This window comes from Amblyomma mixtum, chromosome 7, assembly GCF_055824585.1.
Source record: "Amblyomma mixtum isolate Tamu chromosome 7, ASM5582458v1, whole genome shotgun sequence".
Lineage (NCBI taxonomy): Eukaryota > Metazoa > Arthropoda > Arachnida > Ixodida > Ixodidae > Amblyomma > Amblyomma mixtum.
Window position 1 is genome coordinate 18,123,280 of NC_143018.1, and position 66,900 is coordinate 18,190,179.

General features: G+C 48.5%; 2 protein-coding genes across 5 annotated transcripts; one reads left to right on the forward strand and one right to left on the reverse strand.

Annotated features, from left to right (window-relative positions):
- The first annotated feature begins 11,137 nt into the window (after positions 1–11,137).
- LOC149335129 (uncharacterized) lies at positions 11,138–49,315 on the forward strand. 4 transcript variants are annotated; one of them, XM_089553749.1, is made up of 21 exons: positions 11,138–11,194; positions 27,091–27,154; positions 28,508–28,672; positions 30,729–31,003; positions 31,900–32,002; positions 32,618–32,632; positions 34,642–34,703; positions 35,790–35,839; positions 36,552–36,591; positions 37,248–37,289; positions 37,438–37,490; positions 38,346–38,373; positions 39,374–39,478; positions 41,103–41,170; positions 41,554–41,734; positions 43,433–43,505; positions 44,535–44,684; positions 45,175–45,276; positions 47,059–47,137; positions 48,423–48,511; positions 49,153–49,315. In XM_089553749.1, exons 2-21 carry the CDS (start codon positions 27,146–27,148, stop codon positions 49,201–49,203), a joined length of 1,740 nt encoding a protein of 579 aa, XP_089409875.1. In that variant the 5' UTR covers positions 11,138–11,194; positions 27,091–27,145; the 3' UTR covers positions 49,204–49,315. The 4 variants fall into 4 exon arrangements, with proteins under 4 accessions (XP_089409875.1, XP_089409872.1, XP_089409873.1 ...); XM_089553746.1 differs by having other exon boundaries at positions 44,538–44,684; XM_089553747.1 differs by having other exon boundaries at positions 43,439–43,505.
- A 2,408-nt stretch (positions 49,316–51,723) lies between these two features.
- LOC149335130 (protein FAM135A-like) lies at positions 51,724–52,952 on the reverse strand. Its single transcript, XM_089553750.1, has 3 exons — positions 52,844–52,952; positions 52,213–52,329; positions 51,724–51,920 (listed from the first exon to the last, which is right to left on the reverse strand). The coding sequence occupies exons 1-3, from the start codon at positions 52,950–52,952 to the stop codon at positions 51,724–51,726; spliced, it is 423 nt and encodes a 140-aa protein (XP_089409876.1).
- Between the last annotated feature and the right edge of the window lie 13,948 nt (positions 52,953–66,900).

Sequence of the window (66,900 nt, forward strand, 5' to 3'; positions counted from 1 at the left end):
TTGCGAAATCGCCAGTGGCGGCTCTATAGTTATAGCGCTCTAAACAGCAACCAATACGACTTCTCTTGAAGATATAAGAAAACGCACTCTTTAGTAAGTTTAAGAGAAATTCTTGCTGGGCTAGTTGGTAATTCATTGTAAAGTAAAGGCGCCAAAAGCCGCACACACACACACCCGTTCTCCCGTTGTCTTGTCTTGTGTGTGCGTGTGGTTTTTGGCGCCTTTACTTTACAGTCTTCAGTAATGTTTGCTCGCAAGTTAGCGTATTTAACAACTTTTATCTTTTACTCACAACAAGGAAGAACAACTAGATTTCAATCTAACACGAACCGCAGCATTCAGCTCGAAGCGCAACTGCTACACTTTAAAAAGTCCTTAGTAGATCGAACACGGAAACGCTTTGCGACCTGGCGCGCTTTGTTTTGGTTACCGGATTTCAGGCAGAAAATTCTTATTTCCTTATCGTCCAGTAGCGTGTTGTATCCTATTCTTCACATTCGACAGATGACGCCTTATGTCGCTGCGGTATTGTTGTTTAAAAACAGGTACCAGTAAGCATTCGTTGTCATCATAAGAAGATGGCGCGCCATGAGATTCGGGTGCGGTCATTATGGCAGCGCTTCCATTACGCGAGTAAACACGAAAAGCGAGACCGAAAGAAAAGTATAAGGTGTTTCCTCACAGTGCAGCTGTGCGCGAATTAATGCCCCACTTCTAAGAACATTGTAGACCCCCTACATCAATGTGTTCCACGTACATGTCGCACAAGGAAAGCTGCGCCCAAGACGATAAACCTCGAACAGAAAGAAATGTTACAGTTTTCGAGTGCTGAATTACTTATCCATTATAGAGACTCCTATATAGTAATACGCCAAGATACGGCGGTAGTCGACATTACGCGGGAAAAGGCTGCGGGGAAAGGAAAGGAGCTGCAAGAGTCGTACTCTGTGCAGACATCTGAGCACAGCAGCGGGATTCGCGGAGTTCTCGACCTCCATCTCCTGCGCGACCTCCGCTCTGGTCTACCCACTCGAATTCCGGAGGGGCTGGGTTCGATCTCTAGTGCCGCCGGTTATTCACCGGTTTTCTAATAGGCACAAGATATTCGGTACAGTGGGCACATAGGTAGGGCATGCAATGCGAAGACAAAGAGAGAGAGAGAGAAAGGAATTTTAATGAGGGAAAGGTGGAGAGGTCGGCCGGTGGTAACATGGCCCTGGCCTGCTACTCCACACAGGGGAAAGGGAAGAGGAGGAAAAGGAAAGTGCGAATGAAGGCTGATGATGGCATAATACAATGAGTTTCTCGGGTGATGTGTGCACACACACACACCACACTGGCTGGCACTTGCATCGCGGTTAGTCACACACATGTCATTAACCATGTAGGTTGTGCACAGGCGGTCACAGACGAGTATCCAGGCCTGTTTCACACAAAAAGTTGAGCAGGGCCTTTGTCACGCGGCACCAATCAGAACGTCTCGTCCTGGCGCCCAGAAGAGTTTCCTCAGAGAGAGGGCGAGAGTCCAGTCGTTTCACGGTCGCCTCCAATGTTGTTCTTTCAGCAGTATAGTTCGGGCACTCGCAAAGAAGGTGTCCAATAGTCTCTGGAGTGTGGCACTGTGCGCAATTTGGGTTACTTTCGATGCCGATCTTGTGAAGATAGTGTTTGGTGTAGGCAACGCCAAGCCGTAGCCGGTGGAGTAAAGTCCCATGACGTCGCACCACCATAGATGGCAAATGTAATCGTGAGCCAGCGTCAAGCTTACAGACGCGGTCCTGTTGATGACTCGAATCATGCCAGTGCAACTGCATTGCCGCTTGCATTAAATGCGCCAACAAGGCTCCAATGTCTGATCTAGAAAAGGCTATCTCAATGAAAGCACCATCACTATGTGCCATCCGAGCCTCGGCGTCAGCACGCTCGTTTCCCGCTATGCCGCAATGGCTCGGTATCCATTGAAACTTTATGATATGGCCGCGGTGGAAAGCTTCGGCTAACAAAACCACAATTTGTTGAACCAGCTGCTCGCATGCCCTTGGTTTTAGATAAGTTTGTACGACCTGCAATGCCGATCTCGAGTCGCAGAATATAGTCCATTGCTGCGCTGGCTGGTGACCAATATAAAGGACGGCTTCTCGTATGGCTGCCAATTCGGTTGCCGTAGAGGACGTTTTGTGCATGAGCCTGAAACGGTGACATGAGGCATTTCCTGGCACTATCACCGCTGCAGCTGAAGAAGTGGTCGTCACGGATCCGTCCACAAAAACATGCTGGGTGTTAGTATACATAGATGTAATGTATGACAGCGCCAGCTGTTTCAGTCCGACTGTTGGAATGTGCGTCTTCTTTGTTATCCCTGGGATTGTTGTCCGTATAGATGGTTGTGGTACTGCCCAAAGTGGCACCTCCGCAATCTGGTGTGGCGCGTAGTTCGAAGGCACCGCATTGCGCTGCATCCTAAGGGCTCTGGAAAAGGCTGCATCTGGACGCGCCGCACTAATGTTGGTCAGGGGGTGATGACGATGCCTGGTCAGATGCCGCAAATGCACACGAAGTGGCTCCTGTTCAAAATAAATTCGTGCTGGGCAGGCGCGGGCCTCATAAAATGTGCCCCATGTAGAAGTTTTACATGGCAAACCCAAGCATACTCTTAAAGCACGAGCCTGCGCGCTTTCAAGCACATGCAGGCCTGATAGTCTCACTCCCGAGAGAACGGGTGCATTGTATCTGAGAAGACCGACTACCAGCGCCTGGTACACATGAAGTAAAGATCGCTCAGAGGGACCCCAACATTTTCCTGCCATACACCGCAGAATGCTTGCAAAGCTGTCGAGCTTTTTCTTGAGCACAGAAATGTGCTTCGTCCAGGACAGGTCACGGTCTATCGTAACACCTAAGAATTTGTGATGTGTTACGTATGGAACAATTTGCCCGTCGATTGTGACCGGATACCACGCCATTAACTTGCGTGTGAAAGCCAATGTTACGCTTTTAGTTGGCGAAAGTTCAAGCCCCTGACGGCGCAAGTACGCAGACGTAATGGAAACCGAACGCTGCAATCTTGCTTGCACTTGGGGACGCGTGACACTTGATGTCCATATGCAAATATCGTCTGCGTAGGCGGATATCGAAACAGTTTTCGGCAGTTGTTTGAAAAGGCCAATGAGCACGAGATTGAACAACGTTGGACTAAGCACTCCTCCCTGAGGAACACCACAAGCAACATGATGATCTGCTGTGTCTCCTTCAAGAGTTTCCATGTAGACTGTCCGGTTTGTCAAATAGCTTGCAATCCAATTGTGTAGACGTCCGCCTATGCCATATTCATCGAGTGCATTTAGTACTGCATCATGCTGAACATTATCGAATGCGCCCTTGATGTCGAGGAAAAGAGCAGCAGTCAACCTGTGACGGCGTTTTTCATGTTCTACCGTTGACACGAGATCAATTACACTGTCGATGGCAGACCGGCCTTTGCGGAAACCCGTCATTGTGGAAGGGTACAGTTCACGTTTTTCAAGGAACCATTCTAGACGGGTTAGCACCATACGCTCCATCGTCTTGCCAACACAACTTGCCAGAGCTACTGGTCTGTAGGATGCTAAGTCGAGTGGCGATTTCCCTGGTTTGAGCAAGGCCACAATGCGGCTTCTTTTCCACTGCTGTGGAACAGTGGCAGAGGCCCAAGAGTGGTTGAACAATGTTAAGAGGGCTTCCATTACCTGTGGGCCTAGATGACGAAGCGCATTGTATGTTATTCCATCAGGTCCTGGGGACGAAGGATGCGTACAAGCAGAAAGAGCCGCTTTCAGTTCTTGAATTGTGAAGGGGATGTCCAGTCGATCGTCCATCGTGGGGGGAGCACATCGATGCTGCCGAGGTGAAGAAGCGCTTCCGGCAATTCTCGAACAGAAATCCTCTGCCACCTCTAGTTCTTGCCGTCTTTCATAAAGTGCCAATGCACGGAAAGGGTGTTTCTGCTGGGGAAATGTCGGCAGTGCTCGAACGACGTGCCAGATTTTGGAGAGTGGTTTGCGGGGATCCAATCTGCTGCAAAATGACCGCCACCGTTGTTTTCCTAGGTTCTCGAAATAGCGCTGTATTTGCTTCTGGGCACGTCGAGAGGCCCGGAGATCCGAGACATCCTTTGTCCTCCGGTATTTTCTTTCTGCGCGCCGACGAATCGCCCGAAGCTGCGCGTAGATCACATCCACTGGAACTGTGGAATTGGGCGCTGAGATGTTGCGCGTTGTATCTTGCATGGCCGAAATAATACGCTGCTCCACATCTGTTGGATCAGCGAGGTTACCACAGGTTTCTTCTAGAGCAATGCGGAAAGCACTCCAGTCGGTGCAACGTATTTTGGCATTTGGAAGACGGTGAAACCACCGTAGCTGCACATACGTTGGTATGTGGTCACTTCCATAAGTTTCAATATCAGCACACCACGTTGCGAACGATGAAAGGCGCCTGGATACAAATGCAAGGTCCAGGCAGCTGCTGTAGGTAGTCCCTCGTAGAAATGTCGGCGCGCCATCATTGAGCAAAACAAGACCTGCATTGTCCATGAACGTGGCGATATCCCGTCCTCGAACGTTCGTAATGGCGCTTCCCCAGCCGTGGTGATGCGCATTGAAATCTCCTACTATTATATGGGGCTCCGAAACGCTGTCGAGTAGCGATTGTAGTCGTAGGGCATCAAATCGACCCCTTGGTGGTATGTAACCACCTAGTAGTAGTAGTAGTAGAAGACGTTTATTCGGCCAAAATTTACAGGCCGAGCATATCGACCGCCTGGGCGACCAGAAGTCGCTGTTCTTCCTCCCCTTCAGCGCCAAGCCAGTCAAGCCAGGTGGTGATGGATAAAGAAGGTGGGGGGTAGGAACCCGACTGCTGAGCAGCCGGGCAATAGAAGAGGCAATGGGCAAGGTCCGCATAGATACAGGGGCAGTTGGGACAGGAAGGGTCCGATCGATAGCGATAGAGAAAGAGGCGAGACGGGGTGATGATTGCATTCATTTGAACGTGCCGAAGAAGGCGAGCCTCCGGCACTGTGAGTGATGGATGAGGGGGAGGATAAAGGCGTTTGTCGAGGCGGAGCTCGAGGTAGACCTCTTTTATGGTGCGGCGAAGGGTGAGTCTCCCACCGTCCTCCGAGGGCTTGGGCCAGGGGATCAACGGTGCCCGGAAAAGTGTGTCACGGGCGAGCTGATGAGCCAGCTCATTGCCGTCAATCCCTGAATGCCCAGGGACCCAGCGGAGGAAAACGATGGAAGGCTGCAAAGCGGAGACCGCTCGTTCGACCTCCTGTTGAAGAGAAGGGGTTAGGGTGCGTTTCTGTATGTGGTGTATAGCGGCTTGTGAGTCTGAATAGACTGTGTACTCTTGAAGAGAGGGAAGGAGGGCAAATGACTGGAGGGCATGCGCAATGGCGAGGACCTCGAGGGACAATGCATCCGGAGGGCGTAGAAACGGCCCGCTGGTGTGAGTTTCAGGAGCGGGGAGGTGGGGGTGGTACAGGGCGTAGCCGCAGGAACCTCGAGGAGCCACGAAGGAGGCATCCGTATAAGCTACACCCTGGGTATCAAAGAGAGGGGAATGGTGCTGTGCGGCCGCATGACGACGGCCGGCGTGCAGAACGGGGGACATGTTGGACGGAAGGGGGAGGATCCGAAGATTGGGAGCCGGGGTGGGAATAGGAGAGGTAAACGGGGCGCAGGGAATGGGCGAGATACCCGCTTGAGTCAGTAACCACTGACCCTGACGGGTAAGGGAAAGCCGGGCAATCTGCGAGTCATGATGGAGAGAGAGCAGAGAACGGAGAGGATGAAAGAGGCCTGTTGCAAAGATCTTTGCAGTAGAGGTAGTGATAGGGAGGTTGAGAGCTGCCTTGTAGAGGCCCACAAGGGCAGTCTCAAGAGTGTTAAGTTGAGTCTGATTGAAGGAAACGTGGGGTGCAAAGTACAAGACCTTGTTGAGGGCCAGCGCGTGGGCAACTCGGCACGCATGAGCCTCGTGGAGACCTGAGCGCCGAGTGACCACGCGCCGCAGGAGGTGAGTTACGGAGTGGCAGGTGGTGACAGCACGGTGGAGGGCTTGCACGTTCTTGGCTGCATGCAAAGGAAAGCCAAGAACTTTGCACTGCGTGACGACAGGAATGGGAGAGCCAGAAAGGTGGAGAGAGACGAATTGGTTGTGTGAGCGCTGGTATGAGGAATGGTTGAGGAGAAGGAGCTCGGATTTTTCAGGAGCAGGAGAGAGGCCAGCAGTGGTGAGAAAGGAGTCGATGAGATCTAGGCCACGTTGCAGGGTGTCCTGTACGTGACCGGGAGAGCCAGACGAACACCAGAGAGTGATGTCATCGGCGTAAAATATATGATGCAGGTCGGGAATTTCAGCTAGCTGGGAGGCGAGAGGGGCCATAGCAAGATTGAAAAGGGTAGGAGAGAGAACAGCACCTTGAGGAGTGCCTCGGGTGAGGTTGTGCGGGTCGGACAGATAGGTGTCGACTCGAAAGCGAGCGACACGTTTAGAGAGGAATGAGCGGATATAACAGTACATGCGGGAGCCACAGTCTAGGGAGGAGAGTTGGGAAAGGATGTGGTCGTGGCAAACACCGTCGAAGGCCTTGCGAACATCGACGGTCACAAGTGCGTGAATTTGAGTGGGGGTAGGTGACAGAAACGTGTGCTGGAGAACTAGAAACATGTCCTGTGCACAGACGTGGCGTCGGAAGCCGATGAGAGAATGAGGGAAGAACTCCCTCGTCTCGAGACAATTAGAGAGGCGAGTCAGGGCCATTCGCTCAAGGGTCTTACCAACACATGATGTCAGGGAGATTGGGCGGAGGTTAGAGAGAGAGGGAGGCTTGCCCGGCTTTGGAATCATAGAAATGAGGGAGGAGGTCCAGGAGCTGGGCAGGCAGCCGCTGTCCCATGCATCATTGTAGGTTTTAAGGAGGAATTCTTTGGCGCAGTCAGGAAGGTTGCGAAGTGTGGTGTATGTAATGGCATCCTCACCGGGAGCCGAGCGTGTAGCATTAGCAGCCAGAGCCGATTCGAGCTCCCGGAGAGTGAAGGATTGGTCCAGATCGGGGTTAGGTCCACCGCAGTACACCGGGTAGGAGGGTGCCAGAGGGGGCGGGAGATAGAGAGAGGCGAGCTGATCAAAAACATCGGAGGGAGTTCCTTGAGTGAGGGCTTTAGCTAGAGTGGGAACAAGGGAAGGCTTAGTGCCAAGGAGGGATTTGAACAGAGACCATGTGGATCGCGAGTGCAATGCAGAGTCAAGACGGTCACAAAGAGCACTCCAACGAGAGTGCTCGAGTGAGGCGCAGTGGGCGACGATCTCGGCCCGCAGAGCAGTGATCCGGGAAGAAAGTTGGGCATTGTGGGGTTGGCAGCGGAAGGAGCGTTGAAGACGTTTACGGCGACGCCATAAACGGAGTAGGTGAGGATCTGGGTCTGGGACTGGGTGACAAGAGCGAACACGACGGCTACTGGACGTGAGCGCTGCAGTGATGCGCGACGTCCAGTCGTCGTAGGATTGAAAGGAGTCAGAGGAGAGATTAGCGCGGAAGGCGTGCCAGTCAGTATGAGTGACCGGATGACTTCGAGGAATGTGGGAAAGAGAGGTGGAAATGTGGACAAGATAGTGGTCACTGAGAAGAGTTTCGGCTGTCACTTGCCAGTGAAATGAAAGTGAACCCCGAGAGAAAGTGAGATCGGGTGTCGTGGGACGCTGTAAGGCAGTGCCCGCTCGAGTAGGGGAGCCAGGAGTATTGAGAAGGGTGAGGTGGCGTTCCTGGGCCAGACAGTGGAGGAGGCGGCCGGGTTTGAGGGTTTGAGGGTAGCCCCAGAGTGTGTGAGGGGCATTAAAGTCACCACCAAAGAGGAGATGGGAGTTAGAAGGAAGAGAGTGAAGGAACTTGCCCAGGACGGAAAATAAAGAGGAGGTAACAGGGGGGTTGTAGAAAGACAAAAGGGCGAGTGAGACGCGGGAAGAAGGGTGGTAATAGACCACACCAACTAAATATTTAAGAAGGACGGAGGGGATATCAAGTGGCTCCACGAGCACGTCGCTACGTACATAAATAGACGCAAGTGGTGTGGCCGTAGCGGCATGGTAGGCGCGGTAGCCTGGGACAGTGCGGGCCGTCCGGGTCTCCTGGAGAAGGAGAAAATGAGGCAGGGAGGGGCGGGCGAGTAGATACTGGTGGAGGGGGGTCTTATTATGGCACAGATTTCGGCAGTTCCACTGCACAATCTCGAGGTCCTCGCCAAAAGCCATTATGATAGTGTAGAGGTAGAACTTCGTGAGGGTACGCGTTCCTTCTTTTTGGCCGGGGGCAGTGACTCATGCAGGGATTGGAGCGTAGAAGTGAAGGATTCTAATTGTTTGGATTGTGCTTGGAGGGTGGTAAGAATCTGCAGAACCGATGTCTCTAGCTGAACCAAGCGAGTGTGGTGTGCCTGTGTGGTGGTTTCGAGAAGATCCGCTAGGTGGCGCCGCCCTGGTTAGCTGGCTGACTATCGTGCTCCGTTTTTCACCTGCCCCTGGCCTGGTCCAGGGCCTTGCCCGCCCCTGGATATACACTCCATCGCGTCAGGAAGACATCCGCACCACGAGGACACCATTCGCATCACGGCCCGCTGTCGAGCTGGCGCTCCAAGCGCCTCCAAAAATCTGCTGCGGCGCGGCGCCTCACTAACCCTAACGCGCCGCGCCTGCACCTCTGGCATGCAGCGTCTCAACAAGCCCCTGAAGCCGAGACCCACCCATACTAAAGTGAACTAGACTATTGGGTAGTGAGCTGACTCTCCGGTGGCGGCGTGCGCTCCCGCGTCGCCGGAAATGTGAACATTTTTATGTTTTCCCGGGGACCCGCGCGGAGGCGCTGTCGTCGTCGTCAATGTAAACCTCCGCTGCCTCCGCCGCTGCCTTCCTGGCTTTGCGCGCCGCTGCCTCCGCTGTGCTTTCTTTCATGTGTTCCGAAGTTTACATTACCAATTCTAATGTTTATAAGAAATCATCGTAGGGAAGTATATCGTGCGTTGCTATTGCGTGTGAAATGGCACCACGCCGTTTGAACCACTGTTTTGCGCCCGGCTGTAAAACGGGCTATGTACATGTAAAAGGTGCCCCAAAGCCGTCGTTATTCAGCGTGCCCAAGGATGCTTATTTGGTTTCATAAAGAAGCTTGAGGACTTGTTCACAGGCTGCTTCTCCCATGGACAGCTGCACTCTGACAGCATTTTAGATGTGTTGACAGTTGTCAAAGCCAGACTTGGCCAAGAGGTTGGTTGTTCCAGTCATGCTTCCACCCTTTCTCCAAATATAATCAAATTCTATGTCACTACACGACTTCACTTCTATGTTAAAAGTATAAATACTGACAAGTCGGGGAAGCGCCAAAAGGCAAAGCACTTGAAGTTGAGCCGCTGCTCTTGAAATGTGCATGCTGTCTGCATTGTCTACTTGTTGCATTGTGCTTGTCAAGATAATAAACTTTTGTTAAAGTTGTTCAACCAACATTTTGTTTGCATATTTTTTTCTCTTTTTCTTTCATAAAATATTTCCTTCAAAGTAAGTGTGGCTATACCAACATCACTCTCTGGAAAGGCAGATATAAGAAATTATGCAGTATGTTAGTGTCGGGAGAATTAAATGCGTTTTATGTTGGAATAATGTAGAGCAACGACTGATGTATAGGCGCATATTTTCTGGCACATATGTGACAAGCTACAGCATGGAAGGTGTTTTAAACGGTTTACCTTTTGTTTCAACATTTATGTGCGATTAAAACTTCTATGCTGCTTAACATTTCATTGATATACCTCTATTTTTCTTCCACAATATGCTCAGCCAGAGTCAAATAGGTAGGTATACAGGAAAGGCATCGTTCCAAAGGTGCCTGAATTGCTGTAAGGACTGCAAATAGGGTAACGCCGAAAACGAATTTCTGCACGCGCGCAACTCGATAACACCGCGACATATGGATCACTTACCTTCTAATCAAAGACAGCAGTAAAACTGCTGTCTTTGACAAGAATGTAAGTGATTCATTTGTTATGTCGCGCTATTATTGAGTAAATATACCCAAACTTGCTGTCAATGGAGAGGAACCCCACAGCCTTTTACTCGGTGCAAGACGCGAGTTTTCGATACGAGTGCAAGCTCAGCAAAGCCAGCGTTACAAAAATGGTGATTAAAGAAACTTTTCCCTCATGAAAAGAAAGACGAAGTACTACTGACAAACAAGCATACTGTCCAAGCTCTTTATTTATGTGAGAAACGAGCATTCAAGAAATTAGACCGTTTCTACAGCGGCGACCACGTACCTTTCGCACGGCCAAAGCGCGGCCGCTTACATTGAATACAGTGGTGGCGCCATCTAGCAGGTGAGACGTAAACCGCGACAGCGGATGGAGCTCAGTCAGCCCACTACCCAATATTCTAGTACACTTTACCCATACCTCGCCGGTGTCAACTTCTTCCGACGCGGCCGCCGCGGGGCCTACTCCAACCACGCTTACAGCCATGTCTCAACCGGCTGCGTTCAACACCGGCCACACCACCGCGCCCATTCCCGTCGCGTTCACCGACGCTGGGAGCTCCGAATCGACAGCCGCAACGCAGCCGGCAGCGTTCGTCACCGCCGCGGCGTCCACTGCTGGCCAACTCCACGCATTAAGGGAAGCCAAGAGCTTCGGGCCCACAGACGCATCGCAGTCGACTGCGTTCGTCGCCGCCGCCAGTGCCGCCGCACCTACTCGGACCACACTTCCCGCTGACAGCAAGTCCAGCACCTTGGTACCTGCGTCGCAGATTGCGGCTCAGGCTGACGACACAACAGACATGGACCTTACGGCGTCCCCGGTCGACGGCCATCTCATTCCGGCCCCTGAGGTCGGCTGGACCACCATCGGTGCCTGCCGTAAGCCTGCCTCCGCCACCCGGCCCCGCACCGAGCTCATCACAGTTGGCATCCAGCTTCCCCCTGGCACCCTCAACCCCAAGATACCGCTCTACGACGTCCTCGCCGCAGTCGTCTCCGCTGCACAACTGTCCTCCGAGAGCAGTGCGGAGATTACCCTTCAGGCCAAGCCAGCCCAAAGCCTCGTCTTTTTAAAAACTCATTCCCCTCTCACCGCCCACCTCCTGCTTTCTATCACGCATCTTCAGCTTCACGGTAAGCCTATTACCATTAAAACATATGCCCCTAATCCTCCCATCTCATGCCTCGGCGTCATCCATAACGTCGGTGGCCACTTCACCCCTGATGACCTCATGCATGATATCGAATCATTCAAAACCGATATTCTTGCTGCTCGTATGATGGGCACCACTCAGTCGGTGCTCATAACTTTCGCTGGAACCGTAATCCCCCACTTTGTGTATTTCAAACGCGTTGCCTTCCGGTGCCGTCCCCATAAGTCTAAGCCTCCCACCTGCACCCGCTGTCTCGCTCTTGGACACCGCGCCCACCAGTGTCCACAGCACAGCGTCCCGGCAAAGTGCCGTCGCTGTGCTGCTCCTCTACCCGCCGACCCTTCCGCTCATGTATGTGCCCAGCCCTGGTGCGTTCATTGCCAGGTAAACACCCACTCCTCCCTCGACCCCACTTGCCCCTTTCTCCTCGGTAAACAACGCGAGTGTGCCAAAGCTGCGTACCTACGACGCCTAGCTTTGCGCCGGGCCACGCAACCCACCCCCTCCTCTTCCTCTAATCATTCACCTCCGTCAGCTCCGGTCACGTCACCACCAGGCTCCTACGCCGCCAAAGTTAAAGGCTCCTCGGTTCCAGCGTCCCTTCCCAGCGTCTCTTCCACTGCACCACCCTCTCCATCCCTGACTGACGAGAGCCGCTCCTTCGACCTCCGGCTCGCTATGCTGGAACGCCAGCAGCGAGAGCAACAGCGAATTTCCCACGACCTACAACAACAGATCCACGCCTTGACCCAAACCCTCCAGACAACCACCTCCTCTCTTACCTCCCAGCTTACCAAGCTAAATGAGCACCTTTCCACACTCACCACTCCCTCCTCCACCGCCCAGGTAACCACCTATAATAGAGATTGTGCGCCCATTCAGAGTCACAGTGATTGCAACATACTCGTTGCTACTGCCCCCAGGAATTTGGTGCCGAATGTAAGTGAGGTCACGACGGACGCATAGTAGTACCTTGCTCACATGCCCAGCCGCTTCAGAGAGGAAACTTTCATAACCGGACAGTCGAAAAGGAGATGTGATATTAGGCTCACATATTACAAGCACTGGAAATCGGTACTTGAAAATCCTCTGCCTGAAATCTGCTAGGCGGCCTCGCAGACCTCGAGCATTCCATTGTAATACTGCCGATCGAGAGATTCTCTCCTGTAGTGAGGGTGCTGACGACGGTAGAGCCATAATTTTTGACTGCTATTAAAGGGTGGCAAGCACCGGTTCAATAGCGTCTAAAATTTGGACAGCAGCCTTAGCAATTGGCGTGTCCACTCCAGCAATTATCAGCCGTAAGGTGCCTATCAGCTGTTTCAGCATCGCCCTGATTTGATCATCTGTTGTAGACACATCCGGCGGACGCACAGGCGGACGTGTCACAGAGTTTACAGTACGCGATGGTAGAGGTGGCCACTCTGCGGAGTCCTCCTGGGTGGTTGACAGATAACTGCTGGTCCTTAAGGGTAACGGAGTGGATTCCAAGAGAAGGCAAGCGTGACAATCGGAGGCTGAAAGTTAAGAGGGCGGATAAGATTAAGAAGTTTGCGGGGATACGGTGGCCGCAGCTGGCAAAGGACAGGATTGATTGGAGAGACATGGGAGAGGCCTTTGCACTGCAGTGGTCGAAGTCAGGCTGATGATGATGATGATGATGATGGTAAGATTTTACCCTGGCCTGGTGCTCGGCTTTTCTGAGGTGAAATGACTCGATAAATGATCTTGGACCAAACAGCTGCGTTGATGGGTTAGTGATTCGTTCCGCCGTCAAACAGCTTAAATCCGCCTCATGCGGAAAAGCCCACTTTTAACCTGCAACACTCCTCCTAGCTCGAGCACGTCGCCCTCTCCACTCCTCGTTTCCCTTTATGGCTGGCAGCGCAGAACATGACGGAGAGGGAGCTCACGGGGCCGACCTTTCGGTCACCTCCCTCTCCTCCCTGTTTCACTCCCTCCTTTCCCTGATTGAGCGTTTATGCATCGAGAACCGAGACAGTTATAACGTCCTTCCTTTCCTCATAACCAACTTTAATTTTCATTTGTCCGGCGAAGAAGAGCTGTACATTCCACGTGGTCGATGAGTGATTGTACTTACCTCTCTTTCAGACTTTTCGCTGGTATGGTCGCAGCTGCTATGCATTCTCCTTTGTGGTCAGCTATAGCCACAACATATTGTAACGGCATACGACCTTCGCAACCAAGAGCGCGCTGCGGTATACAAATAAAGAAGAGGCGCGGGGCGAGCGCGAGGGGAGAGCGCGCGGCGCTAGCGCGTGAGGTAGAGAACAAAGGTGAATCGCCCCGGCCGGTTATGTCTGAGTCTCCTGTGTCTGAGTCTCTGTGCCTTTCTCTGCGCGGGCCCGCCGTCCCGTAACATTTGGTGGCAGCGGTGGGATCATGCCGCTCACCCGCTCCCAGAATCAAGTCCCCGACGTGCCAGTCGACAGGACTCCGCCACCAGCCGACGGCGCCGACGACGCCGCGGCCGGCATCGCTGCACCTGGGCGCTCGGAGGGGCTCGGTTCTCCGCAGCGGCTGGACGCCGGTATTGAGCGCCTCCTCGATATTTTTACTCAGCGGATGGACGCATGGGAGGCCCGTCTGACTGTCCAGGCTGGGGAGATGGAGGCGATCCGGCGCGACTTCCGTCGCCTTCTGCCAGGCGAGCCGAACACGGGTCCGGTGCCTCTGGACGTCCCCGCCACCGCTGTACCCAGCTCTGCCGTCGCTGTACCTGCGGTCGTAGCCGCCAACAGCGTACTCGGCGCGGGCGCATCATTGGACGTCGTGGAGTTGCCCACGTTCGACGGCACCATTTCGTGGGATGCTTACCGCATCCAGCTGGACAGTATTGCGGCGGCGAGAGGCTGGGACGAGCAGATGAAGGCACGGATGCTCGTCGCCAAACTGAGAGGCCGCGCGACTGAGCTGCTGCAGAACGTGCTGCCTGACCAGCTGGGCTCTTATACTGTCCTGGCGGGCCTCCTCGCCGACCACTACAGTGCCTCAGGTCACCCCCGTGTGCAGTACCACCGCCTGCGAGTCCGCCGTCAAAAGCCCGGGGAGACATACCAGGACCTCGCCGCCGCCATTGAACGCCTGGCTCTGCAGTCGTTGCCGGGGGCGCCTCAGAACGCCGTGGCCCTGGTCGGCACCGAGGCATTCGTCGACGCCATCCGACTCCCTGAGGTGCAGCGCTTGGTCCGCTCTGGGCGTCCTGAGTCCGTCCGCACCGCCATGGCGCTCGCCGTCGAGGCGGAATCGACTTTGCTGGCCACGCGGGGGTCGCCACCGTCTTCCGAGCACAGCGTCCCGGTGCAGGCTCCTCGGTTCTCAGTCCCCACAGCGGCCTCTACCCGACGCAGGCGTAATGACACCCGCACGACCTGCTTCCGCTGCGGCCTGAGGGGACACTACGCGAGGGACTGTGCTGGCCCTCCGACGTCGGAAAACGATTCGGTGGAACGGTGCCCCCGGATAAAGTCCGTCCCCGCACTCCTTAGTTCGCCGCGTCCCCTTCTTTCGTCGGCTTCGATGACAACGGAAGCTCCCTACGTGCTCGTTGACGTCGCCCTGCTTGATCGGCACGTAGCGGCCTTGGTTGACACTGGAGCGGCTGTTAATGTGCTCGACAAATTGCTTATTGTCAACGCGCCCCACCTGCTTCTTCCAGCCGCCAAAACCCGGCTCGTAGCTTTTAACGGCGCCCCGGTGGAGCAAGTCGGACGTGTTACCATCAACGTGACAGCACTCGGAAAGACCATCTCCACAGAGTTTGTTGTCGCGGACAGCCCTATTTGGCCAGTGGTCCTCGGGTGCGGGTGGTTCCAGCAAGCCGGAGTCGTTCTCAATTTTACCACCACAGAACCACGTGCGAGCCAAACTCTGTGTGGGCCGGGTTGGCTTAGCTGGATTTCCAGCGTCGGTGTCACCCTGTGGCAGTCCCTGGTGTCGGCGACCAAGCGCGCTTCAGGATCTGTGCGCTACCTCGGAACGAAGTGGCCACGTCGAGTCAAGCCAGTCGACGTCACTACCGTGACTGTGGCGACCGCCGTGACTCTGCCACCGGGTGCGGCAACTTGGGTGCATGCCAAGTCTGACAATCCGATCACAGCGGATGTGATTTTCGAACCTACCCGGTGTTCGGCTCCGGCCCGAGAGATGACCTCCCCTCGAAGCCTTCTGTCGGTGCTCAATGGAGAGGCCCACGTGTTAATGCTTAATATCAGCCGCGCACCGCTAGTGCTGACTCCCGGCACGCAATTGGGTGCAGTGTCAGTCTTGGACTCAGCATCACCGGTTGCGTCTTTGCAGCATGAAAAACCATCTCACCACACTCCAGCGCCGGCGGTCCTATCATGGGACGCATTTAACTTTGGGCCCACCCTGACCTGCGCGGAGCTCGCCTCTCTGAAGGCCTTGCTGCTCGAGCATCGCAGTTGCCTTGCTCTAAGCGCCAGTGAACTCGGGTGCACTTCCTGGGCCCAACACCGGATAAACACCGAAAACCGTGGGCCTATTCATCACCAACCTCGCCGTGTCGCGCCAGCTGAACGGAGAGTCATCCAGCAGCACGTATGCGACATGCTTGACCAGGGAATCATCGCCCCTTCTTGTAGCCCTTGGTCCTCCCCTGTCGTCCTTGTGCGCAAGAAGGATGGAACACTCCGCTTCTGCGTAGATTACCGCAAGTTGAACGCTATCACTCGTCTCGATGTGTACCCGCTGCCCCGCCTCGACGATGCACTTGACCGCCTGAAGGGGGCCCGTTATTTTTCCACCCTAGATCTTTTCCACCCTAGATTTTTCCACCATCCCCTTTGTGTCTGTGCTCGGCAGCGTCGACATACAGCGCTGACCTGTAGTCTTTAAGTTCACACCTTTGTCGCACCTCCCTCTTCATCGCATTGCCTCATTTCGAGCACCAACCCCCTTCCTTCGCAAATGTGAGCGCAGGGCTCAGTAGTTAACCTCACAGCACGCGAATGTTACACTGTGGAGGTGGCATTAGCGCAGTTAGAATCAGTAATAATCAATAAAAAGGAGAACTGCTCACCATCTGTGCGCGCCGGCGTCGGTGACACTTGAGCCTAAATTAACGCTTATTCATACCTCGAAACAAATAATCGGCTTGGTGGCCTTCTTATTCAGCTGAACAACCAAGACACTCTCAAATAAAAGGGAATGAGCGCTTTAATTTGTTATGCATATTTTTACATTTAAAATGACTGGAAAAGCTTAGCATGATCTCACCAGTTCACGCTAAAAACGGCACTGCAAACGCACTCATGCTACGCGACAGGGAGGCATATTAAACGCAGGCAATGCCAGAAACGCAAAAAGAAAAAAGCAACGCCAGCCGGGTGCATATTCCGGAACGGCCACAGCGACAAACACTCAAAAGTGAAGGAGAAACCGAAATGAGAACAGCCGCGGCAGTTACGCCATCACATATAAACGCGGGCGCGCGTTAGCGCCATTAACCCATGTTAATCACAGTTCCAGGAGAACAGTCCGCGAAGTGGGGGAGCGGGAACACCCGTGACGCCCGACAGCGATGACCCCGACCGGGCCAACCCGGGCGCGAAGCCACCCTCTTCGCCCTCTTCCCTCAACCCCTCCCCCTCTACACCTCTCTGCGTGCTAGCGCGAAAGCCCTGACATGACGACGGGCAATACGTGACGCTGGGCAGAGCCCGTCGCCACCACAGCATATGAGACAATAACGCACCTACACGCACAGACACACACACGCAGGCAGGCAGAGGGAGGCGGAAAGATGTGCGACCAGCTAATGCACTTTGCGCACCAGTCGTCGACCCAATTTCATCACCGGCGCTGCGTACATTTCTACCTTTTCCGTGGCAGGACGAAAACCCACCACCGCCCTCGCGACAACGCGTGACCCGGTTTCGAAACCAGCGGCCCCAAATATGCCACCGCCGCTCTGCTGAGGTCCAAGCCTTGCGCGTGGGGGTAAAAAAAAAGGAGGGCGAGAGTTTTACGACCCGCCGCAGGGGGGCGCCACGGTACCTCAGGTGCGCTCCATAATTTCGGCTTTATACCCTGGATATAGAGCGAGCTGCCGCTAATACCCGTCGGTTAAGTGGGACGACTGGACGCATATTTGCATCTAGAGGCATCCGATGTCGCATTTCATAAGCTCTGCGTTACGCCGTACTGCAGGGTCAAAGACCCGGGCGTCCCAAGCGGCTAGAGTTCACTTTTATCGAGCTGTATACCTTTTTCGCCACTATGCACGCATAATTATTGCCGTGAAGCTTTTCTTAGTCTTTCAAAGGGTGTGGGTATATCCTAGAGTGCTGCCCTCTCAAAAAATTATTTCTAGCCTTTTCGTCATTCTTATTTCCCTTCGCGCAGTGCTTAGCGGCACTGGTCTTGACCCAAAATGACGGACCTACGGTTTTTTAAAAGCCGCTGTTGACACTAGCCCCGTTTCAATCCCGTTGCGGATATGAAACCGATTACAGCAGAAGCTACACAGTCAGGTTGCTTCAACTTTCAGATTCAAATGAAGTTTATGCTTCCTTCATTGCAAGAAAAGGAGGGCTAGAAATGGAAACTGTGCGCATGGGCTGAGCGTGACGAATATATTTGTAAAATCATGATGGTGATCATCATTATCTCCTTCTTCTTATCCTTGTTTATCATCATTATCAGTCACACTACTGTGTAGGTAACGGCCCCTTCCACTAATAGCCATCTCCCTATCTCTTAATCATCCAAGGCCGCCTTATCTCTGCAAGTATCTTCGCACGATATCGGAACAATGATTTACTGATAGCTACATAGTGTGATTAAAAATTGCGTAATTTGGTGCTTGCTTGTTCTCGATTTATTGGTTGTTGTTTTTTATGTATTCTAATGCACCTACCTCTTCTTGGACCCAAGGGTCCTCAGTATGTACTAAATCAATGAATAAAATCCCTAAAGTCAGCTTCCCACCTGATTCGGCGGTTACGCTTACAAACCGTCAACCGAGGATTAGGCGTCACGACGGGTGAAAGTCCGCATATACAGGAACTTTACCGACCGTCGTTGAATTGTATGCGGCTTGTTAAATTAGTGTCGAAATACGTTGCACAACGCTTCGAGGTGAACAACACGGCGCGAAACGGTCAGTCAACATTTCTCTTCCTTTGGACAAAAATTGTTTAGCTGTATCCAATGGGGCGGATATTTCATTTCGAGCAAGCAAATAAATGTGGTTTCGTACGAGGGCTTTCAGTGGAAGTGGTCGATGTGTCCTTTTTTATATCAAGCCATTCTCTATAGCGACAATTTCGATGTGAAGAGGTTTAATACGCCCAATGCGCTGTTTGGGGCAGTTACCTAAAGTACATGCTTATTCCCAATTTGTTTCTTATTTCCTACCAACGTCCTCCTATTCTATAGTTTGCACCGTGAATGACTCGTTGTGAACAACTGATACCTCGTTCAACTTATGCGTCCTCTAGGCTTACAACTAATGCAGCGTTTTGGAGCCGTCTAAAATAGGCCGCCTTCATCGCCAAGCATGAGACAGGAAGAGGAGAAGAGAAAAGGGAGTAGAAGAGAGGACAAAAGTGAGGAGGAAGAGAGAAGAGCAAAGGAAGGGATGCTAACCAGACGTGCTGGCTAGGTATTAGAGCCAAAGAACAGGAACAAGGAAAGAGAAGAAAGAGGGAGGAATGCAAAGCGCACTCTAGTGCTTAATTTCCTGATTCAGTGATTCCAACGAGTTCGTTAATGTCAGATAGATAAAAAGTGCTTCAGATGCCTTTCGTGCGTAGAATCAGTAACACTATGCCGTCCAACAATCAGCCACTTCGGCACCGGGCGGCTGTCCAAGTCCGTCAAGCGCCGTAATTTCAGGTATACATTCCCCACCCGATGTACAGTCCTCCGGTATCAATTCTGGACTAAAACAATTTTTTTTTTATTGCGAAAGCAATACTACTTGCACTTTCACGCCTTTGCCGTGCCGCGGCGGTGACCACCATCGTGCCGCGGCGGTGGCCACCAAAGCAATACTACTTGCACTTTCACGCGTTTGCCGTGCCGCGGCGGTGACCACCATTGACCTTCATTTGACCTTGATTGCATTAGATTGAATTAGATTAGATTGGATTGGATTGGATTGGACTGGACTGGACTGGACTGGATTGGACTGGATTGGATTGGATTGGATTAGATTAGATTAGAGTATATTACATTGGATTTGATTGGATTGGATTGAATATGAGTGGATTGGATTGGAGTGGATTGGATTGGATTGTATAACCGATGCATCACCACAAGTCTAACCACAAGAGTTAGCGCAAAACACGACACTCACAAGAAGGGTGGACAGGAAACGCGCTGTCCTGTCCACCTTTCTTGTGAGTGTCGTGTTTTGCGCTAACTTTTGTACGAAGAATAATGCACCGACTAGCCCAGCAACAAGTGTTACTTGAGTACCTAACCACAAGCACCACCACCAGCTACACTACCAGCTGTACCATGGCGTAGGTACGAATATTGCTTTCGCAATTACCGGGCGTAACCAAGCTAAGCCACAGCGAATTTTTTTGCAAAGCTGTTAGCACCCAGTACGTAGTGCGAAGTGGCGAGGCGTGTAACGAGTAGAGTGACTAGACACGCGCTGGTTTGTATGATGCGGGCTGTCGTTTCTATGTCGACAGAAAACCAGCCATCGCCTTCGTTCTCTTCGCTGTGTCACTCTATTCGTCTGGTGCAGACGTACTCAAGCCATATTTAGCGAAGAGATTTACTACAAATGGACAAGGGACCGCTTTCCAAGATTCCGCCATCCATTTGCTCACTTATTTGTAGGTTCATGCTCGAAATAGAGGTAGCAACTAGGAGCAGTAAGAACGCGTGCGACAATTCAGCCACGCGATGGTGGCAGCGGCACAAAGCGAGTATGCCACCAAACTTCGTGATATAATCGCACTGGGCATTTCAAGCTATATTGGATGCTATTAAAAAAACATATGTGCATACGGTATAGTCAGGGCCTATAGAGAGTCACCAAAGCACAAAAATTCAACTTCAGAACATGGACTTAATCCATGCACTGTATACCGGAAATTGCGGTGCACGTGTACACCAATTGTCTCTGCACAAAATATGGGGATACAGCCTAATATGCGCTTGAGCGCCATGCCACATCACACGCGTCACTGACAGCCATTCCGAAGGCCGTTGGAATTGCTTTGGAATTACTCGATTCCGGAATGCGACGCCTAAGTACAGGCCCTGTATCACAACGCCTGAAGATTGCTTTACCAATGAAGGAGTTGCTAAAGGAGAGCAGTTTTATTTTGGTCAATACTAAGAAGTTGGTGAAGGACAACGGTTTTATTTTGGTTAGAGTTATGACCCCTTAAATAGGAATGCCTTTTCTGCTCGAGCTTCCAATAGCAGGAAGGCGTCGGAAATAAGGAGATGTAATGGCAGCGCTCTGCACCAGCTTCGATCTCTCGACAGCTGCGAAAATGAGCCGTCCCACGCCATTCATGACTGTAGAGCATTAGCGGCATGATGAGTATATTAGCCTAGTTTCCGGAGGACGTGCGCCTGTCGCGTGTAAAATCATTGCTTGTCGTCTTGCCTGGGGCTCGTTTGGCATTTGGCTGTCCACTATTTTTATGTTACGGCGTCTTCCGCCAACGTTCAAATGTAATAACCGGACTGAGGGGTCCCTAATCTTAATTTCAGAGGGTAGTTGACGAATAAGTTCATTTCCCTAATGACAACGTGTATGTAGCTCATGTAGCAGACGGCGGGTGTCGTCGCCAAGCCGAACTCAAAATAGCTTTGGCTGGTCGATGGTTTCGCGTGTTGACAACCGCTGTGGCCTCATTTTTTGTGAAAGTGGTTGCATGGCGTGATTTCCTCATGCTGCTAACCGAAACTAGCACTCGCGATACTCGCCAGCTTGTCGCCCCCCCCCCCCCCTCCTTTTGAATTTGCGGAAGGCGGAACGCAGCTTTCAACGAGGAAATGACGTGACTGCTGTTGTCCACATTTCCATCAGATAGAACAGGCATAAAATCACATCGCGTGCACCAGGCAGGTGCATTAGTAACGCTGCTGCAGGGAATGAACTTCAGTAAAACCCTTCTTTGTTGAATCAGTTCATTCTAGTTCGAGAAAAAAAAAATGGGACAACCAGGTGTGTCTTCTGCAGTGCGACTGCCCCCTTTTGATGCTAATTTTTCAGCAATAAGAAGGTTTCCTGGGGTTAAGCAGTAGCAGCAATACAATAACAATCGGGGAAATTACAGTGTACGGCTGCTCTCTAAATGATAAGACGTTTTCTTCCTTGGGCCTTGCATGTCATTTATTTCCGTCTTGTCTTGTTTTACTTGCCTTTCTTGGGTCACGCCACAGTTGGTCACGCCACTGTAGCTTTACTCTTTCCTTCAGCGCATGCGTTCTTTGGCTAGCCGGGGTGAACGCCCTCCAGCGGCAGTGCGTTCTAGCCCGGATGATGTCCTGTGTACTTTCTTTCGCTTGTGATTTCGTTTGTTCCTGGTGGTTCACTTTAAGCGACGGTGCTATGTCTGCCGTAATAAAAAAAAAAAATCATTGACATCAAAACTCCTGGGTCGCGTCATCTCCTTCTGACCAAAGAGAAATGGGAGGATGAGTCCTCATAGCCTCCGCCGCCGCGGTGGCTCAGTGGCTATGGTGCTCGGCTGCTGGCCCGAAAGACGCGGGTTCGATCCCGGCCGCGGCGGTTGAATTTCTTTGGAGGAGAAATTCGAGGCCCGTGTACTGTGCGATGTCAGTGCACGTTAAAGAACCCCAGGTGATCGAAATTTCCGGAGCCCTCCACTACGGCGTCTCTCATAGCCTCAGTCGCTTTGGGACGTTAAACCCCATAAACCAAACCAAACCATCCTCATAGCCTCCCGGCTACGCCCACATTTTTCGCAATTTAAGAGACAAGTTCCCAACCTGGTGCGGTTACGATGAGCCGCCTCGGTGTTCCAGTGGCTACTATGCTTAAGCTGCTTCACACCTGCATTACAAACATGTTTTTATGATCCGGTGTTTAAACTACCAGTACGTTTATGTTTTGCTCCTGCTGCTCTGTAGGAAATGTGTAAAAAAATATTTCCGTATAGTTTGATTTCCTTGTGTTTGCTTTCCTGTACGTTATCGCTCCTCCTCTCTTTAATGTGCAATGGTACCGTTAGGGCATTCTGAAAAAAATAAAAATAAATAAAAGCACACTTCAGATACAACACGGAAAAAGAGTTCAGAGCATAATAATAATAAAAAAAAAATGATTTCTAGTAGTAATCGAAAGAAATTTTATTTCACGAAAGTGATTATAGTAGCTGAGGACAGAGGGTGCAGCCTTCAGCCCGGAGCCACGTACGTGGCGGTAGAAAACTTTGTGTGCGCATGGAGATCACCTTACACACATATTTTAGCCTTTCACCTTCATATGTGTGTACGGTGTACGGTGTGTTACGCCTTTCACACTGCCATCTTTGTTAAACTCATTAGAAACTTAATAACAACGTAGCTCTCCTTTTATGGGCTCATTGTGGATTCGTTTTTTTTTGTTTGCTTTGCTGTAGTATACACTGACGCCATGAATGTCTAACCAATTTTCTTTGCTTGTTAGTAACTTATTATTTATGTTTGTGAATTTCAAAGCTATTTTATTTGTATAATTTTATGCTTTCTGCTTTTTAAATCCTTTCAGCATTCTATCATTGATTTTTTTTTTGGCCGTATGTATTTCTGTTATAGCATAGAATGTTATAGAATGTTCACTAATACTTTTTTTTCGTTTATCCATTATTGTATCTTTGCGTTCTCTTTATTGTGCATAGTGAAATTTCTGTAGGGGGTACAGACCCCGTCAAGCCAAATCCATTTGGCTTTTTGTCTGCACTCCCGTCATCTGTACATGTATAGATGCAAATAAACTTGAATTGAGTGAAAAAAAAAAATACAAGCTTACCCAATTTGTATGGACACCGAACCCACAACCTTGCACTCAGCAGGCAAACGCCATAGCTGCTGAACCATCGCAGAGGGCGGCAGTGGCGAGGTGAAACTCGCAGCGTTATCTGTCTATCGCAATCGTGCAAGGCCTCGCAGACGTCCGTGCTTATGTGCAAACAAAAATAAGCAAAATATAATATATTTTAACGCACGCGATGACGTGATGTCGTGTCACTGGCCACAGTTTCTACCTTTTTATCAGCTGACGCTTTCACACAACTCGACACGCATCAGGCCCTGCTCGCGACAGAACTCGAACGGGATTCGAAAAATGGTGCACCTTCGTTCGGCTCGATACTCGATCGAAAGTAAAAGCACCGAAATAACAGCCACTGGTATGTGGACTACAAGCGATCGAACTGCATCGCCGCTCGTAGACACTATACTGCATATATATTCGCGTGTATACCCTGGGGCCTGGGGAGATACGCGTCAACCACACATAGTACGCTGCATACGCACTGATATTTACAAAGCCTCTTAGAGGACAGTATACTGACATTAATTGTCTATATTTTTGTTGAGCCAGTCGATAGCTCTTTGCGCAAATAATAATCCTTTGTGGCGCTGAAAAATACAGCAGAACAATGTAAATCGCAATTTTTAATTATTGTAGTCTCGCTTATTCCTGGTAGACGGCGTCTGGAAACCCTGACATGGTTTGGTTGGTTTATGGGTTTTAACGTCCCAAAGCTACTCAGGCTATGAGGGACGCCGTAGTGGAGGGCTCCGGAAATTTCGACCACCTGGGGTTCTTTAACGTGCACTGGCATCGACATTACAAGGGCCTCTAGAGTTTCGCCTCCATAGAAATTCGACCGTTACGGCCGGGATCAAACCCGCGTATTTCGGGTCAGCAACCGAGCGCAATAACCAATGAGCCACCGCGGCGGCGAAAACCCTGACATGGGGGACACGATATATAATTAGTATAGTCATTCCATACAAACCTATCGTTCTGAGGCCGCCAGATTGCGCCAGGTACTGGCCAGCTGCGTGCCCACTTGCCGCATTGGAACCAATCAGCGCCTGCGCACTGGACGCGTGCGGTGCACGGTAACAGTAGTGGTATGCGCTATGGTAAAAATTGAAAATTGGTTCTTGGGGAAAAGAAATGGCACAGTGTCTGTCTCACATATCGGTGAACACCGGAAGCGGGCCGTAAGGGGAGGGAGAGAGAAGGAAGGAAGAAAGAGGTGCCGTAGTGGCCGCGCTGTGCTATGGTCTCGACACGGCAGGCGCGGGAGCGCTGTTGACGGGGAAAGTGGCGCCACCTGTCGCCCTCAGGGCGACCTGCGCATGCGCAGTGGTGGGGCGCGGTACGCGGTACATGGAGCGCGCTATGCTAAAGGTATCTGTTTTTCTATTTTCTCTAAGTGTACACAGTATACAATGCAACGTATGTTGAAGGATACGTTTTCTATGTCATCCCGATATGAAGCTTGGAAAAGAAGGAAGATTACTATGAGCTTGAAGCAGTAGGCGAAGAAGGTGCCCTCGAATTCAGCCCGAGGACATCATCATCATCATCATCAGAAGGCATGCCTTTTTATGCGCAATCAGTGAGCATTCATTTCTGCTGCCATTCCACCAAGCGTTTTGGGTGTGCATCTCCGAAAATTTTCATATGGCTCAAGGATGCGGGCATTGTTAAGGAACGTTCAGAATAGCCGCATCTTCCACTGGCATTACTGAACTCGAGCACAGTGCCCAGAGTGGTAAAAAAAATTGCCGCAAAACTATCATTGCAGTAATCTAGCCTAGTGGATTTTTGTTGCTAGCCACACAGTTTTCTGACACAATCATCGCCATATCTGAGGTGGCATATAACTTTATTACGGATCGTGTAATGATTCGCAGTAATGAAATAAGAACTGCATTGTATGCGCTTGGTGATCCCCGAAAATACTGCTTCACTTTTAATCTTGTAGTATCTGGCAGCCTGCAAACATTTATTATTCATTATTTTGACGAGTTATTGTACAACCGAGCACCCCTATCTACTCGAGGTATGCTTGCGGGCATACACCGTACAATGACGGCTTTCTACTCTTTCTATTTTTATTTCCTTTATTTTTCGATCGTTTCTTTTATAGTTTTTCCAGGACGTGGTCTGGAAAGTACAAAACTCTCAAATAAAGAATAAAGTAGTTCGCTGAAATCGCTTAGGCAGCGAATAATACGCAACAAATCGGATGCGACGCATGGTTAACCTCGCTATTCAGGACACGCGCCCCTCTCCAACTCGGATTTTCCGCGAAAAGTATATTTCCTGCAATGAAAGATTATTCAGCGCTACGTAGGCCCAACGCAATGGCATACGTTACCGAAAAAAAAAAGAGCAACGAAATAAAATGGCTACAAAACTGCAAAGAAGCAAAGCACGTAACAACGAGAATAAAGGGGGTGGTGGTTGGGGGGAGGGGAGGGGGGAGCGCAGCGGTGGCACATACGTTGGAAGAGTATCGCCGGGCGGCGCTACGGAAACGGGGGCGCGACGCGGGAGCCAGCGTTCACGTTAATGAGGGCAGCCCACCGACGTAATGGTCCCAGGCGCGGCTTTTGAGCACGTCTCCCCATCGACGCTCTTCGCCTACGCTCTGTTTCGCAGGACCACCTCCTTCTTCACTTTTCTGTCCATTCTACCCTTTTTCTTTTATTTATCTTGAATTTGGAGTGATAGATCTCGTCTAGCGTAGATTTTATACGTGGAACATACCACCCTTTTCAGTCATCAGGGTGCAAAAACAAAAAGGAAAAGGCAGGGGGATAGAAGAAAAGCCTAAAGCACAAGTCTTGGCACACTCTTGTTTTCAACGTATCTATGTGACGCTTACGGGGAGCCGGCATTGCGCACACTATAGCTTGCTGATCGCTTTCACAGAGCTTGCATTCGAGTCACGCATGAGGGCTTCTATGGAGCTCGGCTGAGGTTGACGTCAGCTACAGGCGGTCTTCTACAGTCGTGCATCGACGCGTCGAAAATGGCGTGGTTCTACAGCAAACGTTCGGTTGTGACATCGCTGCTTTTGTCCAAACGACCCAGGTTAAAAAAGGTAACATCTCTGAGCAGAAGTGGTCTCCGCGATGCTCCATGTTACATGGGGGTCATCTCTGCCTAAACCCACTGCTAGAAGGGTTGCAAATTATCCGTTGCAAGAAACATCAGAATTCCTGGTTCAGCTTTCTAGGCAACTTTTGACGCCACAGCGACAAGGCACTGCTTATTCTGGCCATTCAGTGTAACGTATTTCCTCTTGTGTGTGGGTCGGTCTACAGCTCTGAATGGTCTGGGGCTCCCAATGGAAGAGCCTCCCAATGGAAGAGCCTCGCAGCTTCTATTGGTCCGCTGTGCTCGGGGGATCGCAACTACCAGTGTGCTTCTGAATAAGAAGGCACGTCCTTGAAGGAAAAATCTATTATAATAAAGTTTCATCTCTCTATTACCCTTGCGTAGCTCTGTGTATGCACATACTTCGACTAGTCGCTTTGGCTAAGTGGCTTTGATGTTCGCTATAGCTGATACCAAGGTTGCGGCCTCAATCCCGGCCACAGCGGCCGTATTTCGATGAAAGCTAAATGCACAAACGCCTGTATACTTTACGATGTCAGCACACTTTAAGTACCCTCATGGGACCTATATGAATCCACAGCCTTCCAATACAGCGCCCCTCAAAGCCCATGTGACGCTTCGGGACGCAAACTCATACATACACACAACACACATAGGGCTCGTCCTTCGTATAGGAACAGACAGGTGCAGCTTACGCTCTTGAGTTACCCTGTCCTATTTTGCAGTGATACTAATTTCCCTCGTTGCGACGCTCTTTTTTACAGGCTACCTAGTTCAACTTCCTTGAAGAAGTGAACCCTCCAGCATGAAGGCCTATTCATGACACACGTGAGTCTCTCGTTTGTATCGTCTTATTTCGCTAGGTGGTGCTATGCCGAGATAATGCTTTTGAAGATATCATAACGAACCGTGAAAGCGAGGGACGGCATAGCGATTTCGTATAATTTCCATTTGCTCAGATACAGCCTAGCAAAAAAAAAAAAAAAAAGGAATCCGCCTGCTGCATGGAAAACATAGAGCAATACCAGGGCCGACAGCTGAGCGCGATTCAGAACTGATACATGCTGTAATATAGGAAAGCTGTGTGCTGTAGCAAGACAAGTTATAAAAAGAGCGCTGCTACAGTTGTTACGAAACGGTGACGGTTGCAGCGAGAGACATTTCAGAAGATGGTTAGGAGGAAAGCTATTTAGCTGTGAACAGAAGTTGAAAAATTAGCGGTACAGACCTCTCCGTCGAGCACAAATAGGTGCGTCAAAACACCTGCTCTTTGAATGCTGCGAGCAGGTGCTGAGTTCATGTCCAGCGAGCATTATGGCGACGCCCACGGAGCTCTTAATAGAAAGGCAGATAACCTACGCTAAATCTTCGGTACGCCTTTAACTGATAGAAATCAAGAATTCGCGGACTGTAACGCCTTATGCAGATTAAAACACTAAGAACTTTTATAGAAGTTTTGTTTGGCGTAGGCGTAAGAAGGATGAATTCCTAGATAGTAATTGTTTCGGTTAAATAAAATTTATAAAATAAAGTAAACACTAAAAATCTGAGCCTGGTAGCGTCCGTCCCCGCTCAGATTTGAAGGAGACGCTCTTAGTATCTATCTATTCATCCATCCAGCATACACCAGATACAGCTTTCGCAAATCGGGCTAGGAAGTCTGGATTCTGTGTTGAATTTTCGAACGTGACAGGGTTACAGAGCTTTGGCTCGGTCCAGGTGGCAACGACACTCCTTTCTTTACACCCTTTAAAAAAGAAAACGAGTCACAAAGTAAGCACCCTTATAAGCAAGTACACCATTGCTAGGGAAAACGAGTCACTGGCAGCCGGTTGCCCGCCCCTGGAGCTCTTTGCATACTCACAAAATGCCTCTACGGTTAGGCTTACAGTTTAAAAATAACGCAGCTCTTGGTGCTACTACTATAACCGATTCACTGAAGGGTGGTGGTTTCTTTGAGGTACTCTGGGGAGAGGATACTGGACGCGGGTTATGCTGGAGAGACTTCACGAACCCCTGTACGGAGTCCACTATTAGGGCTCAGACGTGATGTCACCAGTCATATGGAGGTGACGTCACGGTCACGTGAGCGGCGCTCTTCACGTGATACTTGATGCCGACGCCACTCGCGCCACAACTGATCCACTAACATTTCTGCTGCAAAACACGCCTGCACCGCAGAAGACGTCCGAGCCCGAAGTGGCCAACAAGGGCCCCCATGACGGCAGCGGAGGTCGGAGCGATAGTCCTGCCGAGCCGGTCAGCCTGCCCATCCGGGAGGACTACGAGCGGCGGCTGAGGCTTGCCATGGAACGGCGCCGAGAGTACAACGACTTCCTCTCTAGGGTAGGTGCATTTTGCCTCGCCGTGAGTGAGCTCTGAGCACACTTTTTGTGCTGTTAGCGCGATCCGTCATAGGTGGGTCAATGAATAACGTTCGGCAACTTAGCCCCAGCTCTAGAGAGCCAAATTTCGTCCACAGCGTCCACAGTTCGATGCAGCTGAAATGCATAAACCCCTGTATTGGTTTTGCGATCACAGCGAGCATTAAACCAACCCCAGCTGGTCGACATGAATCCGGAATCCCCACGGTTCAGACAAGCGGACCGGGTCGTGGATGATCCGCGCGGACCACCTGCCACGTCACGCTGACGTCACTCCCCTGAGTGATCATGAGTTTCCTGCGCTGAGTCAGAATGGGTGCAGGACGCGCAAAGGTCACTCGGAAGAGTGCCGTTTTCGTTACGAGGTAGGCGGTCCGCACGGATTGTCCGCGACCCGGTCCGCTCGCCTGAACACATATTTACAGCGAATTGGACTGACAGATTGATGTCATGGGAGAGAAAACATGTGATCTTTAACAAAATCAGCTTTTTGATAACGCAGAAAATTGCATACAAACGAAATACATGCAGCGACACCGCTCATGTATTTGTGCAACCGCGCCGATTCTCCTGCAACGCTCTTTCGCCGTCAATAAGCAAATGCCGTCGAAATATGAGGAAAGCAGCGCGGCGAGTGTAGCTACCAATGCGAACAGTGTCATAATCAAAACAGCGCTAAACCGAGGACACAAAGAAGGACAGGGCACAAAGACGGGCGTGGAGTCTGGCCCTGCACTCCATGCACCCAACCAGCGTGTAGCCGCTGTACGCAACAAGATGAGAACCGCGAACTCTCGCCGTCTATAGCGGGTTAATTCCAGTATAAGCATTCTCTTCTTTACACTGATAGAAACCTGAGAGTCCTCATACCCCTCCTGGCGCAGTGGTGCAGCGGTTAAGCGATGCGCCATTGCCCTGCGATGGCAGGTGCTCCCAGCGCTGGGCTTTCTGCGGCCCATTGTGCTCTTCCCGAGTGAGTAATCATTAATTTAACTGCCGCCTACCACGGTGGGCAGTTTACTCACTATCTAGGGGAGGGGGGTCAGGTTGTGCTGACGCTGTAAGGTCACGTGAGCTAGGTGGCCCCACCTGCCTCCTAGGCTGCTCTCTGGGGACCACCCGGCAGAGTCATGCTCGGGATTTTTTGCTCACAACGCCGACATCGACAACGCAGCCACAGGTTTTTCTGGACAATGGAGCCTTCAACGCTAACGCATTAAAACTTTGGCAGCGTACCCGAGGATAGTCTGTACTTCTAACGGAGCGCATCGCGTAGTTCGCTATTCCCCTTTAGTGTTTCTTTAAACAAAGCATACCATACTGTACCATACCGTAGTATACCGTAACATACGTTGTAGTGTTAGCGTTTTTTATTCCCGCGGCTTGTTCTCACTCTAAGCCACAGTTTATGGACGGCTCTGCCTTCAGCGCTCTGCAACATACCTGCAGAAGAGGTCCGACAGAAATTTCTCTGGAGAGTTTCATTACTATCTACCTAATACGTGCAGGTGATCTCCCCTCCTTGCAACTCCCCTTTTACGGGTGGAATACTAAACAGAGTTCAGAGTTCGAGTGTGACCATTTTGCACTATGGTGCGAAACGCCATGATACGCTTTCTCACGGACGTAATTTCGCCAGTTTCAACTGAAGCGCTGATGCGGATGTTGACGCCATGATGAAGAAAGCCATGAAATGAGTGAGTTGTGAATTTCAGTGAAATACGTGAAAGTGAAACACTTCTCTGTGCAACGGCAAGTGTTAACACAGGCGGTTCTCGTGGGCACACAAGGTTTTTGGTCTGTTTTCTGTTCTTTATTCTTTTCTTTGGTTTCCATCTCTATCCACAAGGCAGGCGTTGCGTTCTTTGGGATCGCCATTTGAAGCTTGTTCCTTTCATTTTGCCTGCTTTTGTTGTGCCTGCTTTCTTTTTATGCTAACAAAGTTATAAGTATTTGCTTTAAGCGACTGGTCACCTGTAGATCCTTGCTTCCCATGGCCTTTCTGTTCGTTTCTTAAGAAAGAAGCCGAGGAAGAGGCAAAGCGGCAAAGGCGAAGGAAGCACTGTCGGCGCGCCACTTCACAACTCGAACACCTGAGAAGACCGACGCCGGCAGAAGATGTACATTTGAAGAGGCAGCCTAAGGAAGAGGGTGACCACCAAGGCAGCGCTGTTTCCAGGGGTCAGTCGAGAGCAGACGGCGTTGCCGACATGGCGCCAATTCTGCCACCCGTCAACGGGCATTCGTCGGCCGCAGGCGTCAAAAGCAGCGAGAAAGACGGACGCCGATCACGGTTTGTGAAAAAAAAAATAAAAAAAGCTTTTCAAAAGCTAGCTTTAAATTCAGATGTTGCAGCAGTACTGGTCGGAATTGTAAGTGCCGTGACCACACTCAAGAGCCTTTGAGCTGAATATATTTTTTGCACAGGGCAGCGGGACATATGCGTCCCATTTACTTCCACTGCCGGCAAACGGTCCACTTAAGTACCATATTTTTGTGAGATGAACAGCACCGAGCAATCAAACGAACCTTTCAGTGAGTTTTTATCTTTCGTTAATAGACCTCATTGGTGTCCTGTGCGTTTTTGCAAGCGCGGGTGCACAGCAGGACGAGGCCTACCTTCAAAGGAAAAAAATGACAAATTGTTGACCTTTTATTCCATTTCATTTAGTCAGATGCATCATAATAATAATTTTCAGCTTGAATTATACGTTCAAAAGAGGAAGGTATTGATACATACGGACTACATATGAGGTCTTTTTACGAAGTCATTGGTAGAACTGCGTACCCCTTTGTTCTACAAAAAACCAGTGGCCGAAAATCGCTGATTGTGTCGTCTTTACTTTCGTCTCCGTCCTTATTCACGCTGTTGTTTCACAATGGACCGATACTAACTTGACCAACTCGCTCTTCTACAACAAATTCCTTCTTCTGGAAAATACTTGAATATTATATGACCCAATTCTTAGAGACATTCCGAGTGCAATTATACATTTGTATGCATTTAAGACATCCACATAGAGAGCGTGCTCCTTATAAAGGGTTAAAATACCTCAATGTTATATAAACTATACAACTGGGGATTCCCGGGGAATCCTGTATCACTAGACGCAGTAATCCTACCGCATCGTTTATACGACGGGGCTGTTTGTTCGCATCCGCCTTTCCGCCCTCCCTCAACCCTCGCAGGTTGTGCAGTAACGGTGCGAGAAACGGAGAGCTGGCCGTGGTCGCCACGCTAAAAGAAGAGACTGCCAAACTCAAGGAGGAGCGGGAAGAGTTCGCCAAACTAGTGAGTGCTATTCGCTACCTGCGCACAAGCTGCGCGTGCTTGGTCTTTCCGAGTTTGAACTCTATAAGCGTACATTAGCAAATTCCTCTAGGCTAGCACACTTTATACCATCTCATTGATTGCTGTTGCTTTCGCTGGCAACGCATCTCATGTTTTATCCTTCGAAAAGACACGCTAAAAGTGATCGGATCATTTAATTACAGTCATCCAGTGTCTCTGCGTGACCCTGGCTCATTTTATAGGAACTGAGCGCGCGTGTGTCTGGGTAAAGGGTTTGCTCTATAAAGCACTGACTACCTATGGTTAATAAGACTGTGTCAAAGGGCAATGAAAATGCCGACGCAGCAACCGATAGCGCTATTATTCAAAATTTCAGTTATTACAACATGTTTCATTCTTGTCTGCGGTCTTTGTAATGCCTGTCCTGGTCAGTAATGCAATCCACCATAATCACGCAGCCAAATACAGTTCCTTTAAAATTTGCGCAACAAAGATAGTGCATGCGAGCTTCAAAAGCCGATCGTGCACTAGTTTCTGTTAGGGCGCCTGCCCATAATCACCAATTTGAGTTGTCCAGCCCCATCACTTTCCTTTTTTCTTTTTGTTGCATTGCAGGTGAGTAGTCTGAAGGTGAGTCACCCGGCACGAAGCACTCGGACTGCCCGCCGCACGGTCCTCAGAGCTGATCGAGACACTGCACCACGTCACTAGACAGAGTCATCACCCGGTGCACTTTTGCATGGCACCAAATCATATTCGTTTTGTAATATCATCTAAGATCAATGTGTTGAGTGTAATCTCCGATGGTGGAGTAAATTTAAATCAGAGGAGGAATTCTACCTTTTGGTATTATAGTACCGCTCAGGTAGTTGTTATCAGTAATCATCTTACTTAGAATCTCGCGGTTAAATGGCTATGCACTGAAAAGACACATCCAAATGTCTTCGTCCTTTTTTCGCGTTTTGCATCAAATTTAACCATGCTGCATTAGTCTCGTTGAAAACCTACGAAAACATTTCTAAATGTATTTCTAACGTTAATTAACTGAAGAGAGCATGTTCGCTGCAGGAAAAAGTAACAATAAGTAAAACCATGGAGCTTCAAAACAAACTAAAAATCAATTGGCCAAATTTCACAACGCTCCTTGTCTCAGTGAGGATGCTTTAAAACGACCACTCGTCTTCGTTCGGTGAATATTTTATTACGCCTTAGTGAGAAGCCCTTACTGAGGCCTCCGTTGGAGCGCCCTTTTCTTGAGGTACACACAAGGCTACCTTCTTGCTTCCTTAACTCACTCCTTGACCTGAACACATGGTTCACTGCTCAACCACTCACACTACGCTTGCGCTGTCGACAGCGTGACGCCGAGTTAAAAATGGTGGCTTCGTTCCCGTCAGACTTCGCATCCGCGGTCTGCAGGTTCCACGGCTTCGGCAGATTTGTTTTGTCCGGCTTAATTTGAGCATAGGGATTAGTACGCGTACTTGTATCTGACAGTGATGTGCGAGCATTCACTGTTGCCGCTGCACTGTAAACAATTTGACGTTGCCAGACAAACTATGCTTTCCTGCCAAGCCATCCAAAGCACTGAAACACCATGCGTAACATGCAAAACGGGCGCACATACGCGCGCGTACTCAAACTAAATACAAAATTTCAAGTTGTAGCATATTTTTTCGGGTTTAGACGCACATACTTAAATTATCAGAGAATATTCTCGACGCCAGACGCGTGTAAGCGGTTCCTTGTCCCTCTTAACGCCTCCTTGTGCAAGGAGTGGCGAAAATTGGTGGAAAATTAGATGGCTTTTCCAATGCTTGCATGAGATAAGGAAGCACGAAAGGCTCCTCATTATGAGGTAAGGAAAGAGTATAAGCTAAGGAGAATCTTAAAATTTGGCCCGTATTCTTGGCGAGAAAAAGACAATTGAAAGCTATGGTAAAGCGGTAGAGGCACAAAATTTTTGCTTGGTGTTTTTTTTTCGTAATAATTCGCTGGACACTAATATTCATAGATAACCCTGTGGTACTCCTCTACAACCATCAAATATTTTGCAATTGAATTCCTTCTCTGATGCTGTTCGGTTTCTGTTTCAAATATAGGACGATGGCTGTGACCTGCAAAAAGTGTTTATGTCACGTGAGGCATGAAAAAAATTGCAATATAAGCAATGTGATCAGTGATACGTCGTTTTAATTGACTACAACGCTTAGGCCAGCCTGCCTCATATCCAGAATGGCAGCAGACAACGCATCAGCGATTACACTGAAGTTTGCTTTATGCCTCACGTGACCGAAAGCCATCTATGGTGTTAAAGACATCGCTCGATAGTTGAAATCGAAATAGCGTCATAAAATAAGTGAAATCATGAATTATTTGGTGGTCGCAAGGCTATATCTGGTGGTGAGCCGCCGATAATAATGTCTGCAGCATCATTAGAGAGAAGAAGGCATGCAACTAAAGAAAACTAGGTGTCTACACTTCGTTAAGTGAACACTACAGAATAGAGATTTCAGTTGGATTGATTTTACTAGTGGTGGTTAAACCTTCCTTTGTCTGGATGCGAACGAAACTCACGATATAGTTCAATTGAAGAAGACAAGCGCGAAAAGGGTGCCTCTGCTTATCTCCTGCTTCAGGAAGTGATGTCCGAAGTTCGGAAACCTGCCACCAGAGCCGCGCTGACTGCCTGCCTTTCGAGGTATGCTGTTTATCGGAAGTAATGTTTTTGCATTACCTTCTTCTATTACAGACGTCATGATGCGTGTGCGTGATGAGGGTCCTAATAATTAAGCCCCTGACTGTGCAATATTGTTTGTAGCGGTCGATATTACGCACATGCTTACCATCATTCGACCCGTGAGCTGGTTACGTAACACAACACAGGTACAATTTCCGGATCTTCCATGTCTCAGCTGGCAAGACAACGGCTAGTACCAACTACAGCGCTACATTTCTCAGGCTCTCAATCTTCACGTTTGCAAGACTACACGAGTGCCAGTGAAATTTAATCCTTTTAAACAACCGTGTACGCTCGCCGTTCAAAAGTTGTATGCGGTTTCTATTGAGGCTCGAATATGGCACGCATACTTGCATTAAGCACGGCAGATCCTCATATAGAACGTTTTATGATGCCTCGCCTGCCGACTTCGTCTCGACCGTGAACCCACTGCGCTTCTCCATCGTCAGCCTCGCGTCTTCACCATCTTGAAGTCAGCATATTCCCCATAAACCTCTTGCACTCTGTTGTACACATCTGTTTGGGAATAAAGCTCCTCCTACTTGTATGCTTGGAGCGACTCGAGGACGCGACAGTAAAACTCTGAAGCGTTTATTACCGAACTATAGTCTGAACCAAACGAAACAGTTTCTATCTTTGCTTCTTTGTAACGAGTGTATACGCTTACCCTGGTGGTTAATTTCTCCAATCGGATGATCATATTTACTACGATAAGAATGCTTGCAGTGCCCATTTACTGACGCCGCAGAGAAACTATGCGCAAAGGATTGAAACAAGAAAATAGTAAAGCTAGGTGGCGCAGATTACCAATGTTTGAAAATATCCCGCTAGGTAACGCCATTATTAGAACAAAAAGTAACTGCGCAAAAGGACGGGACGAGAGAAAGAGAACCACACGGGACAAACGCAGGAATGTCGTACCAACTAGCCCCTCACCGCACTCTTCTAGGTAACGCTGCATACATTCAAATAAACATCAGCGCTAAGCATTCCTTTCGCTATGATTGCCGGACTCTGCTAAGTATTTCTCTCGTTGGCCTTTTCCAGGAGCAGAGGACAATCACCGGGTCACGGGGACATTGACGGCGAAGATAATGGTATATGATTCAATATAAACTAATCATCGTGTCGCTCTTAATTTTCAATTTCATAGCAAAGGTGTAAATGATTACACCACACCGCAATCTTCCGAATATTTAAGTTTGGACATAGAGAAGGCAAGATCATAAAATCATCTTAGTCAAAAACGAGGAGCATTATAACTTTAATAGGTCTGCTTATTTGTACGTGGCTAATATAACTAGTCAAGAGCAACCGAGGTCAACAAAATCCCATCCGGTGTTTTCATAAAACTGCTTAATTATATCCCCTGCAGAGCATTACTTACGCCCCCCATACACGGCGAGTGAACTGCTACTAGAATGGAAAACCCACAAGTTGTAGCGCCACCCGTGACAGCAAAATAAAGTGCTCAAAGTGCAAATTCGGTACGTTAAAATTCACGCACCAATACTGGCATTACATTCTATTACGGTTAGCGCAGGTCCTCACATAAAAAAGAAGTCACAGGAACATCTAATTTCATTATGTGTTGGTAGTACGGTAGTATCAGTAGCTGTTAATGCCATTACTGGATCACTTCCTGTCTAGTGACGTCACTTTTTTTCAGCCAATGGGCGAATTTTATGAGCGATGACGCATTTTGGATACATGGGAACTTATAATGCTATCGAAGTAAAATGTCTGCACCGTGAAACCATACACAGATATATTTCCTTTTTTTCTTTTTTCTTCGTCAACCCACTGCAGCGCCCATCCAATGGGAAAGAAGCCAGAGCCTGGACAGGGGGTAAGCTCGAAAACGGCGCCTGTTCAGCCTGCCACTCGAAACCGTGTGCTCTGTTGCCGCGACTAGAATTGGAACTGCAAATCTTGCGTTCACAAACTATCACTACTAAATTGAAAAGAATGAGTGATGTATGCTTATAAGGTAACGTCCTCGTACGCGTTTCAGCATGATGCGGCGTGCTGAGTGAAAAAAAAAAACAGTATTGTTCCTCTGTGATAGGGAATTCTTTGTGGGTGATACTTCGATTGTTCTTCGGGCATTTATGCTTGTGGATCTCGACGCTTAATTCTCGCTGTGAACTGAAATATTCCTGTCTGACGCAGTGTGAACGGCAGCTACATATAAACTGTTTAAACGTAGAAGGTGAAAAAGACAATCCTAACAGGAAGCAAAAAGGCGTATGCCTTTTTTAGGGTTAGGGTTGGACTCTTACTAAAGAAATTCTAAACAAATAAATTATGAATGTACTTATAGATCAAACACAGCATCGAAAAAATTGGGCATCGCTTCGTGTCGACTTTACGAGGTATATTATTCGACTCGTCGTTACAACGAGGAAAAGTGACCGCTAATGAGCACGCTTAGCAGGCAGAAGGGCGTAGCACAACTTCTTGACATTTTTCCTTATTAATCATTCGTATATTTCTGTTTTTCAGCTTGAAAGGTGCCTCACAGTCAGATCCATCCCTACAGCTAAGGTAAGAAGTAACTGTCACTGACAAATCACAACCGTCGAATGTTTTCTGTTTTCTAGTTCTAGCCTAAGCATTAACTGCTCATATGAGAGCCTAGATGTGTAATAGGTCTTGATACTATAGTCAACGCATTAACTTTGCTGTTGTGCAGGAAAGGAGGATCACAACCGACGCAGCTGGACGCGGGAGCAGCATTGCTAACGGGTCTGAATTCTTTGCCATTGTTATCTTCGCGGTACTTTCTTGTTTGGTTCGGTTTGGTTTATGGGTTTTAACGTCCCAAAGCGACTAAGGCTATGAGGGACGCCGTAGTGGAGGGCTCCGGAAATTTCGACCACCTGGGGTTCTTTAACGTGCACTGACATCGCACAGCACACGGGCCTCTAGAATTTCTCCTCTAATGAAATTCGACCGCCGTGGCCGGGATCGAACCCGCGTCTTTCAGGTCAGCAGCCGAGCACCATAACCACTGAGCCACCGCGGCGGCGGTACTTTCTTTTTTGAATGGCTATTCTTAAAATGCAGAAGGAATCCGTTACGATAAGTAAAAAAAAAAAAGAGATACTGTCGATATAAGCTAACAGATGAGGATGGTCCAATGTTAAGGGGAAATCCGCCAAGGTAGAGGTAAGTCCCCCGGACCAGGAAGAAGTTTTCTTCAAATATGAAGTTTGTGTAAAAGCTGTTTACTTTCCTTTCTAGCCATATGGCTGTGCTTAGATAGATGCTAATGAGAAATTACTGCCCTTTTAGAAGAAGTAGCTGTTACAAATGCAGTCGTACCCGGGGCTGGCGAATAACTCGGAATAAGGAATCGTTATTATGATGAAGAATTGATGAATTTGTATGCTTCATCCAGTTTACGACATTTCTATGTCATGCAGACTTCAACGAGCCTGCACAAATAAGTAATCTGTCTCTTTAGTGGATAAGTGACCAGAAATGAAATGTTATGTTTTGGATCTAATATAACGCTCATCCGATGTTGCTTCATTTCAACGATTGCATATGATGAAACAACGGTGCTGCTATGCTTTCTTTATATTCTCGCCTACACAGCCGGCTCCGAGCGACGCCCTGACGGAAGGTGAGCGTGGGCGCCAAGCCATCTCATTTTTCTTTTCGTATCCGCTCGATATTACGTATCCGCTTGATATTACGAATTTAATGCTGTTTAAAGTTATTAGTGATGGAATTTTACGGAGACTTCTTTTGCAGCATCTACAGTGAAAGCTAGAGCGAATAGAGCGGGTGATAATAGACTCTTCTCTTTCAGAAAAGCTATGCAGCGCGTCTGCTGTGAAGTTCTGTTTTATTTACCGCAGTTTCTGGGGTACAATCCGCACGCAAATTGTATTCTGCTGGGCCCAATTTAAGCTCAAAATTTTTGCTAGATTGTTCACATCCTGTACATAGTCTGCTGGGGTTAGGTGTGCATTCCGTGCGTAAAACTCTTGACAAAGTAAAAGCAGACTTGACAAAGAACGCTTTCCAAGATTGGATGAACCGCTACAGGCTTCTGCGTATGTTCATATTCTTCTAAATCGAGATAGCGTTAGTGCTAGTAAGCGCGGGTGCAACCAGTCAGTCATCCGATGGCAACAGAAGCACAGCGGAAGTATCACAAAACTTCTCTGGAGAATCGCGTTTGGCAGTTCGTATTGTATTTGCCCCACTGAAACAAAAAAAAAGAAGGCTACTGCGTAGTTCTTGCCTATGGATAGCTCGCCAAGTGCTAAATTTCAACTTCAAGATGCATATAAACCGCATACTGTACACCGGAGATTGCAGTACAGTGGCGTCGCCGTTGGTTTAGGATGTGAGACTGTGTGTATGTGAAGTCACTCAGTACGCTAACGAAAGGTGCTGAATTTATACCATAGTGTGAATGTCTGACCGATTTTTTTTTTTCTGATAACAGACACTCGAGCTTTACTTTCTTTTTCGAATGAATGCCATTGCCTCTTAGTAATTATTTAGTTGGGATATAGAGCACCGCCTTTTCTTTCCCTCATACTGTGTAGTTCTTATTCAAGTTCCCGCCATTGTTTTTTTTTAAATATTTTTTACCCGTCCCGCTCTCTCAGCGTCACAAGGTCGACCACGAAGCAGGAGGCCTACCTCAAGGAGCTCGAGGCACAGATAAAGGAAAAGCAGGAGCGGATGCTGCAGGAGAAGCTGGAGGAGGCCCGGTGAGTGGGGAGTCCCTGAGGGGAAGCAAACGAGCAATTACGGGATGCTGCAAGAGCGCCTGTACGCACCCACAAAAAATGAAATTAGTGGACGCCTAGGCACTTCCCAGCCTGGTTGGGCTAAACCACGAGGATCTCGCCGGGGGCGCCAAGCACGACCTAGCAGGGCCGCACATGCTGCACAGATGAATCTAAACTGATTAGTCGTGATCACGTTTCACGTCTCGACGTTTGAATTTGGCTCGCGCCGCTTTTTCGCGGAGCGCCCGCGAGGCCTCCGAGGGCGCCACTGTGCCTGCTAAATTTAGCGGCGGAACTCTGGAGCAGCTGTACGTGCTGTAGACCAGGGGCACCGGTCCAAACGTTACGGCACACCCGGCGCACATCATCTTCACGAGCCGACGAGCTCCTTCAGCTATTGCTAAGCTAATGATAAAAAAACGAATACTTCAAATATTAGACATCACACCATTAGAATTTGTATGGTTTGGTTTGGTTTATGGAGTTTAATGTCCCAAAGCGACTCAGGCAATGAGGGACAGCGTAGTAGAGGACTCCCGAAATTCGGACCACCTGGGGTTCTTTAACGTGCACTGACATCGCGTAATAAACGGGCCTCTAGCATTTCGCCTCCATCGAAATGCGACCGCGGCGGCCGGGATCGAACCCGCGTCCTTCGGGTCAGCAGCCGAGTACCATAACCACTGAGCCACCGTGGCGGGTCATTAGAACTTGTTGGTAACATAGTGGTACCGTTTTACAGGCTTGTTTCAAGAATGGCTTTGCTCCTAAACCAGCTTCATTAGCATCGTCATCGTAATCACCATCACGTTCACTGTGACAAAGCGAGCCAATGACAATGACGCGGACAGGCGCCTCCCCCCTCTCCACTTTTTCGCCGACTGATGCTCTTTTCAAGAACGCATCCCTCAAAAGACGTGCCTTGCAAGGAAGAGCTGAAGATCGCAGGAAATGCTGTCAAATTTAGGAACTGTAAATATAATCAGCAAGGCAAGTTTTCTGTTTGTTTTGCTTCTTCTTTAGCACTTGCGCTATTATCCATTCGAAAAATAGCGTCTTTCCAATTCTGCGAACTGAACGCATTCAGTTCGCAGTTAAAGTGCTTCCTTTATAGACAAAATGTCTAACATTACCGGATCTCTTAGCTTCAGAATCTGACGGTTACCTGCGTGCATAACCATCCTCGAGACTCCGAGCGAACGACACGCTGCAAACCGACATTATCGTAACGACAACAGTCCCAATGCGCTGTGAAAGAACAGCCGCTTGGATTAAAAAAAAGGTATACACCGTTTGTTCTTTAGACTGGGTTAAAGGAAGGCCTTGCGAGTCTTGTGGAAAATAAGAAAAAATCAAAAGCAAACCGAAATGAAAAAAAAAATGAAATAAAGAACAGTGTCCATACCTGCGAAGTGACATGCAAAGGGACACCAGGTCACTGAAGGGACCCACTGACACTGTCGCGTCATACCCTTAGGCTTAGTTTAAGAGTCCCCCGAATTTTTCGGTGAATAGTCTAGATAACACAACCGTTCTCTATTGCCCGTGGATTGTTTCTTTTGTGACATATACTTTGGAAATGGTTATTCTTTCCTCTTTTCAGGCTTGACCGGAAGTGCATAGAGGAGTACCAGGACCCGTGGGGCAGAGACCTGACTACAGCATTTGCAGGTCAGAAAACAGGTTGTTATTTGCCTGCAGCCTTGTTTTTTCCCTGTTCTCTCTATTCGAACGGTCTATCGTTATTCAATCTGGCTTAATGAGCTAATAATTAATGTTCGACGCAACACACCTGTACGTACTGCCTGGAAAAGCTCCTGGCTAAAAACTCTGACTGGACGGCGTTTTTTATTAGCTGAGTGATTTTTCGGAGGCTACAAAGCGTTTCTTACAGGCAAGCTCATTCAAGTGAGTTATAGATGACAGCCATTACGTTTAGATGATAAACCATTTTCCGCCTTGTGCTGTGTTGTTCTTCCTTTGTCCCGTGTCTAGCGCTGTTTTACTTACTTATGCGTTCTTGTACTGATGCTTTCCTTCCCTGGCTTCGGCAGGCGGCAAGCGGCCCCGCTTCCTCGGAGACCTGGTACAGCCGGTGCAGACGTCGAGCGACATCATGCCCTCCAAGGCGCGCTCGGAGTCTAACCTGTTCGGCGACCCGCGCCGGCAACGAGAAGTGGCCATGCTGGTGCCCCACCTGCACCTGCTCCTTGCGCGCAGGGGGGACGGACTCTTGTGAGTGCGCCACTTCGTGTGCGTGTGCTACGTGGGCACGTATACCTCTAGCTGGTACAAGGGATTGTGTACTATAAGCGATTAGTGTACGCCACATTGCTCAGCGCATTAGCAACGCACTTAGTTCACTGGAAGCGACTTCAGTGACTCCACAACAAGAACAGGACCAGATAACCCAAGTAGCTGACAGCCTGCAGAAGGTGGATTGTTTTTCTTCGACAGACTACCACAGCGCTATGGAACACCGACACAAGAAGACACGCAAGACAGGACCGGTCCTGTCCTGTCCTGTCGTGTCTTGTGTCGGTGTTCCATAGCGCTGTGGTAGTCTGTCGACAAAAAACAATGAAACAATTAGCCCAAGCCAAAATCCTCATTGAAGGCGCATGTTCGACTGTTTCATTTGGTTCTCATCGCCAAAGCTTGACTCCCTGGCCAGTGAGTTCACAGGGCTCCAGATGTATAGGTCTGTGCTTCTGCTGCCATCCTTTGTCTGTGAGCGCGGAATGGCGATAGCGCAGGCGGATCCGGAGGAGCAGATGTCCTTACTTTCTTGCTTCGTGTTTTTTTCCCACTGGACAAAATGCACGACGTGTTGGATTCTGTGCGAAATAACACTCTGTGCTGGGTATTCGGAATAGTGTGTTTTGATTCCAGTAACAAAATATGCGCTCTTACATCGCATTGAAGCGAGCAACAAACATACTCGACCGGGAGCCCAACACAAATAAAATCGATCTGCTGTTCCAAATCGAATGCCTAGTTGACCGCAGCACAGACACGTAGGTGGTTCACGAAGCCACAGACACTTGCGTAAGGTTTGTGCACCTTGAACTTAGGTTGAAGATGTTCAGTTTTGCTTGCAGGAATGGGAACCTCTAGCAAACCATTTAACCATTTCATTTCGTACTTGCACCAACCATTATTTGCGCTAATCCGCTCGGAGCAGTCATGCAATCCAAATCCGCTTATTTAGCCGCTACCCTTCAACACAAGTGCGGCCTTGAAACAGTGACAGGAATGACTGCAGCCACTGCAAACCTTTTCCGATGACTAGTCATACAAACGTTTAGGAACGTTCATAAACACTGTTGAGAAAGAGGCCCTGGTCTGCACTGAAAAATCATGTCGACTAAATTTTCCGTTGAAAAAATGCAATTTTGGGTTGGGTTGACTTAAATGTTGTCCTATATTAAAAAATTATTTCAAGCTCTGCGCTTTCATTCAGCCCAAGTACACTGTCGATGAATTCACTCTTGATGTGTGCAGTTAAATTGGACAGTTTTGCGTGCCTTAAACGTTGCTAACTAATATAGTTCGGCCTATCGGAATTAGCTCGTTCTTGTCTAGCCTTCTTCATGCTGTGGGCTACCTGTTTCCTTCTTTCTTCCTTCCAGCTCTCAGCTGTCTTGCGCGTCTAAGCATGCCCCCGTAAACATTCTTTGACTATGGCTGCTGTCTGCGCTGACACTATCTAATAAGAACGCGCACCAAGCAGTAGGCAAAAAACTTCGCGTCGTTGTTCATGATTGCGAGACTGACGACTGAGAATTTTTATGCTTGGTGATGTCCAACAGATTTATTTCAAATGTCGACGGATTGTTTGAAATAAGCGCTCGGATTTATAGGCCATTGGAGCAGTTGGCAAATTCTCAAAAAGTTGTATTGCGCTCATGGCGACTGCGTCGTGTCACGCAGCATCAGGCCCAGCAGGAAGCTCGTTCGCAATGTCCTGCCTCCAAGCCTATACCGCAAGGAACTGCAGAAACAGGTAAGGCGTTTAATTTGCTCACCCCACACCCCGGGGATTAAGGACAAAAATATTGTTTGTAGAAATATCTTTTTTTTTTCTTATAAGTGCAATCCTCTTACTCTGATGTCACTTCTTTATCAGTCACCTACAATGATAATTGCAAGCTGAGCTGTCACGTGCTTTTAGGGCAACAGTCGCGCAGTTGTCCCTATTGTAGCTGAGGCGCTATTCTAGATGGCGCTTTTTTTTTTTTAAGCGAGGCTAGGATGCCTTCATGCTAGCGAACCCGTTGGTCAAACTGAATATCGGAGCACTATCAGTGACACCGTGCCCTGTATTGTTGGAAGCGTTAAGACGCACATTCCTTTTTTCCCCCTGAAAGTCCTAGCCTTCAGTTGCCGTCAGCGTTTATGGTTTATGGGGGTTTAACGTCCCAAAGTGACTCACGCTATGAGGGACGCCGTAGTGGAGGGCTCCAGAAATTTCGACCACCTGGGGTTCCTTAACGTACGCTGACATCGCGCAGTACACGGGCCTCCAGAATTTCTCCTCCATCGAAATTCGACTGAAGCAGCCGGGATCGAACCCGAGTCTTTCGGGTCAGCAGCCGAGCGCCATAACCACTGAACCAACGCGCCGGCTTAGACGTGCCTGCCTATGGGCGCAGTTAAGTGATAGAATGGATTAAACCAATTCTTTCAGAATCTTGTACTTTTGCATCTTCCGTAATAGTACCATGCCTGTTCCATTTGCTCTCCTGAGTCCCTGTTCTTTTGTCTGTTTTTCTTGCATCATATCCTACAGATTTTGATGACGATGATAATAAGGATGACTAACTTCGGAGTTTCACTTTCGTTTTATCCTGCTCATATTTTTTTCACTGGAAAGTCCAAGCTTCTTTTTCATCCGTCTCTTTTTCAACGACTAAAGAGTATAGCAAGGAGCAGCTCAGACTTTCGAAGTATATTTTCCCGGCCGAGGTTTCCGTCTACTACCGTGTATCTTGCGGTACTGAGCCTATCTGTTTCCCTCGCCCTGGCACTGAAGCAGATCGAGGAGAAGCAGCAGCGTCTGGAGGATCAGCGCCGGCGGGACCAGGAGGAGGAGGAGAAGCTCGATCGGCGTGTTCAGCAGCAGCAGCTCAAGATGTACCAGGAGTACCAGGAGGAGCGGAAAAGGCACCGGCCCAAGGAACAGGTGGGGTATAGCCTCCCCTACTGTACCTTTTGGGAGGCACCGAAAAGCCCTGCAGTTAATTTCCCGAGGGGCGGAGGGGCTGCATTATGTATGTTCCTTTGTTGATGGAGCGTTGTGATGGCTCGAAGAAAGTCCGTGCTGCCATTGTGGTCGCCCTGGATCTATCTTTCATTACACTGCGACGATCATGTATTATCTCTTTCCTTGTAATGACGTTCATGACTGGCTGCATGTTCGTGGCCCTTATAGAGCGCGAACGTCTGCTAACTGTCAGAAACACATCACAGCAGAATGGGTAGGAAAATGAGGGGCTCGTATTGACATACACATTAACGAAGCCAGCAATCAACCGTGACTGTTGGCTTCTTTAATGTGTATCACAGCAGAGTGCCATATTTCAACACCTAATAGCAAGAATAATGAGTATCTACTGGCCGTGCCTTGAGTACGAGGCTGCTCACAGTGCTACGCTGTTATTGTGTCACCGCAGGTCGGCAAGCGTCCTGAGCAAGTGACCAAGGGTCCCCACGACAAAGAGCGGATGATGATCGAGACGAAGCGGTCGGTGCCCCACGCAAAGCCGCAGAAAGTGGTACGCCCAAGCCCGAAGCTGTGTGTCTTGTACGGCGAGTGCTTAGAGCGTGCTGTGGACAGTTGCTCAGAAGACTCCCGCTTGGCTCTACCGCAAGTGGTCGAGGAAACAAGCATTCGTTTAGAAAAGAGGAGGTGCCAGACACCACTAGGCTTTATTAGTTCCTTTTTTCCCTTAGGTGTACCCATCCAGAAAATAACTGTTTTTTTTTTTATCAAGACTATAGTCAGCTGCGTCTTGTTATAGTTTAGGGTAAAATTAACTGAATATGACGTAGTAGAACCACCACTCGTCATTTTCGTCACCTTCATGCAACCAGTCGTTCAGCCGCTTTACCCACAGCCTCTACCGCGAGACTGGCTGTGTTTCCAGTAGAATCTGTGAACTAACTGCCTCTGCAAAGCTAATAAGCTACGTGTAAACCATACGTAACTTGTAACGTTCGACAGTGTGCTGTCAGAATACATGTTGCCCATGTAAAAACTCGATCGCGCGCTGTGTACCTCCTGTTATTTATTTTTGCACAACTCACGACAGATTTTCCATGCGACAGTTGAACTTTATTTATTTATTTGGTGCACGAAGCGAACCTTTATTATTTCCTAGTTATAATTCTGAAGCGGTGTGCCTTTCGTGTTTAATATGCGTGCATCACTGGAAAGCACCAGTCGACTGCATACTTCTCTGCACATTGCTCTTTCCTTAAACTGCGCAACAGAATCCTGAATGCAAGCAGCCCACTCCTGGGTTGGCGCATGGTGTCATTACGAATGAATAAAATAAAAGCAAATGTATTTATCGCACCAACTCCTGATGACTCGATAGTACGGCACTCTCAAGAAGTGTTTGTAGTCCATTTCTACACGCCCGTCAACAATCCGCTAGCGTAAAGTTTGCTCTCCGCGTTCTGAAAACAGCCCAATCTAGTCTCGAAAACTGGGGTATTGACTCATGCCGTGGTGGTGACGGAAAACATTTATGTATGGATACACTTAGGGAAGTTATGCATGAACTGACCCAGAGGGGGCCAGCCCTTACGAGTGCTAGGAGGAGGTCTCTAGTTCGGGACCCCAGTGGCGTCGCAAAACCTGAGAGCAAAGAAGGCAAGCTTTTTGGCACTTCTCTTACCTCACACCGAGAGAAATGATTCCTGCTGTCAAATTTACCGAGAAACAAAAGCTAGAAAAGCGCAGTCTCTCCAAATACGCCCCTCTACTGAACTGATTGTTCAGGGCAGCACGAGCGCTACCTATAGATTATAACGGGCTTTGCACTGGCCCCCGACACCGCCATTAAAATGGGTGAGGAGATGCACCAAGTTTGAGCGAGCAGATGTCTAAAATGTGGTATTAACAGAGTCACCGCATACAGCAAGCAACCCTTGGCGGTGCCCGGCCGTCATAAGACGACCCTGTTACATACAAGATACACAATCACATCTTAACAGGGCTGAATCTCTCTCAAGAATGTCAGCGAAGCCGAACTAAGGGCCCTCTCACGCTTCGCCACAGAAACCGAAATCCTCGTATTAGCATAACCCTCTCCCACACATACTTATTCCAAAAAGCAAGCCGCGGGCCACTATTTTACATTCCAAATAAGGCTTAGATCAAAGAAGAGAATTCGTGGATACTAGATCTCATCATTACCTCTGCGTGTCGACGCGATGACTGTAACACTATGGCGGAAGTTCACACTTATGTGTGGTGTGATCGTAGTAGCAACGTTTGCGACTACATGGCGATAATCGAGCAGTGACGGATAGGCTTGCCTTTCTCCCAGATGGCGCGTCCAGCGGAAGACGGCCGAAAAGCAAAGAGCGACGCCGTCGCAGACTCACGACCTCCCCGACGGAGAAGCGGTAATGCCACCTCCGATTTCTTGTATACAGTTGGGCATAGGAAAAGAACAAAATCCTCCAACAAATGTGACATGGCCACGCGAGACAAATAACCCGTGGCCTCAACTACACATGCTTTGGTGCATAGCCATTCTGTGTGACCAGGCATCTTGCTTTACAGTTCTCGCGTTGATAATCTTGATTCCTCCCCATTAAACATTCTGTACGCCCGCATTCCTTTCACCGGGGAGCTCTTTGGCGAATGAGTCTGCTCACTAGATCAGAGCAATGTGTCGTCAGAAGAATTCTGCCGCAGATTTTCACATTCATGTACGTCACATGACGCCAACTCTTCTCATTTATGCCAATGTTGGAAGGAAGGCCACGTTGCTTAGAGTCTGGCAGACAACAGCATATAGCCAAGAGGCGTGAATTGTCAATTAATTTAATGTTTGTAATCATCTTAGAAAGGAAACACATGTTTGGTGTTCTATGACAAGGTTTCGGCAGGTCAAACCACCCTGCTATGCAGTTTAAGGCATCTGGCCGCTCTTTAGGCGTAGTGCCGGCGTTGCACACAGAATCAAGTACCGGTATCTGTGACAAGAAAGCCGTCCAGATCTCGTCTTGCTGCAGCGTTGTGCGTCGTACGTAAATTATCCGTAAAACTGTGCTGATGCCCGAATGTTAGTTGCATTTTTTTCCCCTTAGAAACTCATATTTGCTACGTTCTATTCACCAGGCATTTTACGTAGGTTCGCTTCCGCTTGAATGTTTTCTGAAAGCCGTTTCGAGATATCTTGGCAGCGTGTCTTCCTGCTCGTGCTTTTTATAGTCCTATTTACAGTCTAATTTCTTTTTACATCAAGGGGAGAGCAGGAGACTTTCTTAAAGGAAGAGGTAGCGGATGTCGTAGTGTCGTAATTCAAAACTTCCGAATTCCCCTGCTGTCCTGCTATCCGGCTGTTAACCGTGGAATGGGTGCTTGCGTAGTGTGATCACGTGATGTAGGTCACGTGTTTTAGGAAGCTGGCCTGTGCAGGTCTTACAGTGAGCACTCTCAAGAGATGTGGGAAAGGAGTTGGGGTGCTTGGCGGTAAAGCTCCACTCCTGAGGAGGATCAGATCTCTGGGAGTTTTTTTCGTTTTCGTGGTCATTTGAGCTTCGCACAGCAGTGATATTCATGTGGGAAACGAAAGTTAATTGCGAGCTTTTCGAGCGCAGTGATTGCCAAACGCATGAAGAGCGCTGACTTGCCGCGGAACGCGATTGATATTCGCTTCCTTTCTGTCCTCTGAAAACGCAGAGTCGCGAGACAGGATGGCCAACAACGTGGAGCTGCTTCGACGACAGCTGGCCACGGAGCAGCAGATAAACAGAATACAGCAGATGCAGGTCGGTGCGCTCCCCGTGTAATAAGCGTGGTGATGAGTGTCCGGGAAGCATGCACTGAACTTCTCAAGTTTTATCGAAAACGGAGTGGCAATGGCAGATGGAATTCCTTTTTCAAAGCACCCATATGATTTAGGCAGGTGTCTTATACAGTCAGGAAAACTTGTTTGCCCAGTTGTCAATGACAAACATCGCGAACAAAGAGAATCGTGACTAAAGACAAATATCGTTCGTGTGATGAGTGTCCCGCATTAACGCCAAATCCATGTCGGGTCAGCAGGAAGAAATACGGACGTCTCGACAAATACTGATGAGTTATACGCACCCGATATCCACTTCAGGTTTAAACTTATGTTTATTAAGCCAGTTTTGCACAGTTTCGTCTGCATTTCACGCTTAGAACTGGTGCAATAAATCGGACCCCTTTTGAAAGAGTAATTCTTTTTTTATCTGTCTTTATGGATTGCGGCGAATCGGTAGAACCGCTGCCATTCCACACTCTCGCTTCGAGACACGCCATCAAGTCTTGAGTTTTCATAGAGCACCGCCGCTATAAAAAGAAAATGATTAAAGTAACGAACAATAAACGCTTATTCTCGAAGCTCACACGCGAGACTCCTGTTTTTTTGTTGTTTTTTTTTCAGAGAAATTACGTCGTCACCGAGGCTGGCCGCTGCGAAGACTCCGACTGCTGAGCAGATTGTTACCGCCGTCCACAAGTTGCAGAAGCGCGTGCTATTCTTGTAGACCGCAACGTTTGTTCCAAGTTGCCTCCCCCATTCAATAAAGAGACGCCCCAGACCTGTTTATCTGTCGCATGTTCCCTAATATATCCACGTGTAAACAACTAAGCGTTTGATCCGATTTTTTTTTTTTTTTTTTGCGCTTTGGACCAAAGGGCATTCGGAAAAAAGGGGAGTGAGAACGGGGAAGTTTCGCTTTCCTAACCCTTCCCTGATGAGAAATGGGGTATTTCCATTTTACTTTCTCAATGGAAATGCATTTCCATTGATTGTGCTTGCGGTTTCTGGCGGATAGTTGCTATTGCCGATGATGGCCGCCTCTGAAGAGGCGTATACCCACGAAATGGGGGCGCGGAGAGCGGTGTCTTTGTGATGTTCACTTCCTGCTCAAGGGAGCGCCGATATTAGAAGCTCATGCATTGTACCCAGGATTTCTTCTAATACTCCTACGCTCCTTAATCTTCGCCTTCCGTGGTAACTAGTTAATAGCGGGAACCCATCACTCTACATATGCGGTCATGTGCGCACCCTAGACCATGTACACAATGAACTCTGCGTGCTATTGTATCGCGGTGAGGTGCAGTCAAGATGCCAAACTATGTATGTTCCTGCTACCTGTTCCAAACAGGTAGCAGTCCCCGGGTTCCAAGCCAGCGAGCAGAAAAAGGAATGCCTCACCTCTGAGCTCGCGGGGACATATATATCTTCTCCGGCACAGAAGATATGGAGACGATGGTGGATACAGCGTGGTAGTGAACCGACTTCCAAAAGCGAAGATCCGCAGAACTAAGGGCGTATAGGCTTCAAGTCGCCGAGCTTCCCAGCAATATACCCGTTGCAGCGAGAATTTTCATACCACTTATTCATGTGACTGTCACGGCCGCAGAAGATTTGAATCCCTTCAACAAACTTATAGCCTCACCTGAAGAACTGGTTTCTGGGCAAGTTAAGGCGGTCTGCACAAACGCCATGAAGAATGTCCTCTCTGTTGAGTCGTAAGCATAACGCTTACTTTTGTGCCTACTTTTCTTTGTTTTTTTTTCTCCATATCAACAATACTATTTTGTACCGGCCCGCCGGACTTTTTGTAATTTTTATGTTTGTTTGTCATGTAGTAGGGGGCTGAGGCCCCGTCAGGCAACATTGTGCCTTTAGCCTCAGCCCCTTCTTAGGCAAATGTCTAAGCAACAAATAAAAAGAAAAGAAAAAAAGAAACGGGCAGCCTTGGGCACCCTGAACGCCGTATCGAGCTTCAGCAGCATATGGGCGCCCATTTTTCGCCAACGCAAGCACAACGGCAGCTGTGATTTCCGACATTGATGTGGACATTAAACACTGACGCACCGAAATTGCTGTAATCTAGTGTTTGCATAACTGAGAATCACCGCTTGAGATATTAGACCTGTGTGAAGGTCCTGTTTGAAGAGAACAAAATTACCGCCGCATGTAAATTTAGTATTGGAGAAGCCCCTTGTCCTCCCGTATGTATCTACGGCTTTCGCAATGCCGCAAATGTCACAGGCTTGGGCGTCAACACTGTGTGCATAAGCAGGACAACGTGTCGGCGTTGTGTCGGCTTCCACGACGGACCTACGTGCATAGTGGAAGGCCAGAAGCGCGCACTGCGATAGAACACATCAGGTAACCTTGGGGAACTGTCCAAAGTTTAAAGCAGAAATGCAAGCGCTAATGACAATGGTCAGGAATTGCTCCACGCACAAAGAGGAGGCGAATTCGGTCGTTCTCGCTGGACACGCTTATGCAAGCAGTGAACCGTCATAGTTTTCTTCAAAAGTACAGCAGATTGTGTAGGTGGAACGAAAAGTATATCGGGATGAAAGGAACTACAGGTAGATCATTACATTCCAAAGGGCGTCAGACAAGCATTGTAAGATCAGTTTGTTTCTCAAATCGAATTGCTGCCACATAAGTAACGCAATGGGATAGTATGATGATCCTATGAAAGAGCAAGCGTTCAGAGCAGGTGGAGATAGCGCGATGGTTAACCTCAGCTTCTATGCACAACTGCATATAGGCAGAAGCTGGAAACACTGTTCCAGTTTTATTGAAAACAAAAAGTAATTTTCCCTCCGTACTTATGTCTGCGGATGCAGAGCTTGAGGAGAAAGAATCGGCGTGAAAGGACTCAAAAAATTGCGCAAATAACGCACTCAATATACAGAATGGCACAGAATACAGGTCAGTGACTGCTGGGCACTCACAGCTGTGAAGGAGGGAGGGCACAGTTGACAACGTCTTCATTTCGATACAGTCGGTGAAGCCTGCAAGGTAATGAGCGCCCTCTATGCCGTGTCTTGAGCCGTCTGGTAAACAGCGAAAACAGCGAAAGAATAGAAGTCGTCTGTACATCGGCTATGGCGGGAACGCGGATCTTGGAGGCTACAGTCTTTGGTCGCCCTCCGCTATAGTATTTGTACCGGGCAGTAACTATGGCCTCCACCCGCCTCGTTTTCAGAACAGATGCCTTGCGCAGGCGACGGTGGCTATCTTCTGGACGAGTATCTCGCAGCCTAGCGGCGCAACATGCACGTTGGAGGAGATTAGGGAGGCCCGGAACGGAACGTGGACCTCCAGCCGGATCAGGTTCATATCTGGCTTATCCATAATGGGCTTGAGTATGTTCCGCAGCATCTCTCGGTACGCTACGCCTGCAACAAAAGAAAAATATCAAGGGTGCATTATTTTTCTATCTGTCGAAAGATTGCTTTTCTTCCGCTGCTCTAAAAACGTGTGATGAGCGTACAGCCGTGTACTATACTCCACTTTCATCGGATTTCCTTTAAGGTTTTCTTGAACGGTCCTAGCAGAAAGGCCAGTTATTTTTATTTTTTCATTTATTCAACAAAATTAATTGCCTGGACAGGGGGGAGTTGGTATGGTGTGCTCAGAACTTAGCACTCACGTTAATTAGGTATACCGTCAACTTGGCACTGCGTTTACCTAGAGGCGTGGTGTCCTTGGTAATGTGTCTGACGAGCTTGATGTGGGCCGAGTGCAGAGGCACGACGTAGTCATCTGAAGCGCCGAGGAGCACGATGTTCTTGAAGTGTGTCAGACCTGCGTGCCGACGTACGTGAACATTCGTGAGGACGCCGAGGAAGGTACTGTGACACGCACGGCGTGATACACGGTGTGTTTCTTATGACATGATTCGAGGTTTAACGACGCCGTGGCTCACTTTGAGAGGAACGAATTAAGATTTTTCTATTTGAAGATATATTATTATGGCGATGCCTACGTGGAAGAAGAGATACAGCTTTTCAGCACTTGAAGCGTTAAGGAAAACAGGCACTCAAGTAAAAATTGTTGCGCAGTGCAGAATTGAAGCTTTCAGTTGACTCGCATCCGCCGTTTAGTTTCACACTTTCGTTTAAGCGGAACATTTTACAAGCTAGAAGGTATGCTGTAAAAAACATAAACTAAAGGTAATCAGCATGCAGTGCATGCAGAGAATCAGCATGCTAGTCCTGGCTGTGTTTGCTATCATCCCATCTCTTACTCCTAGTAAGCGGTTCTTTACGGTACACATATAAAAAACGGACGGAAGGTAGGAACGACATGCTTAGGGTACCTGCGTGCTCGCTAAGGCGGTAGAGGTATGTCTTCCGGATGTCCGGGGCGTCGGCGAGCATCATTTGCCGCATCGAGTCGGTGTATTCGAATCGCTGGAGGTACCACATTCCTGAGTGATATGAAGAACGAAACATGTTAAAGCTAGGCTGTAAAAATGATACTGTGAACGTTATTGAACCAACACCGTGCGGCCAATTAACAAACGGCGCTTGTTGACGGGGTGCAAAGGGCATTTAGAGAAATTCTTAATAGCGGGCACGGTGTGTTACTTCTGGCAAGATAAGCATATATGTACCAGAAACAAAATGTACGCGAGCAGTTTAAAATATATCAGGAAAACTAGGGTGATGTCCCATATGTCATGAAAGCCAGAATGCCAGCAGAAAGTTCTGAAGCCGCTTAATACGAGCTTGGAAACGGCCGACACCACCACCTTGCAGGCGCGTCTGTCCGTCGGTTGTATAGCGAGAGCTCTACTCCTAGGGGTAGAGCTTCCGATTTGGATGGGGATGAGACAGTAACCTTCAATGCATCGCAAGGTCAAACCGTACTTCACTGCGTGGTGGTATGGCCCAAGCTATGCTAGTATGACCACGTGATTATGGCTATGACCCTTGGGTATCTGACCTTGACCTCTGACCTTCACATTTGATTTGAGACAGTGGGCACCACATCGACAATAACCTTCAAGGCATCACAAGGTCAAACAGAACTTAAATGCGTGGTGGTATGCACAAGCTATGGCAGTATGACCACGTGATCATACGACTATGACCATTCGGTACCTGACCTTCACCTTCACATTTGATTTGAGAAACTGGAGACCGTGCTTAACAGAGCTTTCGCTCGTATGACTAGGTTCAAGCCACACTGAACCCCAGCCATATTTTTGTTGTTTTTCGGAGTACTCTACTCTGTACCACAAGGCTGTGCCTTTCTCTAAAAGCAGCGCAGTTGCTAGGGCTGGTTTTTCCATGGTTGCTTCCATCATGAATTATTTAAAAGTAACACCACGCGGAAAACCTCCTCGTGAAGAATTAGGTATGAAAACAACCCGACTCCCGCTCTCCACAGGGGGTTAAAAATGCTTTAAAATGGTGGCAGAAACGGTATGCAACCAAAAGTACCGAATACACTGGTATATCTTGGTATTTTGTTCACATGTATTCCATCCTGCTTCTGCATTTTCCTTGGTGTAATTTCGCACAAGTACCATTCATTGAGCTAAACACCAGCTGAACACAACTGGCAACTTTTCTTTTTCACTGAAGAAAATCACTGCCACACATTTTGCCCATCAGTGAATTTAAGTTACAGGGATAACTGACACTTCCCTCCCCATGATATAGAACATTTGTCGGCACTGATGGACAATATCGTCACTAGCCAAGTAGCGAGCGTAAGATTTTCCGGTTCCCGCTCACAAGGACGCAGACGATAGTACTGTTTCTCATTGAAATGGAGTGCACCTTACGGAGTTATGACCGACAAAGAGAATACTGCGCAGCAGGCGAAAGAGACATAAGGGATGCTTGCCCATGTTGATCACGAGGGAGGTGTTGAAGACGGTGCCCATGTGCGGTCCGCTCAGCGACAGGAAGGTGTGCATGAAGCGGAGCAGCGGCTGCATCGGGGCCTTCGTCAGCGCCGCCCGGATGATGATGTTACCCATCGAGAAGCCGATGAAGCTGGACGGCCGCAGAAAAGATGAAGTATAAACATGGCTGCAACGATTACGAATATCCTTTATTCGCAAAAATCATGCGCGAACAAGAGTTACCAGGTGACAGTGGTACCTTGCTCCATCTCCTGAACACTAAAAGTTGAGGAACTGTCATCTTTCACCCGCTAGTTCCTCAACTGGTATTATTAAACAGTTTTAAGAATATACAGTGAATCCAGCTCCGCATCAAGTCTTTTTTTTTTTGCGCAGGTTTTTTGCGGAGTCAGCGAGCATGGACTAATCCTCGAGCGAAACTTATGTGCTTGCGCAGCCTGTTGGATAGCGAAGCCTAAGGCTATTGGAGATGCTCTAGGCATAATGAAAGGGTTAAAGGAAAAGAGAAAGAAGCCTGTTTCTAAAACGCAGGCGTGTTTACCGTAACAAAAAGCATTACTTAGTCTTCCTGAGGGGGAAGAGGATAGCTTCATTCATTCCTTTTAGCAAAATGGTGATTTGTTCCTTGAAGCTGAGCAGCTTTGTTTTTATTTTTGATGGCGAAGAAATAATTCCCTAAAGACATGTGTAAAAGCGATTATGACCGATTTGATGCTTCCATGGGTACCAAACGATGGTGAATTTTCATTGTTTTAATGAGAACGGATGGCCACAACTGGGGCCCGCTATTGGAGCCTCCTTTACGGACTACAATGAGAGTGGGCGTCTTTGCAGAATACGTTCGCTAGCGCCAACCGAGCTAGATTTAAAGTGGCGCATCGTTATTGATGATTACGATGCAACGGGCACTGCCCTTGGAGATGTTTGCGCATGAGCAGGGAACGGACCGCGCCGGCGAGATCCTTTGGCCAATACCTCACAGCTTGGCACCTAACCATAGGGTAAGACTTTGGCACGCTGTCGTTCCACTGTACGATGCTGCAGCATAGCCTGCCAAGCTTGCGTGCAACACAGTTAATAGAAGTCATTGGGCTCATGATGAAAAATGAGATCCAGTTGATTTAATTCGCAAACGCAGAGGGGTAATATTGAATGAACTCAGTTCGCTAATAAACATAAATAAACGTTCGAATGTTTGAGTCGACATTATCAAAATTTTTAATTAGAGAAACAGATCAAAATATATCTGAAAAGATCAAAATAACAAAGGCAAAATTTTAAGCGGGGACTCGAGGTAAAACTCCATCAGGCGCGCTAGCATGACTGGGAGACCGGTGTGCTTTGTTTCAGTAAACAGCTTTCTAAGGTCAACAATGGGTAATAGAAGTGCCAGTAGTCTGTAGGCGAGACAGTACGTAGCTGGTACACCAAACCGACGCGACCTTTTATATTGATCTTTATCTTCTTACTCTGATTTCGGTTCAGAGCCGGAAAATTTCAGCTGGCCTTTACCTCTATGTTAATACGAATTAGGAATCTCAGCTGCAGTTGGGGCGGTTGGCAATGCTGATGAAAGTTTGAGGATTTGGTAACTCTCGCTAGGGACATCTTGGCTATACAATTCCGGAACTTCTAATATCTATCGGCGGCTTGAATAAGCATTTCGGTAAACCGGCTTACTGGTCGGTCCCCAGCACATGCTGGGTCGCCTGCAGAAACGCTATAGCTGCAGTGCTGTTCCAGACTTTGCCCATTTTATTTAAGACTTTTACGTTTCATTTTGATGCATTGCGCGAATTCAAAGTTTTGACTTCTTCGGTCCAGGCCTCCAGACGCTTGTGATTTTATTGATATTACTTTCCAGCGTTCTCGCATTAGATTATTACGATCAAATTTCTCATCTTTTCACCATTTTCTTTCGTCAGAGGGTTTACAGGAATGCTGGTAGGCCTACTGCAGCCGTGAACAGTCCAGCAACGGCGTGGGAAAGCGTGACAGAATGTTTACATACTAATAATGGACAGCTATCGCCCAACACATGGCGCCGGCGTAAAGCGTTCCTTGTTCAAGTACCAAATTTACTTGTCATGGTACTAGGAGTTCCTTAATATAAATTATCTCTGCCCTGCAATCAGTCCAGCTCATTTTGTGCGTGGGAACTTTCAGTTCAGGGGCAAGTTTTAAGTCTCGAATGCAGCCTCACTGTTTTGTGAATGCGTTATTCTCGACAAGGGATAGTGTAGACCGAATGAAACTGCCATGAAGAGTTGACAGAGAATTTGACAATCTAACTTTGTTTCGAGCAAGCGGTCTCAGCACTAGCTGAACCTTGTGCTGCTCCTTTTAAATCTCTAGGCAAGCAACGCAATCATCAAATAATTGAAGTTATGACACACCTTTCGAAGACTCATATGGCATCATAGGGGATAAAATTGCAGTAACCACGATCTGCCAGTTCCCTAACTATACAGAAATTTGAACGTCTAGTTGCGAATCTCAAGAGGAGTTAAAGGGATACTGAGGCGGTTTTCGAATCAGCTAACCTTCTAGGGTTTTGAAGTAGTGTCATTGCTGATCACGTCTGTGAAATTATTTTTTCGATTTTGGCTAAAACAGCGGCGTAATCACCAATTAAAAACGCTATGTTCAAATTTCCCGCGCCCGCGCGAGCGCAGGAGAGGGGAACAGCGGAGAGGGAAACCTCGTCCATGTCGGCCAGCGTGACGTCATGTTGAGGAGCCGGGGATGCTTCGGCGCACCCGAGCGCGCTTTCAGCGCGCGTTGTTTCTCGTGCTGCATGCGTTGTTCCTCGTACTGCGTGCGTTGCGACGTACAAAACGTGTCAGCCGATCTTGAGAATCAGATTCAACAGGTACTACTCTGCGTTCGTGTCCACGAACAACTACGGCCGCTACTGTGTCGTCTTCCACTGTTTTCCGCAATACCACAAGCTCGCAGCACAACCGCTCGCTGCTGTGACGAAGAATTCAAGCCGACTAAAGCAAGCTTACTCTGCTCGAAACACTTTCGTAAGAGCGGCTACAGGCAGAGCTTGTCCTAGTGTGATCTCTGGAGATTTCTGTCGAAAAGGCGCGGCTGAACCATGACACAGTTCCATCGATTTCCTCGCGCATAAGAGGCGTGTCACCATTCCGAAGAAGCGCCTCTTTTAAAAGTAGAAACATGCTCACTTAGCCCCTGAAGAAACCTTATAGAGGCTTAAGCATGTGTTGCTCTCCTCAGCTTAGGTGCGGCCAGACCACCTGAGACGTGCTCAGCAAGGCTCGGTTAGTGATTTTATACTCGGTTCGACGTGTCCAAGCAAGCAAGCAGAGCAAAGCACAATAAAGCAAAGCAAGCAAGCATCCAAGCTCTTCATATGCGGCATCTCGTTTAATCCTAGCTAAGCAATTAATATGAAAGCGTTCGACGTTGATTTCGGATGCAAATTTATGAGAGAAATGAATGCCAACCGAGTTTTTAAAAAAAAAAAACACCGCAACCTTACTCGGTTTCTTCATCAAGTTGTGGCAGCGGGCGAGTTGCAGCTAGCTTGGCTTTTAAACACACATATAGTTGGCAACTACTTCACTGAACCTAAACTGCAAATCTAGGAAGGGCGAACGTTTCCGAGGCAGCGATTAATATTTTCTGGCACCTGCTGAACGCGCCACGAGTGAAGCGTATTTAAGCGCGTATTTGGCTTGGTTTCCAGCGCACCATGATTGCGTCACTATCTTGTGGACACATGCCTCGCAGTACTTGGCCACTGCGCTTCGCTAATTTTGACACCAACTTTGTGCTCCTTCATCGTTCACTTGAAATACTTTCTTGCCCCAACCTGCAACGCCGGGTACTGAGAACAGGATTTACACAGTGCTTTGGGCCTTTTCTTTAGGATGACGCTCTTCCGGGCGAGCCAGGAGGCGTCCGGTGGTGGTAATTGACTTGAGTATTGTTCGCACCCCTTCCTTTCCGAGAATACGAGCCGATGTTGTGCTGGCACCTTTTACGCATGGTCTGTATCGCGTCTTTGACGCTGGCGTATGCTTGTGCTAGGCACAGAATTTTTTGCTTGTGTCTTTTTTGGCTTCAGGCGATACGTCGAATGAGCAAACTGTAGTATCCTTTACTTCGGTGGTCAGTAAAAAAAAAATAGTCGCCGTATTCGCTTTTACAACGACACGGAAAGCTGCGATCTGCCCTCAACGCAGCGCCGGATCCGCATCGGCAGCTGCTCCAGTCCTCAAAGTGACGTCACGACCTCTCTTGACCAATCACGGGCGGCGGCGCGCCGCGCGGCGTGCTCCGCGGCATAGGCCGCATATTTCGGCTAAAAAAGGCAATTCCCGCTTGTTTTTGCCTTATTTGGATGCAATATTCCAGTATACAGCATGAAAAACTATAGGATGCCGCTGCCAGCCCGATTTTCAGAAAAAGTGCTTCAGTCTCCCTTTAAGCACAAAATTCTCGTGAAACAGCGATTTGAGGCCCACCTGATCCGGGCAGGTTTCTTTGAATGGTTCTTGATGTGGTCCACGATCTCAGTCGCCAGTCGCGCTCCGAGGGTGTCGAAGTCTCGGTAAGTTATTTCTCGCTGGTGGGGAGAGAAATATCGGCGGAAAGCGGCGCTGTTGCGTTCTTGCGAATAGCAATACAACGAATAACGAGAATAGCAACAAGGACACTATTGCTACAGCAAATAATAGTGCGAAGTAATCATATCAACAATTCACTAAATCAAACAGACGTCGTCATCAGCAAAGTTGATTTCAGCGAGAGGTAAGGTTCTTTATCAGCGAATTCCTCTTTACCCTGCCCATGCCGTCCAAGGTAACCGTATGCCGACAAACTTTCTACTCGAGATCCCTTTCTCTGATCCTCTATCGCCCCCTCCCAACCCCCCCCCCCCCCCTTTCTTCTCTGTGTTTAGAGTCCTCCAGGAATTCAAAAATGATGAGGTAATGAAGAGGAGAAAGCCTGCCCTCCTAAAGGGCAGGCTAAAGAAGTCATCCCTCCTTAAAGGAATCACCCCTACAGATGACTCCCAAAGAAGTCATCTGCCAACGCCCTCCTCGGTTACTTTTCCCGCCCCGTTGTAAGCACTCTGCCACGTAAGCGGTACCTGGGGCTGTATTCTATAGGCTGTCCCCTTTTCATTGTCCATTTCACGTCCTTGTGGTCATCTGTCATATGTCACTCATATATACCCGCGGCTTCCAAACAACTTTGTGAAGGACCCGGCCATTGGGTGGTTGACAACCGGACCTCACCACTGGCTTCCATTGGTTGCGATATGTAACCAATGGTGAGGTCCGGTCAGCAGTCACCCAATGGCCGGGTCGCTTTCTATAGATCGTTTGAAATCCGTGGGTATGTGTGAGTGACTTACGGTGGAGGACTAAAAGAAAAATGGAAAATGGGCAACTCATAGAATGCGGCACCTGACTATGTTTTTTGTGCATTCCATTAGCTGCCAAAGCCCATTTACTACCATTAACTCAAGGCAGTCACTCTTTTCTCTAAGCGATGCTGGTCTCTCTCTCAGCATCACGCCTATAACCTCACTTTGATCGCTAGCGGGCTGTCATCGCAATTTTCAGCTGATCAATATGAATGTGTTAAAAAACAGGGGGAATCGTAAACGTAAGACTGGACTGTTGGTCAAATGTTTAGGAGAATCCCCCAAGGTGGAGTAGGTTTGAAATAAGGAATTACTCTGACATCCACATATTACAAACCTACTTCACCTTACGGAATTTCCCTAAACATTCCACCAACACAGTTCCCACTTCGAGTTATTGATCAGCTCGCTCTTGCCCTACCTTAAGCTTGCCGTCCCGGTTAGCTCAATTGGTAGAGCCACTGCTCCGGTGAAGCGGTGGTCCCGGGTTCGAACCCCGCACCAGGACGAATTTTCCTTTAACTAAGAAGTTTCTGAGAAAGCTGTATAGCTTTCCTTTGTAGCTGTATGGCTGCGCTCAGGTGGATGTAAAAAAAGTAATTACTCCATTATTACATAGACTGGACTGTGCAGCCATTTTTTGCCAGCTCAAGTACACAGGGGATAAAGTTAACTACTGTCTTTTTGGCTTCTATACAATGCAAACAGTCCTACCCTTGCTGACGGCATTTGCTCCACTTGTGACCTAATTCTTAACAAAAGTTCAGCAGTTCTCTGATCTATGACAGAGTGTTGCGACTATGAAGAGCTGCGTACCACATCGCTCGGAAAGGGTGGTGCTCACGTGACCTTGACGTCCTCACCTCGTTCGCCCTGGACATGAGGAAGCGGACGTTGGAGCAGGGCAGGGCGAGCTCCAGGAAGACGCGGAGCAGGCGCAGGTCGGTAGAAGAGCCTGCGCGTTATAAGAACAGCAGGGAACAGTTCGAAAGCATAAAATGCTCTTAGCTCTAATTCTCAGCAATCACAGTCGTACGTCGGCTTGCAATCGCGATGAAGTTCACAACAAAGCTGAAGCTGACGCCGAACAAGACGAGAATTTACGTCCGTAGCCTAAGGTCTGGGCTAAATTATAACCCACGACGCAGCGCGACCAGCAGCGTGTTTTCCCAACACCTCACCAATCGAACATGTGGGTTGGATACCGCCAGCCTTCCTAAAAGGAATTTATGCACATAATTAGCTTTAAGCAAAGAATAGGCCACTGCATTGATTAAATATGGGTGTGCGTAGGGTGTCCCGCAAGGATGGTAAGCGCATTGATAGTAGATTACAGGCGTAAGGGTTTACCAAACTCAAACAAAGGGAAAGGGCACGAGCGCCATCTTCACCAGTGGTCATGCTTCACGCCTGGTATGAAAGGTCTGCGCGTTCATGGGCTCGGCTGCAGTGGTGCTGGGCTGCAGGCGTCCAACAAGAGGACACCAAAAAAGGCTTCAGAGGTGGGAGGAATTGATTTCTTTCAAAAGGATGGCGGTGAAAAATTTTGCTGGCATACCGTTTGCATCTTCTCGACCTCAAGAATCCTAGAGGTAAGCCATTGTCTCCACTGTTGTCAATGCCTGTCATATCACCCGAAAATCCTGAATCAGGCCCTTTCCTGTCCCATTCTGATGTCCTTCAATGCTCACTACCTTCTGGGACTGTCCTAGTTTAGGGGTCGTCAGGTAGTGTCACGCCTGACTGCGCCGTGTGGCTGAGGCTAATGGAAGCGCCTTGAGGTGCCGTAGACTGATTGACGTAGGGTGGGTGCTCGCCGGAGCTACAGCAACAAAGTGAATGTTCGTTGAACGAGGCATTAGCGCTTGTCCCATTAAAAAGCGAATAAAATGACAGACATCGACGATATATGGGGCGCTCGTTAAGCACATGTAGACGCGATTCCCGGCGAACAAACTATAGCCGGATACAGCTGAAGACTGAGTGGCAGATGCCCCCCACAGGAAGCCCTCCAGCCGATGGCGTCTACCGATTTTATGATGCTATGGTTATTCCCCATTTAACTGCAACTCTCTGCAGTTTCAAGCTAGCCGGCACAAGGTAATCTGTAAATGGGGAGAAAATCGGCCGACGCCATTAGCTGGAGGGGCTCCTTCGAAGAGCATTTTCGCTTCGTTGTTGAGTTGTATCCGACTACATAGCACCACTGCGAAGCGGGGATCTCGAAATAATTTTACTGCGATATATATTACAAATATTTTGCTTTTTTCATCACGTTCTCCGGAGCATTAGTTACGACTATACAGATAAGGAGATTAACAGTGACTAAGAGACAATACCGCAGGTGTTATCAGAAAGGTCCGCGAGAGGATGCATTGGCACGCATCAGAGGAGCAGATAGAATATATGCAGCGTCTCATTACACTGGCTCACATTTCAGTGTCAATTGCACACGTCGGCAATGTAGCCTGTATGAAGCAGAGTTCGTAGATGCTTAACTAAATATATACGCACCATACATTCCGTTTACCAGCACAATCAGGTGAAGGTTGTCCGACCTGAGCGTCTTCGTTTGGGGGAAAGTCAACGCAAGCAGCTCCGAAACGTCAGGCCTGCGTGAATACAAGTGGTTATCGCTCTAAACATCACCAAGGAGGCTCGCCACAGCGCAGAAATAAAGAGGATTAAAGTGTTTTTACTCTCAGCAGAACAGTAGAACAGTTCACAGGAGACGTAATGTTTTTCAAGTCTGCGTCTTCACATTATCCCCACACAGTGCACTTAAAGCGTTGTATACGAGGCTGGATTTGGGCGTTAAGGTACTGATATACCATGGCACCCTAGCGCAGATCAATGGATTGAGATGCGTCTTCATATGCAAATATCCGCGTCGTACATAGTGTAGTTACATTTCTCTCCACAATTCATTCTCGTTGTGGATTAAAGCCTAAGACACACTAAGATTCCGCACTATGCAAACAAGTTATTTCTACTCTAAATAAATCGTCTTTCCGAGGGTAGACAGCTGTGCTAGGAACGGCGATTTCTATGTGTTATCTCCGCACAAGAGAGAGATAAAACGGAAAGGCGGGGAGGTTAACTAGGGGATGCCCAGTATGATACGCTTAACGTGAGAAGGGCAACGGAGAGATAGATAGAAAGTAGATGGAGAAAAGAGAGATCACTTATCACGTGCCCGTAAACTGTCACTAACAGGGCACACAAGCACACATTGTTTTATCACATGTTTCATCTCCGCACAAAGCTTCACTTACGTGCTCCACGAAACCGGTATCTTAAGGTTTTCCCACAGCTCTCGCCGCACGTGACTGAACCTGCAAAATACTTTCAGTCACGCTTTCTCAAGACAACCTTCGTCATTCAGACACGCGTGACCTCAGGTTTTATTGCACATGCATCTTTTAGAGACGACCAAAAAAAGAGAGCTTTATAGGCTTGCCGCAACGCGACTTAGACGAAAATACACATTGGAGAGCGCCACGGGTCCCAAAGAGCTATAGACGGATTTAATAGAGCCTGTAGGTAAATAATTATGATTACCTGAGGTTCCTTGACGCACTCTGACATCGCACAGGGATATACGCTTTTCCACACCGCCTCCGTCGAAACGGGGAACGCCGCAGTCGGGGTTCAGTCACGCTACATTGAGCTCTGCAGCCGAACGCCATAGCCCCACAGCCACCGCGGCTTGTTAATGGACATTCGGCAAGAAATATACTTTGTCGCTAGCAATGTCTCACCTCGCAATGTTACATTGTAATCCTGAAATACTATAAACATTGGTTTTGTTACAAGACCTCCCGTCATCTAGACTGCGCAGGTGATAGAGCAGTCCAGGTATACTGCAGCTAGTAAAGTGAAGGTGGTTCAAACCTTACAAATGCGAAAAAAGGAAATGTTACAAAAGCCTACTAAAACTCATGAAAAAATTACTAAGCAGTTCATGGCACTTATATTTACAAACAAGCCTTCTTCCTCGAACCATAGTTTTAATAAACGTAGCGCCGAACTTGTTTTAAACAATAGGAAAATTTAATCTACGTTGGTACGCCGATCGTCTGGCGCATCCTTTTTTACATTTTAACATTTTCTGCCTCTTTTAATGTGCTCTAAAGAGCCGCAATTTGGCACAGCGATGAAACTCCGACTTTAGACTTGCGCGAGTATGAGGGCGGAAAAGCCTAGGCTTAAGCGGGTGTGGATATGGTGGTGGGACATCACCTCTGGGTGTCGTAGATTCTGTAACAGCCTGAGTTAGTGTTGTGGTAGAGTTCGGACAGCGCCGGAGGCAGCGAGACTGCCGACGGTCGCCGGAAGCGGAAGTAGGTGGCTCGGAGCTGTCGGCGGCAGTTGCACACCTCGCTCTCCGGATGGGTGCTGAGCGCCAGCAGCTCCATGCTGCCCGCCGTCAGCGAGTGCACCGAAGCCAGCTCGGCCACGTCATCCTGGAGACAACTGTCGGCATCTGCGGGAAGAACGTGGCGCTAATGAACTCCAAAGCAGACCGACGACGAACAAAGTGCTACTGCGTAATGCCTCTGTCAAAGATAAACAGTCCTCCGGCATTGCTTCTGTGCCATGCATTGCGGCTCATTAGGCACCACCAGAGCTGGATGCCCAGAGGATATCCACGGGTGCTTCACAGTCCTACTTTTGTAAAGGCCACAGGCATTTTCAAGCTATTTTTTTTAGTTTTTGGCCCATGGACTATTCTGAACATGTACGCTCATAGGGAACAAAAGTTGCCTGGTCTTATTCTTCTCTTTCTTCTTCTTCTACTACATGGCGTAGGACCAAACATGCGGTCTGTATTTGGGACAAATTTTGCAGCATTAGACAAACGAAGATAACGGAATGACTTAACATGTGGTCGGTATTTGACAAATTTCGCAGCAGGAGACAAATGAAGTTAACGGAAGGACCAAGTACTGGTACCAATTTGTTTTAGAGCCGATTGGTAAGTCATACCAAATACAAGTGAGGCCATAACAAAGCATGGTCTCTTGTTCAGAGTCCTGATTTGCACTGTACCATGGTATTATAGCCTTGTGTCGCTGATTTGAGTGCTTTGACTGTGTCGCAATCAATTCAGAGCGACTCTGAATCATCCTGATTTCCTGCAACCACTTGGTAGCTGGCAAAGACAACCGAAACTAGGTGGCTGAAGCTTTCAAGAACGTTCATGCCTGTTGTGCTTCGCTGCCATGACGGCGTAGCGCGGAACGTGGTTGTCGTTCGCGCCGCTGCAACCAACTGCCCTCACTGCATTAGGCTCCATCGGCGCTTCATTTTAATGTCGCCTTATGTGGCTGGCTACTCGTACCAATGGGATTTACTTCGTGAAATTACCTTTTGGTGAAAATAAACACCGTCAAAAATAATGGGTAAATAACACCAATGATGCTGTCTATTACAAGTAACGACACAACTGTGAATTTATTTTGATTAAGTCGGTGAATCATTGCACAGGCAACAGAAGAAACCCTGCACACGATGGGCGACGCATTGTTTACGTTTTGCTAGACAAACAGAAAAGAGAATACGCGGAAAAATGCACCCTTTAAAAAGATGAGACCGCAAAGATCTATTCTGTCGCGGAATGAACATACGCACAATAGAGGACACTTTATAACTCTGTATAAAGATATGACTGCTGAGATTTTGATAGCTTTCCCGCATATAGGGTGTTTCTGCGGTAAACCACGCTTTACAGGCAATATGACTGCAGAGAACCTTTCTATTTGGTAGTTTTGAAGTGTTCAGCTTTTGGTCCTTCTTGTTTCAGATTATAGCCGAAAGACAAAATGCGACTTTCTGTTTTTGCAACCTTACGATGAAGTCAATTCCATCAGGTTTAGTTGGGAAATGTGCGTTTTCTTTTTCTTGCTGCGAGAAAGAACAGTTCGAGAACGTTCTTCCGTCACAAGTGATTACTTAGGAACTTTGCGATAATTTCAGCTCGACACTTTCACTGCGCCTTTCAATGCGTCTCATTTTTGCGGTATATCACCACAAATGTGCCATGCTAAGAAGCACATTGGTGTGCGATAGATCCCAGATCAGTTAGAAGCTTGCCTTCGTCCGCTGTCGTAGGAGAGATGAGCGGACGGTAGCGCTCCTCGAAGATTATGGGCGTATTCTTATGGTTTCCGTCCAGCGGCCAACAGTCGATCTCGAGACCGGGGAACCTCTTGAAGCACTTGGAGCCGCGGATCTTGCGCGCTATCTGCCGGTACATGTCTTCGCTGCGGTAGACCATGGAGGAGAATTACAGTGCAGACCAGTACATTGACTTTTACGATGAAATGACATTCTGACGGTAAGTAAAGGGTGAAACTTCCTTTAATCCACATTTTTGCGATTCCACTACAGCATTTTCTCAAGTACCGTCTCAGGATCAAGTAATTATAATTATATTAGTGTTATATCGATTGGTATGCACTGATGATGTACCAAAACTAATTCTGAACTAATGTTTTATACGGTCACAAAAATTAGTGCTTGGGTTTTCATTTTCACATTTTGAATTTCGTAGAAAAGCTCAGCTAAACTACAAATACCGTTTTCCAGCTTAACGCAGCATGAAACTAAAATACTATTGAGATTTGTTGCTGCTCTAGTATTTCGCAATAAAATTGTAAATATAGTCAATCGAATTTACTTTTTGGTTTTAATGGTGTTGGGAATAATCACAGCGAATTTGAATCTGCACGTGACCGCCAATGACAGAACGCGCTGAAAGCGACACACGGTAAAAAAAAAAATCTAGACCGCCTTGAACAGTATTGCGAAAAGGTGGCGGGCCTCACTCGACCGTGCCGTCGTAGTAGACGGCTTCGGCGCCCTTGTTGAGGATGAGGTAGCCTTCGCAGAGCCTGGCGGTGCGCGCCCTCTGCAGTGGCTCGTAGAGGACGAAGCGCAGCTCCTGGTGTCCCACAACGGCCTCCAGATACTGCTCCCACAGCACGACCAGGATGACGCTCAGCTTCTTGGACTCTTCATCCTGGAAGCGCACTGCCTCCGGCCTGTCCAGAGTGCTGTAGCGGCTGACCCGGGTGCGGGCCTGCGCATG

Bases quoted from the DNA above. Each gene is read 5' to 3' on its own strand.
- LOC149335129 (XM_089553749.1), top strand. The intron at 37,290-37,437 runs GTAAGAAGTAAC...GCTGTTGTGCAG, and splicing joins GATCCATCCCTACAGCTAAG to GAAAGGAGGATCACAACCGA. The intron at 37,491-38,345 runs GTCTGAATTCTT...TCGCCTACACAG, and splicing joins GGGAGCAGCATTGCTAACGG to CCGGCTCCGAGCGACGCCCT.
- LOC149335130 (XM_089553750.1), bottom strand. From the start codon at position 52,952: ATGTGGTACCTCCAGCGATTCGAATACACCGACTCGATGCGGCAAATG. The intron at 52,330-52,843 runs GTACCCTAAGCA...GTCGGCACGCAG, and splicing joins CCGCCTTAGCGAGCACGCAG to GTCTGACACACTTCAAGAAC. The intron at 51,921-52,212 runs GTAAACGCAGTG...CTTTTGTTGCAG, and splicing joins CAAGGACACCACGCCTCTAG to GCGTAGCGTACCGAGAGATG.